Source organism: Trachypithecus francoisi, unplaced genomic scaffold (genome assembly GCF_009764315.1).
Source record: "Trachypithecus francoisi isolate TF-2019V2 unplaced genomic scaffold, Tfra_2.0 Lachesis_group3, whole genome shotgun sequence".
NCBI classification, from domain to species: Eukaryota; Metazoa; Chordata; class Mammalia; order Primates; family Cercopithecidae; genus Trachypithecus; species Trachypithecus francoisi.
This window is the reverse complement of record NW_022681468.1, coordinates 120,309,848-120,381,936: the sequence shown is the minus strand read 5'-3', so window position 1 is coordinate 120,381,936 and position 72,089 is coordinate 120,309,848. Positions and strand designations below refer to the sequence as shown.

General features: G+C 40.7%; 1 protein-coding gene and 1 long non-coding RNA gene across 8 annotated transcripts in view; both read left to right on the top strand.

The window, feature by feature from the left end:
* Positions 1 to 4,454, top strand: part of SPESP1 (sperm equatorial segment protein 1) — a 17,482-nt gene extending 13,028 nt beyond the window's left edge. The window contains exon 2 of one of the 2 annotated variants that reach the window (XM_033189599.1): positions 3,374 to 4,454. In XM_033189599.1, the coding sequence (XP_033045490.1) occupies positions 3,374 to 4,230 (857 nt within the window). In that variant the 3' untranslated portion in view covers positions 4,231 to 4,454. Of the gene's footprint in view, positions 1 to 3,235 lie in introns of both variants that reach the window. The other variant, XM_033189598.1, reaches the window with a different exon arrangement.
* Positions 4,455 to 37,380: 32,926 nt separating this feature from the next.
* Positions 37,381 to 53,582, top strand: LOC117070439. Of its 6 annotated transcripts, none has more exons than XR_004431920.1 (5): positions 37,381 to 37,435; positions 37,911 to 38,141; positions 39,630 to 39,785; positions 43,890 to 44,093; positions 53,294 to 53,582. It is a non-coding gene; the product is annotated as an uncharacterized LOC117070439 (long non-coding RNA). The 6 variants fall into 6 exon arrangements; XR_004431918.1 differs by having other exon boundaries at positions 43,944 to 44,093; positions 53,294 to 53,581; XR_004431922.1 differs by lacking the exon at positions 43,890 to 44,093 and having other exon boundaries at positions 53,294 to 53,578.
* Positions 53,583 to 72,089: the final 18,507 nt, after the last annotated feature.

Genomic DNA, 72,089 nt, shown 5'->3' with positions numbered 1-72,089 from the left:
ATATTAGGTATTCTTATCTTGTTCCTGTCTTTAGCGGAAAAGCTTTTACTGTTTCCCACTAAATAAGATACAAAGTATATTTTAATGTTCCTTTTACGGAACATGTTTTTCTATATAATGTTAAGGGAAATTTATATTTAAAATGAGAAATGTAAGCAGTTACCTTTATAAAGAATAGTATCTTATGAGTGCTCTGTAGCTTTGAAAGTGTTTTAAAATATCTAATTTATTTGGTTCTGTGAGATAAAAAGGCAAGTGTAGTATCTTAGCTTTATAGTTAAGTGAATATCCAGATAAGTTAAATAATGACCTAAGGTAATGCTGCTATAAATTGGTAGAGCCAGGACCAGGATCAAATATTTTATTTTCACTGCACAAGGCATATTCATTTTACCCAATATTTTCCTTCATGAAGACTCTGATTCGGGACAATGCATTTTATAAATATGAGTTTACATAAATAAGTTATTTTCCTTTTAAAAATGTGATTTGTATACAATTTTTGTTTGCCATTAAAAAATAAAGAAGAAAAAATACCTGAAACTTAAAAAAATAAATGTGACTTATAATGGTTTACTATATTAAATGATTGGTGTGTGTGTGTGTGTGTGTGTGTATGTGTGTGTGTGTGTTTAGGGAGTAAAACATTATAGTTAAAGTCTAAAGTCTCCTCTACTGACCAAATTGAGTCCCACTACCTCTCCTCAGATGCAACTGCCCATATGAGTGTAGTATATTATCATTCCAGTCCATTAAAAAAAATCTGCAGTTCACAGACAAAATATATGATGCTATGTGAGTGATTTTTAAAAAGTATTATAAGGACAGCATCGAACTCTATGTTCTATACTTTCTTTTTCACTTGTCATCATCACATGGATCTTAGGAGTATACAAGGCTTTTCTAAGCATTACATAAAATGCAGAATTTACTTTTAGAGTCAAGACCTCTAGACGTGTGGTATCTTTCCACTAACCACATTGGCTTACTAAACTGTTCTCATTAAGAATTTTTTAAAATTTAGAAATATGCCTTCAATTTTGATTAAACGTCTATCTGGTCTTTCTAAGTTGTAACAGAATAAAGAAGAGAGGAGAAACATGTAAATACAAGGCAGTTTTTGAGTATTTTGTACTTACCAAAAAGCTAAATAAAAGTGCCTCCTGAACAGAAAGTTTATTACTTTATTCAACCTGCAGGGGGATGGTTCAGGTAGGAGTAATGCATTAGTGTTTAGTAAAAAGTGATTTACTTCCCTGAATTAAATCAATTTGTATACTTGAAAATGGCAAACCTTAAAATTGCACATAGTGAAAAATCACAGCACTTAAAATTAAAATAACCTGATTCAGGAGTAGTTGAACAGAATTCCAGAATATCTTAATATCTTACTATCTTTTCTATTCTCCACGTTGGAAATGAGAGGCTTTACTGCTCAGATGCTGCAAAATAGGAGTATAAATAGAACTACCTTTTTTGGCTTATCAAAATATTTTATTTTAAGAGACCCCCCAAAAAAGGACCCTCCAAAAAAAGATGCCCCAACAATGCTCTTGGTTTTTTTTTTTTTTTATCTTTTCTGTATTTTTTTTTTAAATCAACTAAAACAATTTGATGCTTAAAATAAAAAGACTCCATGATTCAGGAGTAGTTGAACAGAATTCCAGAATATCTTAATATCTTATTTTCTTTTCTGTTCTCCACGTTGGAAATGAGAGGCTTTACTGCTCAGATGCTGCAAAATAGGAGTATAAATAGAACTACCTTTGTTTTTTTTTGCTTATTAAAATATTTTATTTTAGGAGACCCCTCAAAAAAAGACCCTCCACATTAGATAGACGCCCCAACAGTACCCTTGGGCTTTTTTTGTCTTTTCTGTATTTTTTCCTTTTTAAGTCAACTAAAACAATTTGATACTTAAAATAAAAGACAGGAAATATTTCCTGAGTAGACTTTAGTTAAGAATATATATATATTTTTGATCCAGGGGCGGGTAAGGAGAAGTAGGGTGCCGCCAGCTGTTCATGAAGTAGAACTACCATTTTGTTGTTAAGAGTGAAATGTTGATGATTTAGACCAGGAATTGACAAACTTTTTCTGTAAAGAGTCATACAGTATTTCCAGCTTTGCAGGTTATGTGGTCTCTTACAATTACTCTAGTGTTGCAGGCAAAAGCACCTGTAGATAATACATAAACAAATGGGCAAGACTCACTGGGTGCCAATAAAACGTTACTTAATAAAGGAGTTGAGTGGATATGAGTCACAGACTATAGTTAGATCTTTGAATGAAAATCTTTGATGAAAATATTGCATTTTCATCATACAGATACACTAGATGTAAATAACCACGAGCATAGAAAATAGTAAAATAATTAGAAAGTGATGAGTTTGGGATATTTATTGCCTTTGCTTTTAATATAATTTATTTGATTGTAATGTAGATAAGTTTTATTTTATTTTATTTTATTTTTTTTTTGAGACAGAGTTTCGCTCTTGTTTCCCAGGCTGGACTGCAGTGATGCGATCTCGGCTCACTGCAACTTCCGCCTACCAGTTTCAAGTGATTCTTCTGCCTCAGCCTCCCAGTAGCTGGGACTACAGGCACGTGCCACCACGCCCAGATGATTTTTTTGTATTTTTTAGTAGAGACAGGGTTTCACTATGTTGGCCAAGATGGTCTCAATCTCTTGACCTCATGATCCACCCGCCTCGGCCTCCCAAAGTGCTGGGATTACAAGCGTGAGCCACCACGCCCGGCTAAGTTAATTTTTAAATAATGTCTGTGTTTAACATCTGGCTCACAAAATTCATAAAAATTTAGCAATGGGCTCTAGTGAACCAGTATAAGCCTACTCCAGCATACCACTGTGTTAGAGGACATAATCAAGATTTTTGGTTTAATAAGTTGCCTGTTGAATCATAAGTTATATGGGAGAATAAAAGCAAAAATCCTAAGTTATATGGGAGAATACAAGCAAAAATATAGAGAGAATGGTGTTAATATGCAACTTTTGCACTAATCTTGCTCACCTATTTTAATAAGAACCTGAAGAAATAATTTTGTTTATTTAAGTGAAAGGTGACTCTGCGTCAAAGGTGCTTTGCATATTGGTTCTTTATTTCAATTTTTAAGTGATAGCATATGAAATAAATTTTGGTCAGTAGATTTTGTCAATGTGTTATATATAATAATAAATGTTACTTATTATTTGTTTGATTTTTTTTCCCTTAAGGCATAACTGTGTCACCTGATGAAGAACAAAACTTGAATCATTATATACAAGTTTTAGAGAACCTAGTACTAAGCGTTCCCCCTAGGGAGCCAGGTCGTGAGAAAAAATCTAACTCTCCAAAACATGTTTATTCTATAGCATCGAAGGGATCAAAATTTAAGGAGCTAATTACACATGGAGACACATCAACTGAGAATGATGTTTTAACCAATCCTATCAGTGAAGAAACTACAACTTTCCCTACAGGAGACTTCACACCGGAAATAGGAAAGAAAAAACACACGGAAAGTACCCCATTCTGGTCGATCAAACCAAACAATGTTTCCATTGTTTTACATGCAGAAGAACCTTATATTGAAAAGGAAGAGCCAGAGCCAGAGCCGGAGCCAACTGCAAGACAAACTGAGGCACCAAGAATGTTGCCAGTTGTTACTGAATCATCTACAAGTCCATATGTCACCTCATACAAGTCACCTGTCACTACCTCAGATAGGAGCACTGGCATTGAGATCTCTACAGAATCAGAAGATGTTCCTCAGCTCTCAGGTGAAACTGCAATAGAAAAATCCGAAGAACTAACATTTGGAAAGCACCCAGAGAGTTGGAATCATGATGACATTTTGAAAAAAATTTTAGATATTAATTCACAAGTGCAACAGGCACTTCTTAGTGACACCAGCAACCCAGCATATAGAGAAGATATTGAAGCCTCTAAAGATCACCTAAAACGAAGCCTTGCTCTAGCAGCAGCAGCAGAACATAAATTAAAAACAATGTATAAGTCCCAGTTATTGTCACCAGGGCAAAGAAGTAATAAAATTGATGATATTGAAACTGTTATTAACATGCTGTGTAATTCTAGATCTAAACTCTATGAATATTTAGATATTAAATATGTTCCACCAGAGATGAGAGAAGAAGCTGCTACAGTATTCAATACATTAAAAAATATGTGTAGATCAAGGAGAGTCACAACCTTATTAAAAGTTTATTAAACAATAATATAAAAATTTTAAACCTACTTGATATTCCATGACAAAGTTGATTTAAGCAAACTGCATTTTTTCACAGGAGAAATAAGCATATTCGTAATTTCAAAAGTTGTATAAAAATATTTTCTATTGTAGTTCAAATGTGCCAACATCTTTATGTGTCATGTGTTATGAACAATTTTCATATGAACTAAAAACCTAATTTAAAATAAAATTTTGGTTCAGGAGTTTGTAGTTTTTTCTCATTAATTTTAAATGTTGTGAAGATCTTTACAATGTTTAAGCTTTGGTTTTGCTGGAATATATTAGTTAAATTCATACATTTTATGAGTTAAGAGACTGTGTGCGTGCTCTCTCTATAGCTAGTTTTAAATAAAATAATTATATATACGTAAAGTGTAAAATTTTGGGGCATATGGTCTTTATTATTCTTTCAGATAATCTGAGTTTTCTTTTTTACTTTTTTTTTTTTTTGAGACAGAGTCTCACTGTCACGCAGGCTTGAGTGCAGTGGTGCAATCTTGGCTCACTGCAACCTCTGCCTCCCGGGTTCGAGTGATTGGCTGCCTCAAGTCTCCTGAGTAGCTGGGATTACAGGCGCCCATGATCACGCCCAGCTGATTTTTATATTTTTAGTAGAGACGGGGTTTCAACATGTTGGCCAGGCTGGTCTCAAACTCCTGACCTCAGGTGATCCACCTGCCTCGGGCTCCCAAAGTGCTGGGATTACAGGCATGAGCCAGTGCGCCTAGGGAGTTTTCTGTCTGAATAGCCTAACTTGGGGCTTGTATCCGCACTTTTATTTGGATATAGGTGTGCCTCCTTTGAAATGTAGATAATATTTTAAGAAACATCTCTATTCTTCTGTCATTAAGTACTTTTGGAGTATCACTGAGGGACGGTAACCTGGCTATGTAATGAAGTCATTCTCATTTCCTCTCTTTGTGTACATACACATTGAAGATTTTCAAATCTTTTGTCAGAGAGTATGACTGACACCATTAAGGTTAACTGTATAATATTATAATAATGGCTCAGGTAATTCTGTTTATGACTTGACCAGTATTATATTCAAATACATTTATTTATTTGTTCATCAAGACATTCATTTATAGTTTGATAAAGATTTATTGACCTTTTACTATGTGCAGGACACAATAGATGCTAGACTTTGGGGATACAAAAATAAGACCTACTTTCTTTTCTCTTTGAGATTATATTATAGCAGGAAAGACAGATGCTAAACAAATAATTTCAAAAATTTTTAAAATTTCAGTTGTGTCAAGTTGTTGTGAAGGTGTGAGGTATTTGACCTCACTTAGACCAAGAATAATGGGAAAGCTACCCCGAGAAAGTCACCATTAAGGTGTAGTCTGAAAGATTAGGGTGTGTGTAAAGACAAAGTGAACATTTTAGGCAGAGGGAACAGCAGGTACGAATGCTTTGAGTTAAAAATAAGGATGAGAAGTTCAGGAAGTACCTGGAGTATAGAAAGGCAGGAAAGAGCATCACAAGATGTATCTGGTGACATATACACCAGGTCAGAATGGATCCTGCAGCACCTTTGGTGCGTTATTGAATGTTTTAGCCTTTACCCTATGATTAATGAGAAGCCATTAGTGGATTTTAAGCAAAAAGGACTGGTATCATCAAATTTCTGTCAAAACAACAACAACAACAAAACCCACTTGTTACAGTTTTGGAAGGGGGCAAACGTAGAAGTGCACTGTGCACAGGCCAAATGTTGCTTGGAGTAGGTGAAAAGAATTGGCAATTAAGAAGGAGAATCAGGCCGGGCGCAGTGGCTCACGCCTGTAATCCCAGCACTTTGGGAGGCCACGGTGGGCAGATCACCTGAGGTCAGGAATTCAAGACCAGCCTGGCCAACGTGGTAAAACCCCATCTCTACTAAAAATACAAAACTTAGCTGGGCGTGGGGGTGGGCGTCTGTAATCCCAGCTACTCGGGAGGCTGAGGCAGGAGAATTACTTGAACCTGGGAGGTGGAGGCCGCAGTGAGCTGAATTGCAGTGAGCTGAGATTGCACCACTGAACTCCAGCCTGGGCGACAGAGCAAGATTCCACCTTGGAAAAAAAAAAAAAAAAAGAGAGAGGGAGAATCAACATGATTTGGTGATTGAATGGATATGGAGACTGTGCTAATAGCAGGGACCAAAAATAATTCCCACAATTAGCTGTGTTGTAAAAAGGATTATATAGGCTTTGTTTAATTAAAATACTTTTTTACTGTTATTTATAAAATAATTTTACTTTGGAAAATTTCAAAAATTTGCAAAAGTAAAGAATAATATAATCCATGTACATGTCAACCTTAAAAAGAAAAAACCTCATCGAGACAAGCTCTCTAAAAACAAAAGATTTTAATTGGGAATAAAAAAGGGTTGCAATTTAGGGTACACAAGCCATGAAAATCATAAGCACACACATGAGGAAAATCAGGACAAAGAGGAGTTTTTAAAGACAGAAGTCCACACAAACTGCTTTGAAACAAAGTTCACTGCAGGATATAGCCCTTGATAGACATCTGTCCTGGTCAGATCATCTTATCTGAAATGCTGAAGGCCAAGGAAATTCCTGAGAATAAGCTCTGATTACAGGGTACAAGCAAGATGTACAGATATTTCAAGAATGTAAGTAGGAGGATTTTTTCTTTATTACCTCCCCAACTTACATTTTTGATTAGCGCTTTGACATAAGTGACTCCACTTCGTTATTATTCACTTCCACATACCCATCATCTAGTCTCAACAATCATCTAAAGACTAATCTTCTTTCATCTATATCCCTACCCCCTTCCTCCTTCCTATTTTATGCTGAATTAAATCACAGATACTTTATCATTTCATCAGTAAAAATATAACAATGTGAAGCTCTGTAAGTTTTGTTTTGTTTTTTTCTTTAAACACAGCCACAGTATCACACATAAAAGTTTAATGATTTCTGGCTGGGCACAGTGGCTCACTCCAGTAATCCCAGCACTTTGGGAGGCCAAGGCAGGAGGATCACTTGTAGTCAGGAATTTGAGACCAGCCTGGCCAACATGGTGAAACCCTGTCTCTACTAAAAATACAAAACAGCTGGGTGTGGTGGTGCATGCCTGTCATCCCAGCCACTCAGGAGGCTGAGGCAGGAGAATCACTTGGACCCAGGAGACAGGTTGCAGTGAGCTGAGATTGTGTCACTGTGCTCCAGCCTGGGCAACAGAGGGAGACTCCATCTCAAAAAAAAAAAAAAAAAAAGTTTAATGATTTTTAACATCATCAAATATCTAGTCAATGCTCAAATTCCCAATTGTGAAATAATTTTCAAATTTTAGAGTTTCTATGAATCAAGATCAAATAAAGTTCAGACATTAAAATTGGTTGATTTGACTAATAAGTCTCTTTTAATCTAAAGTTTTCCTTTCTACCTCTTTTTTTCCCCTTTAGGTTTATTTACTGAAGAAATTGGTCATTTGTTCTATAGTTTTGCACAATATGGAGTTTGCTAATTGCATCCCCATAGTGCCATTTAGCATGTTCTCCTATCCTCTGTCTTTTCTGTAAATTCGTATTTGGATCTAGAGAGGCTTCCTCAAACTGAGGTTTTTCTTTTTCTTTCTCTTTCTTCTTCTTTTTTTTTTTTTTTTTTTTGGCAAGATGGTGTTTTATTCTTCCATATTGTTGGGTCTCTTTTTGTATTTTTAGCAGACTTTGATGGTCATTGCCTAGATAGATTAATTGATCAGGTGATACAAAGTCGAGACATCATTCCTTCCGTTATTATCTGGAATGTGTCTATAAAGAGAAACTTTCATCTATTATTTGATTCCCCAGTGGTCTGGCATGTATTGGAAAGACATCAAATGCTTGAATCCCTTTGCTTAATAATTTCCAGAATAATTAGTTCATAGAATCTCCAATGATGACCTTTTTTTTTTTTTACATTAGTAGCCTTTATTTTTTTCAAACAATTTTAGTTTTACAGAGAAATCGATCAGAAAGTGCAGAGTTCCCACATCCCTCTCTCTCGTCTCTGACACGTCTTGTATTAGTGTGGTACATTTGTTATAATTAGTGAACCTACATTGACACATCATCATCACGTAAACTCCATACTTTATACTAAGATTCGCTCTTGATGTTTTACATTTTATGAATTTGGACAAACGTACATGTGTCCACCATTATAGTGTCACATAGAGTAGTTTCACTGCCCTAAAACCCTCTGTGCTTCATTTATTCATGCTTCCCTCTCCTCTAACTTCTGGTTGGCAACCACTGCTTTTTTTTTTTTTTTTTCATTTCCACAATTTTGTCTTTTCCAGGATGTATATATAAACTGAGTAAATTATTTGAAATGCCTATGACCAGAAGTGTTTTGGATTTTGGGTTTTTTCAGATTTTGGTATTTGCATATACATAATGAGATATCTTAGGGATAGGATCCGAGTCTAAACATGAAATTCATTTATGTTTCATATATACTTTACGCACATAGCCTGAAGGTAATTTTCTACACTATTTTTAATAATTTTGAGCATGAAATAAGGTTTGTGTACATGACCCATCAGAAAGCAAAGGTGTCAATATCTCAGCCAGCCATGTGGACAGTCTGTGGTTATTTAGCATCACTATCATTTCTGACTCTGAATTTATTTGCTACTGATAAATGATTATTTTCTTACACTTATACACACATAAGTACCTGATAGTAAAAACATGACATACTATTAATACAGTGAAAAAATAATGTGTCAGGTGTGGAATTTTTCACTTGAGATGTCATGTCAGCATTCAAAAACTTTCAGATTTTGCAACATTTTGGATTTTTTTTTTTTCTTTTTTCTTTTTGTTTTGAGACAGAGTCTCACTCTGTTGCCCAGGCTGGAGTGCAATGGCGTGATCTTGCTCACTGCAACCTCTGCCTCCTGGGTTCAAGCAATTCTCCTGCCTCAGCTTCCCTAGTAGCTGGGACTACAGGCATGTGCCCCCATACCTGGCCAAATTTTTTTTTGTGTGTATTTTTTTAAGTAGAGTCAGGATTTTACCATGTTGACCAGGCTGGTATCAAACTCCTGATCTCAAGTGATCTGCCTGCCTCGGCGTCCCAAAGTGCTGGGATTACAGGCCTGAGACACAGTGCCCAGCCCATTTTGGATTTTGGATTTTCAGATTAGGGATGCTCAGTCTGTAGTTGGAATCAATGCAGTCTGTAGCCTTTTCGGACTGGATTCTTTCATTTAGTAATACGCATGTACGTTTCCTCCATGTCTTTTAATGACTTGATAGTTTATTTCTTTTTGGTGCTGAATAATATTCTATTGTCTAGATGTACCACAATTTATTTATTCATTCACCTACCGAAGGACATCTTGGTTGCTTCTAAGTTTTGACAATTATGAATAAAAGCTGAGGTAAACGTTCATGTGCAGGTTTTTGTGTGGACAGAAGTTTTCAACTCCTTTGGGTAAATACCAAGGAGCATGATTGCTGAATCACAAGTGATATGGTTTGGATATGTGTCCCCTCTAAATCTCATGCTGAAATGTGATTCCCAATGTTGGAGATGGGGCTTGGTGGGAGGTGACTGGATCACGGGGGCAGATCTCTTGTGAAAGATTTAGCACGATCCCTTTGGTGATAAGTGAGTTCTTGCTGAGTTAGTTCACGTGAGATCTGGCTGTTTAAAAGTCTGGGACCTCCCCTCCTTGCTCTCTTGCTCCCACTCTTGCCATGTGATATGCTGGCTCTCTGTCACTTTGTGCCATGATTAGAAGCGCCCTCAGGCCATCACCAGAAGTAGATGTTTGCACCACACTTCCTGTACAGCCCGTGGAACAAGGGGCCAATTAAACCTCTTTTCTTTATAAATTACCCAGCCTCAGGTACTTCTTTATAGCAATGCAAGAATGGACTAATACAACATGATAAGAGTATGTTTAGCTGTGCAGGAAATTACCAAACTGTCTTCCAAAGCGGCTGTAACATTTTTGCATTCCCACCAAATGAATGAGAGTTTCTGTTACTTCACATACTGACCAGCATTTAGTGTTGTTAGTATTCTGCATTTTGGCCATTCTAGTAGGTGTGTAGTGATATCTTATTGTTATGCTCTATTGCTTTTAAGCCTTATTTTGTGATATAAATTCCATGTTTTATAGTTGTAAAAAACGATGCAGAGAGATCTAGCTAAATGTACCCTCTCCCTATTTCACCCAAATGTAGTATTTACATTAGAGTACAATATAACAGCCAAGATATAGATATTGGCACAAGATACAGAACATTTCCTCCATCACAAAAATCTCTCATGTTGCTGTTTTATAGCCACACCACTTCCCCCTTCCTTGTCTAACCACTCATAATCACTATTCTGTTCTCCATTTCCATAATTTTGTCATTTCAAGAATGTTGCATGAATGGCATCATACAGTACATAATCTTTTGGGACTGATTTTTTTCACTTAGCTTAATTCTCTGGAGATATATCAAGATTTTTGCATGTACCAACTCATTCCTTGTTATTGCTGAGTGGTACTCCACAGTTTAACCATTTACTTGTTTAAGAATTTCTGGATTGTTTCTATGTCTTGGCTATTAGAAAAGAAAAGCTGCTGACAGAATGGGAGAAGATATTTGCAAATTATATATCTGATACAGATTATATATAATCTGACATTCATTTACAGGTGTTTGTGTGAACGTAAGTTTTCATTTCTCTGGGATAAATGCCCAGGAGTGCAATTGTTGTGTTGTGTGGCAGTTGCATATTCAGTCTTATAAGAAACTGCCCACTCTTTTCCAGAGTGGCTGTACCATTTAACATAAGCACCAGCAATGTGTGAGTTTCTGTGAAACCTCACCAGTATTTCGTGTTATCACCATCATTTAACATTTATTTTAAAGTGTATAATTTAATGGTTTTTAGTATATTCACAAGTTTTTAGTATAGTCACAAAGTTGTATGACCACTAAATCTAATTCCAGAACGTTTCATCACCCACCAAACAAACTATTTATCCATTAGCAATTATTCCCCATTCCTCTGTCTTACAGCCTCTGGCAACCACTGGTGATACTGTTCTGTCTCTATGGATTTGCCTATTCTGGACATTTAATGTAATGCCATGTAGTGTAATGCAATCATACGATATGTATTCTTTTGTGACTGGCTTCTTCCACTTAGCATAATATTTCAAAGTTCATCCATATTGTAGCATATGTCTATTTTTTATGCAGCTATGTCTATTTTTATGACTAATATTTCACTGTATAGATATTCATTTTGTAAATGAATTCATCAGTTGATGGGCACTTGAGTTGTTCCCACTTTTTGGCTATTAATGAATAATGCAGCTGTGAACATTTATAAACACATTTTTGTGTGGACACATGTTTTATATTTGCTTGGATGTGTATCAAGATGTGGAAATTCTGGGTCGTGTGTAGCTTTTTGGGAGACTACCCAACTGTTTTCCAAAGGGACTGAATCACTTTACATTCCTGCCAGCAATGTACAATGGTTTCAATTTTTCCACACCCTCCCTGACATTTGTCATCTTCTGTCTTTTTTATTATTGTGGATGTGAAATGGTATGTTGTATTTCTCTGATAACAAGTGATGTTGAGCATCTTTTTAAGTGCCTGTTGGCCATTTCTATATCTTCTTCAGAATAACATTTATTTATATCCTTTGCCTATTTTTAATTGAGTTATCTTTTTATTATTGAGTTGTAAGAATTCTGGATACTGGTTCTGTGTCAGATATATAATTTATAAATATTTTCTCCCATTCTGTCAGTTGTCTTTTCGCTTTCTTAATGGTATTGGTTGTGGAACAAAGTTGTTAATTTTGAGGTAGTATAATTTATCAACATTTCCTTTTGCTACATGTGCTTTGGTGTCATATCCAAGAAAAAATTTCCAAATTCAAGGTCTGTAATTCAATGTGACTAGTACCACCTTGTAAGAAGAGGAAAATGTCGTGTGAAGACAGAGACATGCAGACATCACACCATGTGATAACAGAGGGAGAGACTGGAGTAATGCAGCCCCACACCAAGGAATGCCAAGAATCAGCAGTTACCAGAAGAAGTAAGAATGAAGAAAGGAAGGATTCCACACAATCTCAAGGGAGAATGGCCTTGCTGATACCTTGATTTTGGAATTCTAGCTCCCAGAACTGTAAAAGGATAAATTTCTGTTGATTAAAGCCATCCAGTTTGTGATACTTTGTTTTGGCAACCCTAGGAAACGAATACTGTCATGATGCTCCTTTTTCTATGTTGCTTAATTCTGTGTGCTGACATTTATTGTGGATTCTTGCATGTATTAATGAGGGATATTGGCCTATAGTTTTCTTTTTGTTTTTGTACTGTCCTTCTCTGGTTTTGGTATCAGGATAATATTAGCTTTGTCAAATGAATTGAGGAGTATTCCTCTCTCTTCTATTTTATGGAAGAGATTTTGTAAATTGGTGTTAATTCTTCTTTCAACATTTGGTAGAATCATCACCAGTAAACCATCTGGGCCTGGAGGTTTCTGTTTTGAGAGTTTTACCTTTATAAATTCAATTTCCTTAATAGTTTTAGGGCTATTCAAATTATTTTATGTTAGGTGAGATGTAACTGTTCACGTTTTTGAGGAATTGGTCTATTACATCCAACTTCTCAAATTTATGTTTTTTAAAGTTGTTCATAATATTCCTTTTGATCTTTTTGATGTTTACAGTCTTTAGTGATATAACTTGTTTCATTCCTGGTACTAATTTGTATCTTTCTTCTTTTTACCATTTTCAGTCGTGCTAGAGGCTTGTGGATTTTATTGATCTTTTCAAAGAACAAACCAATAACAATTTGCTTCATTAATTTTTCTTTACTGTTTTCTGTGTTAAATTTTATTGATTTCTGCTCTTTATCATTTCATTCCTTCTACTTGCTTTGGGGATTTTGCTCTTTTTCTCTAGGTTCTTGGTGTTAGATTTTTTTCTCTTTTCTAATGTATGAATTTAACACTATACATTTTCTTATGAGCATTGTTTTTGCCATGGCCTATAACTTTTGATATGCTGTATTTTCTTTTCCTTCAATTTAATGTATTTTCTTTCTATTTCATGATGTTGAACTTTTTGTGTGCCTGTTGGCCACGTGTACATTTTCCTCTTTGAGACTTCCTCTTTGGCCCACGGATTATTTTAAAGTATGTTATATAGTTTCTAAGTGTTGGGGGAGTTTACTGTAATCCTTTCATCACTGATTTCTAGTTTGATTCCATTGCAGTCAGAGAAAAAACTATATATGATTTAATTCTTTAAAAATTGTTAAGGTTTGTTTATGATCCAGGATATGGTGTATATATATATATCATATATTCTGTTGGTTGGAGGACTTTATAAATGTTAATTAGATCCTATTGTCTGTTGTTGATTTATTCCATAACCTTTCTGATTTTCTATCAATTATTGAAAGAGGAGAGTTAAGGTCTCCAACTACAATTGTGGATTTGTGAATTTTCTCCTTTCAGTTCTATCAGTTTTTGCTTCACATACTTTGAGGTCCGTTGTTTATTGCATATACGTTTAGGATTGTTATATCTTTCTGGTGGACTGAACATTTAATCCTTGAATAATATGGATTTATGCCTCTGATAATTTTCTTTGTTATGAATTCTACCTTATTTGATATTAGTATAGCCATTATTGCTTTCCTTTGATTAGTGTTTACTTGATATATTGTTTTTTATCCTTTTACTTTCAACCTGCCTATATCATTATGTTTGAAGTGAGTCTCTTGTAGAAGGTGTAACCTGGGTCATGCTTCATAATTCACTCTGTAATCTCTGTCTTTTAATTAGACCACTTAAATTTAGTATAATTACTGGCATATTAGGGCTCATATATGCTTTTTTGTTGTTGTTTCATGTTTGTTCTCTCTGATTTTTATTTCTCTATTTTCTCTTTCCTGCCCACCAGAGGATTACTTGAATATTTTTTAGAATTTTATTTTTATTTATTTATGTTTTATTTGAATGTATCTCTCTGTATAGATTTGTAGCAGTTACTCTAGGTAGCATATTACATATATATAACTTAAGACAGTGTATTGGTGGCATCATTTAACAGTTTGAGTGAAGAATAGAAACCTTACCTCTCTTTAGATCCCTTTATCCTCTCTGACTTAGAATTGTCTTAACTATTTCCTCTACATACATTTAGAACCACATCAGACAGGATTATAAATTTTGATTTAACATCAAACATAATTTAGAAAACACAAAAGAAAAGAAAAATCTATTGTATCTACTCACATTTTTGCTCTAGCCATTATTTTCTTTTTTCTTTATGTTTCACGACTCCTTGCTTTATGATTTATTTCTCATATTAGAGAACTTCTTTATCCATTCTTTTAGGGCAGGTCTTCTAGTGACAAATTCCCTTAGCTTTCCTTTGTCTGAAAATATCTTCATTTGCTCTTTATTCCTGAAGGATGTTTTTACATGATATAGGGTTCCAGGTTGATCTTTCCTTTCATCAATTGAAAAATGTTGTGCTACTTTTTCCCCTGCCTTCATGGTTTTTGATGAGAGATCCACTGTCATTTCTATTGCTTTTTCTTATTGGTAAAATGTAATCAATCTCTCACTGTTTTCAAGGATTTTTTTTTCTCTGACTTTAATTTTCAGAAGTTTGGATATAATGTGCCTTGGTATGGATTTCTTTGTATTTATCCTGCTTGAGATTTGCTCAGCTTCTGGAATCTGTAGGTTTATGTCTTTTGCCAAATTTAGACACTGTATCCATTCTTTTGAGGACTTTTTCAACTCTTTCCTTTTTTTATGAAACTCCAGTGACATGAATGGTAGATCTTTCATTATAGCCCCTTGGGTCCCTGAGGCTCATTCCATTCGTTTTTACCCCCAATCTTTTCCCAGCCTATTTTTTCTTTATTGATCAGATTGGGTAATTTCTATTGTTCTGTCTTCAAGGATACTTACTGTTTCACCTGTTCTCTCCATCCTTCTGTTGAGCACATCCACTAAGCCTTTTATTTCAATTATTGTATTTTTCAGTTCTAAAATTTCCATTTGGTACTTTTTTTTTCTTTTTTTGAGATGGAGTCTTACTTTGTTGCCCAGGCTGGAGTGCAGTGGCACAATCTTGGCTCATTGCAACCTCCGCCTCCCGAGTTCAAGTGATTCTCCTGCTTCAGCCTCCTGAGTATCTGGGACTACAGGCACATACCACCACATCCAGCTGATTTTTGTATTTTTAGTAGAGATGGATTTCACCGCATTGACCAGGCTGCTCTCGAACTCCTGACCTCATGATCCACCCGCCTTGACCTCCCAAAGTGCTGGGATTACAGGTGTGAGCCAATGCACTCGGCCTGGTACTTCTTTATATTTCCTAATTCTTTGGTAAGACTCTATTTTTTGGTGGGGGGAGGGGACTTTTTATACTCTTTAATGGATTTCAAACTTGTTTGTAATTGTTCACTGAAGCATTTTTATGATTGCTGATTTAAAATCTTTGTCATATAATTTAACATCTCTGCCATCTTGGTGTTGACATCTATTGATTATTTTGTCCATTGGGTAGTGGTAAAAATCCTGGCTCACCATTAGGGCTCCTCTGATACTACTGTGGTGGTGATGGGAAGGAATGGCTCATTAAGGCTGGGTGGGGGTGAAAGTGTAGGCTTTTCACCTGGTCTTCACTAATATAAAGTAGAGAATTCATACATCCAACAGAGATGAAAGTCCTGTATCCCTACTCAGCCTTCTCCAACATGCCCTTTCAGCTTGGAGAGTATGAAATTCTAGGCTCCCAACTTGGCTTTTGCTAGTGGAGATGGAGATTGGATTGGGGTCACAGTTTTTCTGTAGTGTTTGGTTGGAATAGAATAGTTATTGTCTAAGAGTTTTCTGTGTTGTCTCCGATCGCTCTCTTAATCCTTTGGTTAGAGGGAAGAGGCTTTTGTTGGGGATTTTATGTCTGTGCCTGTTCATGTTTCTGGGTTGTCAGCTTCTCTAGCTCCAAGTTTGGGATATATGAGGCTAAAAGAAAATTCAGAGAATGCACCACCATGTCATTCCTTGGGTTCAGAGGTCTTCAGCCAGTTTGGCTTTTTTTCTTCGCCTTTTACAGTTATCTTATATTTGTTTTATATATAATATGCAGAACCTTTTTTTGTATTTTGGAGATTGTACGTTATTCTCAAGACAATGAACATATTTTGAAAGATTTTAAACATTTTTTGCAAGTCACTTTAAATGACTTCAGTGTAGATAAAGGATAGGAAGGAGCAAGACTGAAAGTAGGGGTCAATTATGAGCCTGTCATAAAAATCTGGTGAAAGATGATAATCTCCTGGACTTGGATAGTGACAGAGGAGATGGAAATAAGTAGTAAATGTGAGAGATATTTAGGAATTAAGAACCAAGAATTTGGTGATTATTTTGTTACTGTAGGTAGTTAGACATGAACAGGGTAGGAAAGCCCTCTCCTGACCCCACTAGGAATGTCAGGTGACTATTAGGTGATGGTCAGGTGGTTGTTAAACTGTCTCTCTAAAATAATAATTGGTTGCAACCAGTGCCGGGGAAAGGCATTCTCCCAACAGATAGACAAAACCTGACTCTGATGATCAGCAAACTTCCCAGTAAAATCTCAGGAGTTGGACAAGTGGGCTCAAGTATGTGCACTAAGAGGCAACATGATGGAGCTTAAACACTCGACTGGTAAGGGAAAAACACCTCGATTGAGTATGTGTACAACTTCAGTAATCACACTTCATATGTGGCCCCTCCCAAGTGCTGGCAGGCCACTGCACATGTGCATGACTCACCCCAAGAGAAGAATCAAGGAAGGAGGAAGGAAGACCCCAAAGTCATGCCAGTATATAAAACCCCAAGTCAAGGGCTGATGAAGGCACTTGGATCTCCCAAGTTTTCTGCTTGGCCCTCTTACAAGTTTACCTCCTTTCATTCCTGCTCTAAAAGTTTTTCATAAATGTTCACTCATGCTCTAAAACTTGCCTCAGTCTCTCCTTTTGCCTTCTGTTCCCTGGTTGAATTCTTTCTTCTGAGGAGGCAAGAATTGAGGTTGCTGGAGACCCATATGATTCACTGCTACTAACAATTTGATGTGCAAGGTAAAGCGGTCAGGAATAACTTCTACGTTTCTGACAAGGTACTTTGTGGGTAGTAGTGTACCTTGTCTTTTTTATAGCATGTATCATAATTGTATTATAATTTTATAGTTATTTATATGATTATTTATTTAATGTTTGTCTCTCTTTACCAGATTGTAAGTCTATACGGGAAGGAGTCATAAGAATTTTGTTCACTGCTATACTCTCAGCAGCTATGTCTCAGCACAATGTCTAGCCTGTAAATATATTCTCAATAAGTATTAATGCATTATGATATATTTAAAAGGGGAAGCATGCTTGTGGAGAAGATGATTTTAGAAATTTTATTTTTGAATGTATTAAATTTAAGTTGTCTATGAGACATATCCAGTTAGATACACTAGTCTGGAGCTTAAGAGATGGACAAATACGATTTTGGAGCTATCTGGAAGCTAAATGGAAATTTAAGCCATTGCAGTGGAGACATTCTTTATAGAGTGTACAGAGAAAAGCAGAAGACCTAGAACCAAGCTTTAAATATCTCTAATTTAGAGGGAAAAATGAAGAAAAGCAACTACCAAAGTGACCAACTAAGTTAAGAATAGCTAGAAAAGTGCTTAAAAACATTAAAACATTTGAAATATTTCTCCTGTATTTAACCACACCAGGAAAAGTATGGTTAAATACATGCACACGCATGTATACCACAGCAAAATGTGCAATTGCAAAGATGTAAAACCAACCTAAGTGCCTAGTAAATAAAGAAAATGTGGCATATATACACCATGGAATACTACTCAGCCATAAAAGAAACAAAATAATGTCTTTTGCAGCAACCTGAATGGAGCTGGAGGCCGTTATTCTAAATGAAGTAACTCAGGAATGGGAAAACCAAATGCTGTATAAGGACTTTTTTTCCATTAGGTAGATGCCCAGTAGTGAGATTGCTGGATCAAATGCTAGATCTACTTTTAGTTCTTTAAGGAATCGCCATACTGTTTTCCACAGTGGTTGTACTAAATTACATTCCCACCAGCAATGTAGAAGTGTTCCCTTTTCACCACATTCACACCAATATCTATTGTCTTTTGACTTTTTAATTATGGCCATTTTAAAAACAAAAAATATTTTTGGCCATTCTTTCTGGAGTAAGGTGGTATCTCACTGTGGTTTTAATTTGCATTTCCCTGATCATTAGTGATGCTGAGCATTTTTCCATACATTTGTTGGCTGTTTGTATACCTTCCTTTGAGAAATGTCTATTCATGTCCTTTGACCACTTTTAGATGGGATTCTTTTTGTTTCTTGAATGCAGTATTTTAAAATGCAGCCAACTTCTTGTTTAGTTACTACTTAAAACCCCTAAAAAGGGTTTTTTAAACAGACAAATAAAAATTGTATATAATTATCTTGTATAACATGTTTTGAAATATATAAATGTGGAAGAGTTAAATTGAGGTAATTAAGATGTGCATTACCTCACACACTTCTCATTTTTTTGAGATGAGAACACTTAAAATCTACTCTCTTAGCAATTTTCAAGTATGTAACACATTATTGTTTAAATCCCCTTTGATGCTTTCCTGCAGGTTCAGCCTTGCCCCAGTCCCTTCCTCTTCTGTTTTTTGAATTTATGAAGGATTAGTGTTAATTCATGCTTAATGTTTATGTAGAATTCACCAGTGAAGCCATCTGGTCCTGAACCTTTCTTTCTTGAGAGGTTTTTGGTTACTGATTCAATCTCTTGGCTTACTATATGTCTGTCAAGATTTTTATAGCTTCAAATCTTATGGTTAAGTCTTTAATCCATCCTAAGTTAATTTTGTGTATATGGTAAGAGATAAAGATTCAGTTTCATTCTTCTGCATATGACTAGCCACTTTTTCCAATACCATTTATTGAATAGGGTGTCCCTTCCTCCATTTGTTGAAGTTGGTTGTTAGGGGTGTGGTGTTATTTCTGGGTTCTCTATTCTGTTATTTTTGCTTAGTACTGCTTTGGCTATTTGGACTCTTCTTTGGTTCCATATGAATTTTAGAATTCTTTTTTCTAATTCTGTGGAAAATAATGTTGGTGGTTTGACAGAAATTTCATTAAATTTGTAAATTGCTTTGGACAGTGTAGTCACTTTATCAATATTGCTTCTTTCTACCTATGAGCATGGGATGTTTCTCCATTTGTTTGTGTCACTTACAATTTCTTTCATCAATATTTTGAGATTCTCCTTGTAGAGGTCTTTCACCTCCTTGGTTACATGTATTTCTAGAATTTGGATTTTTTTGTGGCCGTTGTAAAGGGGATTGAGTTCTTGATTTGGTTCTTAGCTTGAGCATTGTTGGTGTATAGCAATGCAACTGATTTTTGTGCATTAATTTGGATCCTGAAACTTTACTGAAGTTGTTTATCAGGTCTAGAAGCCTTTTGGAGGAATCTTGGGTTTCCTAGTTTGGTGTAAGTTTATGTCATTCAGCAAAAAGAGATACATTGACTTCCTCTTTTTCTATTTGGGTACCTCTTTTTATTTCTTTTTCTTGCCTGATTGCTCTGGCTAAGACTTCCAGTTCTATATTGAATAGGAGTGGTGAGAATGGATATCCTTGCCTTGTTTCAACTCTTAGGAGGAATCCTTTCAACTTTTTCCTGTTCAGTATGATGTTGGTTGTGGGTTTCTCATAGATGGCACTTATTATTTTGAAGTTTGTTCCTTCAATGCCCAGTGTGTTGAGAGTTTTTCTTATGAAGGGATATTGGATTTTATCAAATGCTTTTTCTGAATTTATTGAGATGATCATATGGTTTTTGTTTTTAATTCTGTTTATGTTGTGAATCACATTTATGATTTGCATATGTTAAACCATCCTTGCAATCCCTGGAATACTTATCGTGATGAATAATCTTTTCATTTTATTCCTTAATTTTTTTGAGACAGGGTCTCTCTCTATCCTAGGTTGAAGTGCAGTGGCTCAATCAGGGCTCACAACAGCCTTGACTTTGTGGGTTCAAGTGCTTCTCTTGCTTTAGCCCCCCAACTAGCTGGGACTACAGGCATGTGCCACGACATCCAGCTAATTTTTTTAATTTTAGTAGAGATGAAGTCTCACTATGTTGTCCAGGCTGGTCTTGACCTCCTGAGCTCAAGCAATCCTTTTGCCTTGGACTCCCAAAGTGCTGGGATTACAGGCGTGAGCCACCGTGTCTGGCTATGATGAATGATCTTTTTGTGTGCTTTTAGATTGGCTTTGTTAGTCTTTTGTTGAGGATTTTGCCTCTATGTTTATTACAGATATTGGCCTGCAGTTTTCTTTTTTTGTTGTGTCCTTGCCAGATTTTAGTATCAGAATGATACTGGTTTTATAAAGTGAGTTAGGGGAATCCCTCCTCTTAGATTTTGTGAATTGTTTCGATAAGATTGGTACCAGCTCTTCTTTGTATGTCTAGTAGAATTTGGCTGGGACTCCCTCTGGTCTTGAGCTTTTTTTGCTTGGTAGATGTTTTTATTACTGATTCAATTTCATAACTTGTTACTGGTCTGTTCAGGATTTCAGCTTCTTCTGGGTTCAATCTTGGGGGCTGTATGTTTCCAGGAATTTAACCATGTCCTCTAGGTTTTCTAGTTTGTGTGCATACAGATGTTCATAGGAGTCTCTGAGGATCTTTAGCATTTTTGTGGTTTCAGTTGTAGTGTCATCTTTGTAATTTCTGACTGTGCTTATTTGGATCTTCTTTCTTGATTTCTTGGTTAATGTAGCTAGTGGTATATCGATTTTGTTTATTCTTTCAAAGAATCAACTATTCATTTTATTGACCCTTTATATGATTTTTTTTTGTCTCAGTTTCATTTAGTTCTGCTCTTTGTGATTTCTTCTGCTGGCTTAGGGTTTGGTTTGTTCTTATTTTTCTAGTTCCTTGAAGTGCAACGTTAAGTTGTTAATTTGAAGTCTTTTTGTCTTTTTGATGTAGGCATTTGGCACTATAAACTTCCCTCTTAACACTTTTTCTTTTTTTTTTTTGCTGTATCCCAGAGGTTCTGGTATGTTGTGTCTCTGTTTTCCTTTGTTTCCAAAAAAAAAAAAAATGTTTATTTCTGCTTTAATTTCATTGTTTAGCCAGAAGTTGTTCAGGAACAAGTTGTTTAGTTTTCGTGTACCTGTGTGGTTTTGAGAGTTCCTCTTGGTATTGATTTCTAATTTTATTCCACTGTGGTCTGAGAAGGTGCTTAATTTTGATTTTTCAAAAATTATTGAGACTTTTTTCAATGACCAAACATATGGCAAATTTTAGAGAATGTTCTGTGCACAGACGAGAAAAATGTATATTCTGCAGTTGAGTGGGATGTTCTGTAAATGTCTATTAGGTCTATTTCCTCAAGACTCCAATTTAAGTCCAGAATTTCTTTGTTAGTTTTCTGCCTCAATGATCTGTCAATGGGATGTTGAAGTCACCCACTATTGTTGTGTGGCTGTCTATCTCTTTTCTTAGGTCTAGTAGTATTTGTTTTATAAATCTGCATGCTCCAGTGTTGGGCACATATACATTTAGGATAGTTAAATTTTCTTGTTGAATTGAACTTTTATCATTATGTAATGTTCTTTTGCATATTTTTAACTGTTGGTTTAAAGCTGATTTTATCTGATACAAAACTAGCAACTCCTGTGCTTTTGTTTTCCCTTTCCATGATATGTCTTCATCCACCCTTTTACTTTGAGCCTGTGGATGTCATTACACTTTAGGTGGATCTCTTGGAGGCAGCAAATGGTTAGGTCTTGTTTTTTCATCCAATTTGCCAATCTGTATCTTTTAAGTGGAGCATTTATAGGCTGTTTACATTCAAGCTTAATATTGATGTGTGAGATTTTGTTCCTGTCATGGTGGTGTTATCACTTTGTAGTCTTAATTTTGTAATTGCTTTATAGGTACTGTGAACTTTGTACTTAGATGTGCTTTTATGGTAGCCAGTATTGTCCTTCTGTTTCCATGTTTAGAAATCCCTTGAGCATATCTCGTAAATCCGGTCTGGTGGTGAAGAATTTCCTTAGCATTTGATTATCTGGGAAATAATTTCTCCTTTGTTTATAAAGTTTAGTTTGACAGGATATTAAATTTTTGGCTGGCATTTGTTTGCTTTTAAAAGGCTAAAAATAGGCGCTCCCAATCTTTTCTGCTTGTACGGTTTCTGTGGAGAAGTCCACAGTTAGTCTGTTAAAGGCAGCTAGGTCAAAGGACCAAATGTGAGTGTCACTACACACTAGGTGGGTGTCCTGGAGGTGGTAGATGGTTGGCTCTTGTTTTTTTCATCCAATTTGCCAATCTGTATCTTTTAAGTGGAGAATTTAGGCCGTTTACATTCAAGGTTAATCTTGCAATGACACCATATTTGGCCCTTTTCTCTAGCTGCCTTTAAAGTTTTTTCTTTAATGTTGACCTTGGCCTCGGTGATTTTCAACTTTTATGGTTTCTTACAGGTGTTATCTGAATTTCTTATATCTGGTTGTCTACCTCTCTATCAAGAATAGGGAAATTTTTCTGAATTATTCCTTCAAATTTGTTTTCCAAGTTGCTTACTTTTTCCTCTTTTCTTTCAGAAATGCCCGTAAGTCATAGGTTTGGTTATTTTTACATAATTCTGTATTTCTTAAAGGCTTCATTTATTTTTAAAATTCTTTTAATTTGAAAGCCTGTTCTTTGAGCTCTGAAATTCTTTTTTACTAATTCTTGGTTGAGTTAGATAGTTTCTCAGGTCCTTTTTAGTTGTCATATTTTCTTAGCCTTTTATTTTAATCTATTTGCATTAGAAGAGTATTGATCATTAACATTTACAAAATATTTTAAAATTTTTGAATTCATATAATCCAAAACAGAAGGCAAAATATCTTGATCTTCTTCATATTAAAAATAATATGATTGATCAACAAAATGGCAAACTCTCTTCACTGCACAGAAACAATAATACAAGCAGAAACTGTCAGAGCCAACTGTATCAGAATTCTGGAAAACAAAATTTTATAGCAAATAAGTAAAAGTGCTGAATCAGGAAAAAGGCAACTTTTAAATGGTGGGCAAGTTTTGTGGTGTTTTGACTTTTCCCTGCTCCACCCCTCCTTAGCTCAGCCATGATTTTGAAGATGGCAGTTCACATTGCCAGTGAGGCACCCTGTTTCCTGATTCCAGAGGGAGCACAAAAGACCTTATTCTGACTTATGTAAGGACTCACTGAATGACTGATACGAGGTGCCCTTGTGTGTTATGCTTAACTCAGAACTCATCAGGTGGAAAAGAGTAGGCACTGCTCAAAAACATTGTAAGACAAATGAAAAACATACAGCAACCTGGGGTAAAAGACAAAATAGGCCACCTAAAGCCTGGGAGGAAAAGACAGGAAGAATGTCTTTGAAAAATTAGGACATTCAAAAATGCCTGTGTATTTTGGTGAATCTAGAAAAACATACACATGCTCAGAAAGGACCTGAGAGGACCCTAAGCTTTCACTCTGACTGATCTCTAGGTTCAGCACAAGCAGGAAGTGAAGGCTAAGTCAGAGTTGATGATTAACCTGGCTAAGTGTTGAAGGAGTGCCACTGCACAGCAGTAATCTGCAAAGAATAGAAGTGGTTTTTAAATTTTTTTGTTTGTTTTTAGCTCCTGGCACTTAAGAAAATCTGTGTCAAAACACTAGTTAAACACAAGCTAAAGAAACATAAACTTTAGTCACTAAATATGGCAAGAAATACAGTCTTTGCAAAAATAATCTGGAAAAGTCACTAAATAATGACTGACTTCAGCCTTCAACAATAAAAAAATGTCAAATCCTGGGAAAGGAAATATCTGATTTCCATAGTTACCATATCATAATAGTCAAACGTTGAGTTTTCAACAAAAACCACAAGACATACAAAGAAATAGTAAGTCCAGACAAAGAATTTATGTCAACTGTCTTGAATATGCTCTAAGAATGAAAGGAAACCATGGACAAAGAACTGAAGGAACCTATTAAGTAAGAAGAAAATGAGAATATCAACAAAGAGATAGAAATTATGAAAAGAAACCAAATAGAAATTCTGGAGCTGAAAAGTGCAATAACAAATAATATATTCACTAGAAGGATTCAACAGCAGATTTGATTAGGCAGAAGAATGAATCAGTGAACTTGAAGATAGGATTACTGATATTACCCAAGTCTGAGTAGAGTAGAAAGGAAAAAAAGAAGAGGTGAAGAGAGCCTAAGGGACCCATGGGACACCATTAAGTGTACCAACATATGCATTTTTGGAGTCCCAGTATACAAGGGAAGTAGATAGACTATTTGAAAAAATAATGTCTGCAGACTTCCAAAATGTGATGAAAGATATGAATCTTCATGTCCAAGAAGCTCAATAACTCTAAGCAAGATAAACTCAAAGAGATCTGCACTGACATACATTATAATCCAATTGTTGAAAGGAAAAGACAAAGAGAAAATCTTAAAAGCAGCAAGGGAGAAGTGACTCATTATATACAAGGGTATATAACTAAGGTTATCAGGTATTTCTCATCAGAAAACATGGAGCCAGAAGGCAATGTGTTGACATATTTAAATGCCAAAAGTAAACAAAAACAGCACCTGTAATTCTATACTCAGCAGAACCATTCTTTGAAAATAAAGGAGAAATTAAGACATTCACTGATAAACAAAACCTGAGGGAGTTTACCAGTAGACCTGACTTATAAGAAATACTGGGAGTTCTTCCAGCTGAAATTAAAGGACACTAGACGGTAACTCAAAGCTGTATGGAAAACATGTTGATCTGTAGTAAGGGTAACTGTATAGGTAGATATAAAAGTCAGCGTTATTATATTTTTAGTTTCTGACTCTTTTTATTTCTTACATAATAAAAGACAAATGCATTTAAAATCAGTCATTAGCTACACAATGTATAAAGATATAATTTGTGACAACGACAATATCATAAAGGGGCAGAGACAGAGCTGTATAGGAGCAGAGTTTTTGTATGTTATTGAAGTTAAGTTGGTATCAATTCAAACTAGATTGCTACAAATTTAAGATGTTAAGTATTATCCCTCTTATAACCATTAAGAAAATAGCCAGAAAGTATACACAAAAGGAAATGAGCCAGGAATCAATATTGTTCACGACAAAAAAAATCAGCTAAACACAAAATGAGACAGGAATAGAGGAATAGAGGAAATGAGAGGCAAAGGTATATAAGGCATACAGAAAACAAAAAAAATAGCAGAAGTAAATCCTTCTTTATCAGTAATTAATTTACATGTAAATGAGTTAAATACTCCAGCCACAAGGCAGAGGTTTGTAGAATGAATGAAAACAAATAAACAGGACTAAACTATATGGTGTCTAAAAGAGGTTCACTTTAGATCCAAAGACACAAATAGATTGAAAGTGAAAAAAATATGAAAAAATATGAGGCAAGGGAATGTTCAAGGAATTAAAATAACATGTCCAAAGACACCAATCCTAAGTGATGGTAGAGATAACAGTATAATCTACAGTTTCTGATTTCCAGTCTATTACTGTTTCTGCCATCTAATTTTAAACTCCTACAATTTTATTTTCCTACAATGGGTTTTCCCTTCCCCAATTTTTATTCATAGTATACACATAGCACAAGGAAAAATTTACAATCATACCCTTGCCTCAATACAAATATTTCTCTTTAGTTTCTTTTAGTCCTTGCTTATATGCATACATTATTGCAAACCAAATTATACTGCTCATATTGCAATGCTGCCTTTCCATCAAGTACAAATTATTTTGTCACTACTTAATCATTTTTATTGTTTACATAATACTCTATTGAGTTTGCATGTTATTATTTACTTCACCAATCCCTAATTATTAGAAATTAGGTTTTCCTAGTTTTAAAAATAATACAACTGTATGGATCATTTTTAATAGTTTGACTTCTTTTTAAAAATAATTTCTTAGGATTAAACTCCTGGAGAAGGGTTAAATCATGATCTTTAATATGCTTTTCCAAGTTATTTTCTAATTAGGTTATACTTAACCTTTCTGTTATTATAAATCTACCACCCCTGACCATATGAATAAGGTTTAAGACCTCCTAATCATATTTTAATATTTAATAAGGGCCACAATACAGCAGAATAGAAATATTTTTTAAAATGCAGGGAAAACAACTCATTTCATTTTTGCATTTTCACTGTTAACTTTTGTACATATGATCATCCTTTTAAACTTTCACTCATAGATAATGATAGTGATTAATTCTTTTAGATAGAATAACTGTAATTAGTTTCATGTACATATTAGCTGTTACTATAGCAAAACTTATCCAGAATAGAGTTAAAAGAATATTGTTGAATCTCTAATAGTATTCTGATTTTTCAATTTAAATTCCTAATTAAAATAGCAATTTCAAAATTAGAACAGTAAGATAATTCAGAACAATATATAAATAGTATGAAATGTTTATTCATCTGTATCTCAGCTTATTATTTTAGATAGCTAAATTTATCTGTAATTTCATGGCAAAACTAAAAAGTCATGCCTAAATGTTGGACTTTTTGGACTCTTTCATAAAAAATTAATTTTCCAGATAACCAAATATTATGCCTTTAAGCACATACTTTTCTTTTGGCATTTTGAGGACATTTTACTCTTAAGCAAAGTGTATTGAACACTTTCTCTGCCTTAATAAAAAAGTATTCTGAACGGAAGTTGATCTTTCCTTGACTCAGGACTTCGTCATCATTTTAAACAATGTGTTATGTGGGATTATAATAGTACCTGAAGAGCTAATAATACCTGAAGCTAGTAAGATGTAAAGGCTTTTTACAACCATGCTAAGCAGTTCCAGTATGCTTTACTTTTGGGGAGCATTTGTTAATATTCTTATTTATGTTTTCTCCCCATCATGTAATGCTTCCACCTCCAATTACCTCTCTGCTGTTTGTTTCAAAAATGGGCTGGGCTAGGAAACCCGGATAACAGAGTGAGAGTTATGTGTGAAATTAAGAGCAAATGGGTTTTTATCTTTGGTAGAGTTCTCTTAAAACATTTTTTTATAAAACCATTCTTATCTGTTAGTCACTGCTCATGATTAGGTATAGAGCCAGACCTCAGACCATCTCTCCTTCCTTACAACGTGGATAACCATGTGTACTGCTCAGAGTTCTGCCTGCTGAGAGAATTTCTCTTCACCAGTGCCTTTCAGAGCCACCTGGGAGAGGGATTTGTAGTAGTCTCCTAAGTCTGCCATAATAATGTACCACAAACTGGGTGGCTTAGATAACAGCAGTGTATTATTTCACAGTTCTGGAGACAAGAAGTCCAAAATGAAGATGTGGGCGGGGTTAGTCTCTTCTAAGGGCTGTGAGGGGAGGATGTGTTCCATGTCTCTTCCTGAGCTCCTCTGCGCTAGCTTCTTGGGGGTTGCTGGCAAGCTTGGCATTCCTTGGCTTATAGAAACATCACCCTGATTTCTGCCTTCATCTTCACGTGGCATCCTCCCTGTGTGTGTGCGTGTGTCCAAATTTCCCCTTTTCATAAGGATGCCAGTCATTTTGGATTAGGGCCCAATCTAATGGCCCAATTTTAACTTGATTACTTCTGTCAATATCCTATCTCTAAATAAAGTCACATTTTGAGGCACTGGGGTTTAGGAATCCACAATATCTCTTTTGAGGGACACAGTTCAACACACAACAGGACAGTGGCTGCCTACTTCTGGCTGGTGCCAGTACACAGAGCTGTAAAGAAGACCGGTGTTTTTCTTCCTTCATTAATGATCTTAGGGAACTCCCCAGCAAAGACAGAGGCAGGGCTGTAGGGGAGGCTGAGCCACCTGCTCACGGAATTTCCTTAGGCATTTCAGACCTGCTTGGGCTGGGTCTAATTTAATTGTTTCCATTTTGTTGGGGGATACTGTTGTCCTTATCCAGTTTTATGCTTTTTGGATCATAATCAGTTCATTGTGGATGGTTCATGGTCAGACTTTTAGTCACTGCCAGGGCCCGTCACAGGCCAGGCTCTGCCCTTCCAATGGAGGTTACTGTGGGCAGAGGATGGTGCGGCTTTACTTCAAAGTTTGTGTGGTCTGCTGAGTGCTTCTTACTGTGCTTGCCAACTTCTGTGTAGCATCTTGGGCACCACAGACTCTTCCAATATCATCGGATCCGCTGAGTCCTAAGGTACAAGAGTTAGGGCAGCTCGTACAGAACCCTGGACCTGCGACAGAATCCTTGCTTATTCAAAATGGACAACATTACTTTTATTTTTAAATTTTAAAGTAATTATAGGTTTGCATGAAGTCGCAAAGAAATGTACAGAGAAGTTCTGTCCACCTTTCCTCCAACCTCCCCCAATGTTGACATCTGGTGTAACTATAGTACAATATCAAGGTAAGAAATCGACATTGGTACAATCCACAGCGCTTATTCAGATTTCATCCATTATATGAGTACTCATTTGATTGTGTGTCTGTATGTGTGTATGAGGATGGGATATATAGCTCTATGTATTTCTATCACATGTATACCTTCATGTAACCACTACCACAATCAAGATGCTTAACTCTGTCATCACCGCAAGATTCCCTCGCAATACCTCTTTACAGCCATAGCTACCTTCTCCCCTCCCCCATCCGTAACCCTTACAACTACAAATCTGTTATCTCTATACTTTTATTATTTCACAAATGCTATGTAAATGGAACCATGCAGTATGTATCCTCCTGAGGTTGGCTTTTTTTTTTTTTTTTTACTCAGCATAAGTTCCTTGGGATTCATCCAAATTGTTGCATGTATCCATAGTTTGTTTCTTTTTGCTGTTGAGTAGTATTCCACAGTATGGATATACCAGTTTGTTTAACCATTCTTTAGTTGAAGAACGTTTGGGTAGTTTCCAGGATTGAGCTATTACAAATCAAACTGCTATGAACATTTGGGTGCAGGTTTTTGTGTGAATATAAATGTTTTTTCATTTCTCTGAGGTAAATGCCCAAGACTGCAATTGTTGGGTTGTATGGTAGTTGCATGTTTTATTTTCCAGAGGGGCTATACCATTTTACATTCCCACCAACAGTGTATAAGTGATCAATTTCTCTACATCCTGGCCAGCATTTGCTGTCACTATTTCTATTTTAGTCATTCTGCTGTGTGTGTAGTGATAGCTCATTGTGGTCTTAATTTCTGTTTCCCTCTTGGCTAATGATAAAAAACATCTTTTCTTTTTTTTGGGACACCACAGCTCACTGCAGCCTCAACTTCGCTGGCTAAGGTGATTCTCCCACCTCAGCTTCCTGAGGAGCTGGGATTACAGGTGCACACCACCATGCCAAGATAATTGTATTTTTTTGTGGAGATGGGGTTTTGCTGTGTTGCCCAGGCTGGTCTCAAACTCCTAGGCTCAAGTGATCTGTTGCCTTGGTTTTCCAAAGTGGTGGAATTACAGGTGTGAGCCACTGTGCCCGGCCATGAACATGTTTTCATGTGCTTATTTTACCCCTTTCTGTCCTCTTTGGTGAAGTGTCACTTGGATTGTTTTTTTTTTTTAGTGTTGAACTTTGAAAGTTTTTTATATTTTTTTGGGCACAAATTTTTGGTCAAATATGAGATTTTGAAATTTTTTTCCCAGTCCATAATTGTCTTTTCGTTATCTTAATAGGGTTTTAAATACTGCTTTACATTTTGATGAAGTCCAGTTTTTCAATTTTTTTCTTTTATAGATGTGCTTTTAGTGTTAAGTCTAAGAACTCTCTGCCTAGTTCTTTTAGAGTTTTCCATTTTCCATTTAGGTCCATGATTCATTTTGAGTTCATTTGTATAATGTATAGGATTTCGTCAAAGTTTTTTTTCCCCCCAACATGGATGTCCAGTTGCTTCAGCATCATTTATTTGTTTATTTATTTTGAGACAGAGTCTCGCTGTGTCACCCAGGCTGGAGTGCAGTGACATGATCTTGGCTCACTAAAAGCTCTGCCTCCCGGGTTCACACCATTCTCCTGCCTCAGCCTCCCGAGTAGCTGGGACTACAGGCACCTGTCACCATGCCCAACTAATTTTTTGTATTTTTAGTAGATACGGGGTTTCACCGTGTTAGGCAGGATGGTCTCGATCTCCTGACCTCGTGATCCGCCCGCCTCAGCCTCCCAAAGTGCTGGGATTACAGGCGTGAGCCACCGCGCCCGGCTTCAGCATCATTTATTAAAAAGGCTCTCTTGCCGGGCGCGGTGGCTCACGCCTGTAATCCCAGCACTTTGGGAGGCCGAGGGGGGGCGGATCACAAGGTCAGGAGATCGAGACCTGTCTCTACTAAAAAAAAAAAAATACAAAAAAAAGCCAGGCGCGTGGCGGGCGCCTGTAGTCCCAGCTACTCGGGAGGCTGAGGCAGGAGAATGGCGGGAACCCGGGAGACGGAGCTTGCAGTGAGCCGAGATAGCACCACTGCACTCCAGCCTGGTGGACAGAGAGAGACTCCGTCTGAAAAATAATAATAATAATAATAATAATAAAAAGGCTCTCCTTCTTGATTTGAAATGCTATTCCTATTTTTCTAAAGATTAATTGGGTATATTTGTGTACACCTATTTCTAGGTTCTTCATTGGTCTATGTAACTATCCTTCTCCAAGTACCACTTTTGATCACTATACTTACGTAGTAAGCCTTAGCACAGGGAGAAGTGATTCCCCCCACCTTATTCTTCTTTTCAAAATAGTTTTGACAATTCTAGAGTCATTCCCTTCCACATAAGTTTTAGAATAAGCTTGTCTATGTCTACAAAAACAACCTTGCTGCAATTTTGATAGGAATTGTGTTAAACATATAGATCAGTTTGGGGGAACCTGGCATTTTCACTAGGTAAGTCTTCCAATCTGTGAACACAGCATGTCTCTCCAAGTATTTGGGTCTTCTTTGTTTTTTCATCAGCAGTTTGTGATTTTCATTGTACGATCCTGTAAGTATTTCATTATCTTTGGAGTGATTGTAAATACTATTGAGTTTTTAATATTTGTTTTCCTGTTCATTGTTAGTATATAGAAATGGAATTGATTTTTTTGTGTTGGTCTTGTATCCTTTGACCTTACTACACTTGCTTATTAGTTCTAAGAGGATTTTGGAGATTTATTTCTCAGGATTTTCTTCGTAGGCAATCATGTCATGGGAAAGCCTTACTTTAACCCACTAAATAGGTTGTAGCAGCATGTCCAGCTGTTACATGGGTTGCCTCCAAGATCCGAAGAGGCCACCCTGCTTTGTGCCTTCCCCTTTATGGTGGCAGGAAAATTGTGTCTTACTTTAAATAAGATATTCCAATATCTACCAGACCCTTGAACTCCTTGGAACTTCACTGATGTGATAGGCCACTGAGCTTTGGGAGGAATTATTTCCAACTGCTGGCTGACGTGTCATAAGGCATCTAGGGTGCTTGCTACATTCCACTTGCAAGTCCAATAGGCATTCTGTCACCAAAGCAGTGGACCTGCACGATGTCCTTTGGGATATCAAGATGATCAGGATACTTCTGGACTATAGTATTATAATGTTCTATAGTCCCTGCTACGTGAAGGTGAACTGCTTCTCATTTTTTTCTTTAACTAACAGAGAAGAGGGAAAATCCATTTGTTTTGTCAACACAGCTAGGAAGCTAGGGGCTGTGTTCATTTGCTCCAGTAAAGATACCATCTGGAATTTCTGCAAGTGACATCACCATCTGATTGTGTGTGATGATCAGCTGTTATCATCCACAATTCATCAGGCTTTTTGCACCGGCCAAAGATAAAAACCATCATTGCATTTGGGGAGCAATGGGAACCACCATGCCTGCATCTTTCAGGTCTGTGATGGTGGCACTAATCTCTGCAATTCCAGGGATGTGGTGTTGCTGTTAGTTTACTCTCTCAGTGGGAGTTGCAATTATAGAGGCTTCCATTTAAACCTCCCTAGTTATACTTAAGACCCACCCTTGGCAGGCAGTGGCATTTTAGGTATCTGTGGATTAGCATCACTCAGTAACAGTCTCTCTGACAACCCTTAGAAGATACGGGTATTCTCTTTTCCATAGTGCTCAGTCACTCTGTTAGATGACTCTGGAGAAGACCTAGGGGAGATTCACACGATCATGTTGCAGAGTCCTTCCTCAAAAATACATGGTCTGTTTTTCGGCCAAATAACTTGTGATCTGTGGACTAGCTTAGGTCTAGGACCTGAGTAAGAGGATATAAATCATCATATTCAAATCAGATTTCTGTTCCCCCAGACCCAGAGTTTTCCTGCATGTACATGTTAAGCAACCTTTTAGTAGACTGCCTACTGGGTCACATTTGGGGATCCAGCAATTAATTAGCCATTGCCACAGATCCATGCAGGCCAAAGCCCTTTGTTTACCACTCTGTCCCTGTGATTATTGTGATAATTGTGCCCACTTGGTCTGTGATAGTAGAGCACTGCCATCTGGCCTCTGCTACTTCAGATTCTCACTATACCCACTATGAACAAAGAATCTCATTTCTTAATCTCTCACTAGTGTCATCACCTTGGAGAGCACAACCAAGGCAAAACTCTTCAAGGATGCTGGCATCTCCCACTTCAAGGTACCTTGGTGAAGGGAGTGTCTTCCAGGCTATCCCAGGGCATATGGTTGATGAAGAAGGGATGCTAAGCAGATTGCACAAAACAGATCCTTGTGAATCTTTGTATTTTTTATGTATCCTAGGGGAATTTTTCCTATCTCTGGATCTTTGGGCCCTTTCCATGTGCTAGGAATCTTGTCATTACCCAAAGACCAGTATTAAACTTGCTTCTAACATTTGTGGTGACCAGAAAAAGGGTACAAATGGAGGGTCACATACATATATTTGTAAATCAGGGTAAAAAACAAAATGTTTTGTCCTCCTACCTTGAAAAATGTTGCAATTTAGAGTGTTCATACTTCAGATTCTCAGAGAAGTTTGGAACTCCACTCTGGAGCACGGTGGCACTGCTCCACGAAGAAGGGCCTGGGAGAGGAGCAGGTCTAAGGACAGCATTGGTCACTGTTGAGTTCAGGCTTCATTTAGAGAATCTGGCAAACTATTTATGCCCCTCTCCAGTGCTTAAGCCATCACATTAATTCCTGAACTTGACTGAGTGCACCCAAGTTAGTGAATTCAGCTGCTTCTCGGGATGTATTAGGACCAGTGGATCCCAAGGTCATATGCCTATTGTCACACCTCCTTTATCATAAAATGGGTACCTTAGTCCAGGGTGATGTTATATAGGATCCCCTTTTGTAAAGCAGGCATGTGTAAGCCCTCAGATGGTAATGCTGGATAGAAAACAAAAATGGATACAGTGGATACATTGCATAGAGAAGAAAAAAAATACAATGGATAGAGAAGAAAAACCCATGTCCAAAGAAGATGCCAATCCCAAGATGGATGAATCCACTGCTTCCTGCATGATGGAGGGGTTTCATGTGATGAGCTGGCTGCTCTATTCAAGAGATGGCACCCTATTGAGGGCTTGAGTCCGGTCTATGTAGCTCTACAATCACTCAGTCATTAGTGGCAATAATTAGATAAACTTTGGTAAGAGAAAGCTTCTGTTGTTGGGCTAACACATGGTCTCACCCCTGCCACTCTGGTTACTCCATTCTTGGAATCATTTTATAAACATCGAGGTAGCCAAAGACAGAGGCTAGCTGACAGACATTGGATGTATCATCTTATTTACTGGTTTTTCAGTATCTCCTCTGAAGTGGATCCTCGCAGGTAGGCATTGATGGAGAGACAAAGTTCCACAAGCTTGTGCCCACCCTCACAGGTCATCTACGTGTCTCTTTCTCAAATCTCCTAGTCTCTACTCTTGCTCCTTTTAGTTCATTTGTCACTATTTGGGAGTCCATGTATATCCTTAAGGTTATTACTCCCTCCATATAAAATTGATGATTAAGTGTTCTTCTTAAAGCTCTACGTTTTGGAAAGATTTCTTCTGCCCTCCTGCACCACCCAATACTGTACTTTAGATACAACAGATGTACTGCAGCAGTAGTCCTTATTGGCTCATGCCAATATGCCAGCCTGACCCATTCATAAATTAGACCCAGGTGTTTTCTTCCTCCTTTATCTTATTTTACAAGGTTTGAGCTAAGGTGTTGATGCAATGAATGGGGGAGTCTTGGAGGGTTGGGTCACCTGTTTATGTAGCTTTTTTGTGCCCAGGGTATTTATGAATATGATCGTCTCCTGCATCTTGGTTAGGTTTGTCTCTTGTCCTTTAGCACAATTCCTGAAAATTTTCTGCTTCTTGTTCACCATATCTAATTAATAGGATGTTTTATCATTATGGTGGATGAGCACAGTATTCTGTGCAATGTAAAAATGATCGAAGTCCCTGTGGACTATATTGTAACAGAGAACAAGAGAGCTAACACAGCCCTGGGGTGAGACGATGAATGTGTATCTCTGTTCTTTCCATATATATTATGTTAATTTGTCCTTCTTTATTGATGGAGATTTAAAAAATTACATTTGCCCAAACATTAGATCTGTTGTAATAAACATGTAGCAGCTGGCATGGCAGCTGTAATTGGAGCTACCACTTGGTTGAGTTTTCAGTAGTACATCATTATCCTCCACCATCTGTTTTTGTTTTGCAGGGACCATACGAGTGAATTGAATTGAAAGTGTGATGGGAATTATCACCCCAACATCCTTTAAATTTTGTAGAATGACTTAGCAAATGCTCAAAGATTCATTATTTCTATTGGTTTGCCATCTTGGTTGTTGAGGGAGGATGCTAAGTTAGGAGCTTTCACTTGCCCTTCCTATGTAATGACTCTAATGCCCCAGGTCAGGAAAACAATGTGAGGACTAAGAGTTGCTAAGAAAATCCATGTCAATTATATACTCAATATTGGGGAAATCACCAGAAGGGGATGTTATGGACCCTTTAGAACCACTGTGAGATAGACTTGAGCAAGGACTCAATTCATCACCATGCAGGGCCAGGACTAGGGTGAGGCAAATGAGCACCTAGCATGCAAGTTTTAAGGAAATACTCACAGGTGCCAAACTTGCACTTGCACAACCCTGAGAGTGAATGCCTCCTCAAATGTTGTGACCTTGGCACCTTGTTTGTCTCACCCTAGTCCTGGTCCTACATTCAAGTATAAAGATATTGCACATCCCAGTACCTCCTCTGCCTCTTACATCTCATCCAAACCATAGGAGAGTCAATACTTATGAAGCTTCAGCAGACCATGGGTTTGTGTGGGTTGCTCCTTTTAGTTCATTTGTCACTATACGGGAGTCCGTGTATATCCTTAAGGTTATTACTCCCTCCATATAAAATTGATGATTAAGTGTTCTTCTTAAAGCTCTACATTTTGGAAAGATTTCTTCTCCCCTCCTGCACCACCCAATATTGTACTTTAGATACAACAGATGTACTGCAGCAGTAGTCCTTATTGGCTCATGCCAATATGCCAGCCTGACCCATTCATAAATTAGACCCATACAACAAGTGGGTTGTGACCACTCCGCTTGTTACCATCGAGGAGATGCTGTGGCTGTCTGACTGAAAGATTCAGTTCCAGAATCACATCCCAAGAGGACTCCTTTCTAGGGCCATTCCTGACACCAACTATGTTCATTTGGCTTACCCCAGATGGCAGAGTCTGTGACAAAGATGTGGATGCAGGGAGGTAGATAATCCAAGAAAGCAGTGATAAGAGAGTTTGGAGAGTAAGACCAGAAGTGAAGGAGTATTTTTGAGCTGTTATCTCTGTGGGGAACTGAGGTTTAATAACTCTGAGAAATCATGCATGTGTGCCTCAGCGTTTTCCCATTTGTGGAGGGGAAACTCCCGTGCAATATGAAGCTGTGCATTCCTGCAGGCTGAGCATGTATGTTCTCATGGTTCTGGAGCAAGCTCGGAGGCAGAAGAATGGTGAGTGTTTGAGATGGGAAGCAGTCAGTGTGCCTAGGACTGTCCCACATAGCTGTGGCTGAGAAGATATGGCATGGAGTAACAACAGCACCTTCTAATCTACTCTGTGTCATTACTAGTAATAATCTGAGTACTCATGATGCCACCCTATGTCATGGATTAACTGCTTCCTCATTTCTCCCAGGCAAGGAGTGTACATCCTTGCACTTCTCAAACATGTGAGCAATCCAATTCTAGAATCACATTCTGAGGATCTGTTCTTTGGGCCACTTTCTGTAAAATTTAGGAAAACAGATGACTTTCCCAAATTAGGTGATTTAAAGAGAGTTAATAAAGATACTTTTTACAAAGGTATGGACAGGGATACCACAAAGAACAGTGTGGTATCTTATCGTGAATAACAGCAGAGATATCATTACTTCCTTTAACTACATGGAGGGAGGAGAAGGAGCCTTTACCGGAACCTAGAGACAGAACTATGTGGAGAGGACCAACTAATAGATCCACCCAGTAGGAGCTGCCCCCTTAGATAGAGAAGAGTAGTTAGCCAGCTATGATTCTTCCAGAGGGAAGCCAGGGGTATAAGCATCTGGCCTCACTCTCCATCTCTCTGGCCTCCTGTGCCCACTGGTTAACTGCCTGAGAGCAAGGAAGCCCATTGATGCTGCCTGTCCAGAGAGCAAGGGAGCCCACTGATGCTGTTTATTCAGGTCAGCCTCCTGGGTCACTCATTCCTAGGGTGGAGACAGGCAGATAGTAGGCCTGAAGAGAGAAATCCAGTACACATTGCTTAAAAGCAAACAAAATAGCTTTAAAAGGACCAGTCTAGAACTGGCTCCTGGGTGAGAGTGTATCCCACCGAAGAAGGAATTCATGAATTTTACAATATGTAAAGCCAGAAAATTAACTTTCCCCTCAGGGCTTAGTGTAGTGTAACCCCCCACCCACTATAGTCTAAGTTAGAGAAGAATACTAACGGCCTGTTTTTCCTTCTGTGCTCAGTGAGCCTTATCAGTTCTCACTAGTTTCACATTCCTTGAGGCTCAGTGAGCTCTTGCTTACCTTGCCAGCACAGCTGCAAGGTCATAAGATTGATAAGTATATGTTACAGAGCATGTATTCCCAAGGATGTAAGACATGAAGTAACAAATAACTGCCTTTGCTCTCGCTTCTGTAAGTATGCTTCCTGCATCACGTAGCTCCGGGCCACTGACTGCTTAAAACGTGGCTGCTTTCTTTGTCCAGGACTCAGATTTTCCTGGACGCTAGTCCAATTGAGCCAGGTGATCATCTTTTAATAAAGGACTCTCCTGAACTCTGTTCGGTCTCTCCCATCTTTGATTGTCCTGCAACACCACAACTCATGGTCCAGTCATCTGGCCCATTTTGTTTCGGTGTCATCCTTTCTGGTGTGTAGGACGAGGATCTTTGGGGGAGTGGCGTATTTGCCTACTCTTTATTTCAGAGTTGTCTATGTAAGTAATAAACTGTCTGAATCTGAAAGTAGCTCACTGTATTTTTACTCGCTGAATCAGGCTTTGCCTTCCCTGTCTGCAAAACATTGCTCCTAACTCCACTGCTTATCCTCAAACCTATAAGAACTAATGATAATCCCACCACCCTTTGCTGACTCTCTTTTTGGACTCAGCCCACCTGCACCCAAGTGAAATAAACAGCCTTGTTGCTCACATAAAGCCTGTTTGGTGGACTCTCTTCACATGGACGCTCGTGAGAAATTTGGTGCCAAAGACCCGGGTCAGAGGGACTCTTTCGGGAGACCAGTCTCCTGTCCTTGCCCTCACTCCGTGAAGAGATCCACCTATGACCTTGGATCCTCAGACCAACCAGCCCAAGGAACATCTCACCAATTTCAAATCGGGTAAGCGGTCTTTTCACTCTTCTCCAGCCTCTCTCTCGCTACCCTTCAATCTTCCTCTCTCGTTACCCTTCAGTCTCCCTGTCCTTCCAATTCCAGTTCTGTTTCCTCTCTAGTAGAGACAAAGGAGACACATTTTATCCATGGACCCAAAACTCCGGCGCTGGTCACGGCAGCCTTCCCTTGGTGTTTAATCACTGCGGGGATGCCTGCCTGATTATTCACCCACACTCCATTGGTGTCTGATCACCGTGGGGACGCCTGCTTTGGTCATTCACCCACATTCCCTTGGTGGCAAGTCAATTGTGGGGATGCCTGCTTTGGCTGCTCACGCACGTTGCAGCCCAGGGCTGCTCACCACCCCGCTTCTCTGTGTCTCTACCTTTCTCTTTAAACTTACCTCCTTCACTATGGGCAACCTTCCACCCTCCATTCCCCCTTCTTCTCCCTTAGCCTGTGTTTTCGAGAACTTAAAACCTCTTCAACTCACACCTGACCTAAAACTTAAATGCCTCATTTTCTTCTGCAATACCACTTGGCCCCAATACAAACTCGACAGTAGTTCCAAGTGGCCAGAGAGTGGCACTTTCCATTTGTCTACCCTACAAGATCTAGATAATTTTTGTCGAAAAATGGGCAAATGGTCTGAGGTGCCTGATGTCAAGGAATTCTTTTACACATTGGTCCCTCCCTAGTCTCTGCTTCCAGTGTGACTCGTCTTCTTTCTCTCTGGTCTGTTACTTCAGTTTCCACCCCAAGCTCTGAGTCCTTTGAATCCTTCTTTTCTACAGACTCATCTGACCTCTCCCCTTCTCCCTAGAGCTGCTCCTCGCCAGGCTGAGCCAGGTCCCTCTGCTCCCCCACCCTGTAACCCTTCTATTACCTCCCCTCCCCACACCTGGTATGGTTTACAGTTTCGTTCTGTGACTAGCTCTCCCCACCTGCCCAACAATTTCCTCTTAGAAAGATGGCTGGAGCTGAAGGCATAGCTAAGGTTAATGCTCCTTTTTCTTTATCTGACCTCTCCCAAATCAGTTAGTGTTTAGGCTCTTTTTCATTGAATATGAAAACCCAGCCCAGTCCATGGCCCGTTTGGCAACAACCCATAGACTCTTTACCACCCTGGACCCAGAGAGGCCAGAAGGCTGTCTTATTCTCAATATGCATTTTATTACCCAACCTGCTCCTGACATTAAAAAAAGCTCCAAAAATTAGATTCTGGACCTCAAATCCCACAACAGGACTTAATTAACTTCGCCTTCAAGGTGTGCAATAGTAGAGAAGAGTTGCAATTACTCGCCTCTTCTGTGAGAGAAACCCCAGCCGTATCTCCAGCACACAAAAACTTCAAAACACCTAAGCCACAGCGGTCAGGCATTCCTTCAGGACCTCCTCCCCCAGGATCTTGCTTTAAGTGCCAGAAATCTGGCCACTGGACCAAGGAATGCCTGCAGCCTGGGATTCCTCCTAATCCATGTCCCATCTGTGCAGGACCCCACTGGAAATTGGATTGTCCAACTGGCCCAAGGCTCTGACTGACTCCTTTCCAGATCTTCTCAGCTTAGCGGCTGAAGACTGACACTGACCGATTGCCTCTGAAGCCTCCTGGACCATCACAGATGCTTTGGGTAACTCTTACAGTGGAGGGTAAGTCCGTCCCCTTCTTATTCAATACAGAGGCTACCCACTCCACATTACCTTCTTTTCAAGGGCGTGTTTCCCTTGCCTCCATAACTGTTGTGGGTATTGACTGCCAGGCTTCTAAACCTCTTAAAACTCTTCAACTCTGGTGCCAACTTGGACAACATTCTTTTATGCACTCCTTTTTAGTTATCCCCACCTTCCCAGCTCCCTTATTAGGTTGAGACATTTTAACCAAATCATCTGCTTCCCTGACTATTCCTGGGCTACAGCCACACCTCGTTGCTGCCTTTTCCCCCAGTTCAAAGCCTCCTTCACATCCTCTCTTTGTATCTCCCCATCTTAATCTACAAGTATAGGACACCTCTACTTCCTCCTTGGCGACAGATGATGCACCCCTTACCATCCCATTAAAACCTAATCTCCCTTACCCTGCTTAATGCCAATATCCCATCCCACAGCATGCTTTAAAAGGATTAAAGCCTGTTATCACTCGCCTGTTACAGCATGGCCTTTTAAAGCTTATAAACTCTCCTTACAATTCCCCCATTTTACCTGTCCAAAAACCAGACAAGTCTTACAAGTTAGTTCAGAATCTGTGCCTTATCAACCAGATTGTCTTGCCTATCCACCCCGTGGTGCCAAACCCATATATTCTCCTATCCTAAATACCTCTCTCCATAACTCATTATTCTATTCTAGATAAACCTAGCTGACCCCATAAATCCTAAATCCTTTGCCCACTCCCCTTTCCATTCCTTAAAAAAACAGCCCTAAAAGCTACTCCCACACTAGCTCTCCCTAACTCATCCCAACCTTTTTCATTACACACAGCTGAAGTACAGGGCTGTGTGGTCAGAATTCTTACACAAGAGCTGAGACCACACACTGTAACCTTTCTGTCCACACAACTTGACCTTACTGTTTTCGCCTAGCCCTCATGTCTGTGTGCGGCAGCTGCCGCTGCTTTAATACTTTTCAAGGCCCTCAAAATCACAAGCTATGCTCCACTTACTCTCTACAGTTCTCATAACTTTCAAAATCTATTTTCCACCTCTCACGTGATGCATATACTTTCTGCTCCCCAGCTCCTTCAGCAGTACTCACTCTTTGTTGAGTCTCCTACAGTTACCGTTGTTCCTGGCCCAGACTTCATTCCGGCCTCTCACATTATTCCTGATAACACACCTGACCCCCGTGACTGTATCTCTCTGATACACTTGGCATTTACTCCATTTCCCCATATTTCCTTCTTTCCTGTTCCTCACCCTGCTCATACCTGGTTAATTGATGGCAGTTCCACCAGGTCTAATTGCCACACACCAGCAAAGGCAGGCTATGCTATAGTATCTTCTACATCTATCATTGAGGCTACTGCTCTGCCCCTCTCCACGATGTCTCAGCAAGGTGAATCATTGCCTTAACTCGAGCCCTCACTCTTGCAAATGAATTATGTGTCAATATTTATACTGACTCTAAATATGCCTTCCGTATCCTGCACCACCATGCTGTTATATGGGCTGAAACAGGTTTCCTCACTACACAAGGATCTTGCATCATTAATGCCTCTTTAATAAAAACTCTTCTCAAGGCTGCTTTATTTCCAAAGGAAACTGGAGTCATACACTGCAAGGGCCACCAAAAGGCATCAGATTCCATCGCTCAGGGCAATAATTTTGCTGATAAGGTAGCTAAAGAAGCAGCTTAGAGTTCCAACTTCTGTCCCTCACGGTCAGCTTTTCTCCTTCTCATCTGGTCACTGCCACCTACTCCCGCACTGAAACTTCCACCTATTAATCTTTTCCCACACAAGGCAAATGGTTCTTGGACCAAGGAAAATATCTCCTTCCAGGCTCACAGGCCCATTCTATTCTGTTGTTAGTTTATAAACTCTTCCATGTAGGTTACAAGCTGTTAGCCTGCCTCTTAAAACCTCTCGTTTCCTTTCCATCAGGAATATCTATCCCCAGTCCTCCACTCTTGACTCCCTCTTGGAGTGGGTAGATGATCTTTGCTGATCAGGACACACTCCAACACTTTCACCCTAATGAAATCCTACTCTTTACTTTTATACTCACTCTTATTCTCATTCCCGTTCTTATGCCACCCTCTACCTCTCTCCAGCTATCTCCACCACACTGTCAATCTCATTCACTCTCTCCTAACCATTTCTAATCCTTCTTTAACAAACAATTGCTGGCTTTGCATTTCTCTTTCCTCCAAATTGCTGAGGTCTGGATTTACTCACTGCTGAAAAAGGAGGACTCTGTATATTTTTAAATGAAGAGTGTTGTTTTTACCTAAATCAGTATGGCCTGGTATAGGACAACATAAAAAAACTCAAGGGTAGAGCCCAAAAACTAGCCCAAAAACTCGCCAACCAAGCAAATAATTATGCTGAACCCCCTTGGGCACTCTCTAATTGGATGTCCTGGGTCCTCCCAATTCTTAGTCCTTTAATACCTGTTTTTCTCCTTCTCTTATTTGGACCTTGTGTCTTCCTTTTAGTTTCTCAAGTCATACAAAACCGCATCCAGGCCATCACCAATAAATTCTATATGACAAATACTCCTTCTAACAACCCCACAATATCACCCCTTACCCCAAAATCTTTCTTCAGTTGTGTCTCTCCCACTCTAGATTCCCATGCCACCCCTAATTCCGCTCAAAGCAACCCTGAGAAACATCACCCATTATCTCTCTATACTATCCCCCCAAATTTTCACCACCTCAATGCTTCACCACCATTTTGTTTTGCTTTTTTTTTATTAACTATAAGAAGACAGGAATGTCAGGCCTCTGAGCCCAAGCTAAGCCATCGTATCTCCTGTGACCTGTATGTGTATATCCAGATGGCCTGAAGCAACTGAAGATCCACAAAGGAAGTGAAAATAGCCTTAACTGATGACATTCCACCATTGTGATTCGTTTCTGCCCCATCCCAACTGATCAATGTACTTTGTAGTCTCCCCCACCCTTAAGAAGGTTCTTTGTAATCTCCCCCACCCTTGAGAAGGTTCTTTGTAATTCTCCCCACCCTTGAGAATGTACTTTGTGAGATCCACCCAATGTCCACAAAACATTGCTCCTAACTCCTAACCACCTATCTCGAAATCTATAAGAACCAATGATAATCCCACCACCCTTTGCTGATTCTCTTTTCGGACTCAGCCCGCCTGCACCCAGGTGAAATAAACAGCCTTGTTGCTCACACAAAGCCTGTTTGGTGGTCTCTTCCCATGAGCATGTGAGACAGGGACCACTGATGTCCAAGTAGGGGAACTGACCGCCCTGGCTTGCCTGGGACCAGCGGTTTCCCAGGACTTGGACTTTTAGTGCTGAGCTGAGAAAGTTATGGGCAAATTGGGGTGGGTTTGTCACCCTCTGTCCAGGATAGCTCAGCCTCAAGAGGTCAAAAGGAAGTCCTGGGTTGGGCACGGTGGCTCACGCCTGTAATCCAAGCACTTTGGGAGGCTGAGGCAGGCAAATCACCTGAGGTCAGTAGTTCGAGACCAGCCTGGCCAACATGGTGAAACCCTGTTTCTACTAAAAATACAAAAATTAGCCAGGCATGGTGGCAGGCATCTGTAATCCCAGCTACTCAGGAGGCTGAGGCAGGAGAATCGCCTGAACCTGGGAGGCGGAGGTTGCAGTAAGCCGAGATCGTACCATCGCACTCCAGCCTGGGGGACAAGAGTGAGATTCCATCTCAAAAAACAAACGAACAAAAAAAAGGGAGTCCTGGCCAGGGGTGGTGGCTCACGCCTGTAATCCCAGCACTTTGGGAGGCCAAGGCAGGTGGATCACCTAAGGTCGGGAGTTCCAGACCAGCCTGATAAACATGGAGAAACCCCATCTCTACTAAAAATACAAAATTAGCTGGGTGTGGTGGCACATGTACATGAGTAGAATCCCAGCTACTTGGGAGGCTGAGGCAGGAGAATCACTTGAACTGGGAGGCAGAGGTTGCAGTGAGCTGAGGTTGCAGTGAGCTGAGATTGCACCATTGCACTCCAGCCTGGGCAACAAGAGCGAAATTCTGTCCCCAAAAAAAGGGGGAGTCCTTCTACTTCCTGCTTGTCTTCAAGGGCCCCATCTGTTGCTCAACAGATGAAGTATAAGCCGTGGTTTTGCCTGAGCCCAAGTGCTTTGTCCCTATCTCAGGTGAATAATGGGCTACCTGATGTGAGGAGACAAGACTCATACACAGAGAGAACAGAGAGAAGCCACCATTTCTGTTTTAGCCAAGGAAGCAAGTTCCCATCAAAGTAAGAGGAACTCCAGAAAGTAATGATACATACAGCCCGTTATTAGGTAAGTTTGCTGTTGAACAATGACACTCATGTATGGGGCCCTGTAGAATGTACAAAACAGACCTTCAGATGGACACAGTGGGGGAAGGACCTAGAAGTGTGTTCTAGACACTTTAATGCATTCACTCCACAAGGCCCTGGCTGCCCACCCTCTACCACTCAACACATTGTGCCTACACACACACACACACGCACATACATGCATGCATGCACATACACTTGGCCACTCCTCTTCTTCTCTCCTGCACATCCCCGAGGCTGCTTGACTTTGCTGTTCTTCTGTTCAAGACCACAGCCCCTACCTGGCTTCCAGATGTACAAAGGAGAGCTTAGACACTTGAAGAAAATGGCTTTCAGCTCTAACAGCCTCCCTGGTCTCACAGATCTGCTGGTGTTGACCTTTGGGGACTAAGAATTGCTACATCTCCCCCTGAGGGGCCTGAACTGGGGTGGAGGTGTAGTCAACTGGGTGGAAACCAGTTCAGATAAAAATATAAGAGCCACTTTAAATAGTAAGGTCTGATGGGAAACAGGGAAACTGAACACAAAGGCAACCTTCTGCGTTGACAAAAACAAGGCCCTCCAGGTCCTGGTGCAGGCCAGAGGACTCAAGCAAGGACCTATGCTCATACAGCACAGAGTGCAGGAATACAGGATTGGGGGTCAGACAGCTTCAAATCCTGGCTGTGCCCCTTACTGGGTTTGTAACTCTGGGTAAATTGCTTGATCTCCCCAACCCTCAGTTTCTCCATCTGTGAAAAAGGATGATCCTTATCCTTGCCCCCTTGCTTGGAGATTCTTAGATGAGCTTTTAACTTTTCTATGGAAATCATCTTTCTGTTGACAACTTCACAGAGCTGTTGTCAGGAAGGCACAAGAAAAAGTCTGTGGTCATATGGCAGGCACATGTCCCATGGCAGAAAAATGCATTTCTCAGTGTATTGGCCATCGGCCGTGTCTTTTTATTTACTGCATTTTGATGCTTTGCATCCTTGCTGACCCTGGAGGGACTGTCCCTCCCAGGGTTAGCTAATACCCACTGATAGCAAACAATTTGCCTGTCCTAGAACATGACTTTCATATGCAAACTAACCAAACCCTTGCTCTTATCCCCACCCACCTCCTTTATCAGGCCTTTGTACTGCAGGCCACTATCCCCCTGCCTCAGTCACCCATGAGCTGGGTACCAGACAATGAGGGACATTGCCCCAGAGCCCTCTGAAATTACTCAGAAGAATCCATCGTAAATCTGCCAACCCTGCCTTGTTCATTCCTTCCTGTGGAAGTCATGACAGAGTCTCTTGCCCACGTTTCCCCTTCTCTCTAGCTCCTGAGGAACTAGCACTTCCGCATGTGGCTCTGGTGGTGGGCGGTACCTCCTGCTCCTAGGGATCTGTATACATAATAAACGTCCCCCTTCCTGACGGTCACTTCTGTGTCTGCATGTCATATCATACTTGAGTAGAACCAACCCCACCTAACCTTCAAACAGCTAGGCACAGACCGAAATACGCATTGTACAGGCAACAGCTCGTTGATCCTCAGCACAATCTGTCAGGTTGGTGCTATTATATTTCACAGAAGAGGAATCAGAGACCTAAGTACATTCAGCTGAAAGGGACAGCACTAGGATTCAGAATTCAGGCACGCCCACTGGACAACCTGAACTCCCAACCTCCGCCCTGCTCTGCTGCAGTCATGATTATCCCTACCTCAGCAGGCAAGCATGGGGGCAGTCTGGGTCCCAGTGAGCTCCTGTGTGAGAGGAGAGGGTAGCTTTGTTTCTGGTTCTGGTCCTGAGCAGCCCCCTCTTGAGAGCTCTAAGGAACCACAGAGGAGCTGGACCCTGGGCAGGGAGGCAACCACCTGGAGCATGCTGTCTTGATGGATGTGAAGGGCCCTGGGGTGGCCCCTGCCAAGAATCCTCTAGCCAGTGACCTATTTCCAGCCACTTCCCTACCATCTTTCAGTCAAGGTTTTAGGTTATCAGCAACAGAAACCAGCTCTGGGTAACTTAAGCAGCACTGATCGGAAGACTTTGGGGTGGGGAGCTGTTCATGGAATTGATAGAGAAGTTGGAATTGGACAGCCAAGGTCGGAACGTGTGTTGTGGGAATCAGGAGGCTGGAGAGACCACAGAATGAGACAGGAGGATTTATTGAGTACACTCAGACCCAGTGGTTTAACATCCAAAAACTGGGCCCTAAAAAAAGATGGGGCTTGGCTTATATACACACCTTTGAAAGTGGGTGGGCTAGCTTGAAACAAGCTTACAGTGATGCAAAGCGTAGTGGTGCAAAAGCCAGGATACAGAGGCAGAACAAAGGCAGCTAATCAAACTGTGACAAGTTCATAACCCATGATTACATGCAACTTTTGCTATGCGGTCCAGATGGCTGTTATCTAGGCTTGCTCAAAAGAGCCTTGCATGGGCTTATCTCATAACCTTTGCTCTGGCACCCAGAGAGCTGCAGCCCAGGCCTGCTAAGGCATGGGTTAGGTTATTAGACTAACCTTCCCTGTGGTGCTTAGATAAAACAGAATACTTGAAGTTACTAGTTAGAGAAAACAGGAATCTATGAACTTGTAAAACTTGCAGAGCAAGGTACAATCACACAGAGCGGGGTGGGATTCGAGGGGGAACTTCACTTTTTCTTATCCTTTTGTTGAGGGAGTGCTGGGAGAGTCTCCAGAGCACATCCCTTTGAGCCCTGCCTTCTCTGAGAATGTTATTGAAACTTTGCCTGGGTCTGGGCTTTGCCTGTTACTGCCTCTGGGATGTCAGCCTAATATAGAAAGCTTATTTTTCTCTTATTTTATTTTTGTCTAATTTCCTGCCTCATGTCCCCCCTTTGATGTTTCCTATAAATGGAATTGAATAGAAAGCATCAGTATTATTTAGTTCTTCATGACAAGGCAGATCTTCTCTCTTTGGCAAAGGTTTATACTTAGTTAGAGCCATTAGTTGAGTGGTGATTATTTTGTTCACTAAGATTTCTATAATACAATAAAGTCTTAACTACTGTGTTTCCTGTCCATGTAGCATGCATGCAGTGAGGGCGTCCTTCTATGGGCCCTTCTCCTTCTAGCATGGATGTGGGGACCATCAAAAGTAAGGCAAAGAGTGGCATTCTTTTTTTTTTTTTTTTTTTTGAGACGGAGTTTCGCTCTGCCACCCAGGCTGGAGTGCAGTGGCCAGATCTCAGCTCACTGCAAGCTCCACCTCCCGGGTTCATGCCATTCTCCTGCCTCAGCCTCCCGAGTAGCTGGGACTACAGGTGCCCGCCACGTTGCCCGGCTAGTTTTTTGTATTTTTAGTAGAGACAGGGTTTCACCATGTTAGCCAGGATGGTCTCGATCTCCTGACCTCGTGATCCGCCCGTCTCGGCCTCCCAAAGTGCTGGGATTACAGGCTTGAGCCACCGCGCCTGGCCAAGAGTGGCATTCTTAAACCCAGCATGGGCAGAAAAGATGTTTTCCCAGGCGAGGGGGTTGGCTAAAGCGATACAACAACCAAAGTACAATTAATAATATAAGAAAGATGATTGGGCTTAAGATTTCCAGCCACATTTATTCATCTGATGATGACTTCTCAAGCTTCAGCCATGTGTAGACTAGTCAGCTTCTGGGGTGACTAGAGCAGGGCTGTTGTTGTTCTCAGTGGCAACTTGGTCTTGTTGCAGGATCAGCTGGGTCAGATGGTCTGGGTCCTGCTGGCTGGTCCACTGGTTCTGGGATGCCAGTTTCAGTCAACCATGGTGAGATCTAAGGCACGATTCCTGCAACTTTAACAGCAATGGGAGTGGACAAGATTACAGTTTGGGGCCCATCCCCCACAGGTCCCAGAGTAGTTGGATTCCATTTCTCAACCCAAACAAAGTCCCCAGGTTTGAAAAGGTGTACTGGGCCTGTCAGACTTATAGGTATTCTTTCCCACACCTAGCCATGCACTTTCTGCATGGCCATCCCTGCATCCTTAAAGTTAATTCTCCTAGCTCACAGAGATCACCTGCAACCTGACTTATAATTGGGGGGGGTTGGCCAAACAAGACCTCATAGGGTGAATACCCAGTTTGTTTTGTGGGGGTACACCTGACTCAGAGGAGGATCATGGGCGAGACCTGATCCCATCTCAGAAGAGTCTCCAGATAAAATTTCTTCAGCAGCTTCTTGAGTGTCTGGTTCATGCGCTCCACTTTTCCTGAGCTCTGCAGCCAGTAGGCTGTGTGTAGCTTCTGTTTTATTTTTAATAGTCGAGTTAAGCCTTGAACTATTTCAGCTACAAATGCTGGTCCATTGTCTGACTCCAGAGTCAGGAGTAGTCCAAATCTAGGAATAATGTATTTTAACAACACCTTAGTTACTTCTTGTGCTTTCTGTGTTCTGATGGGGAAAGACTCGACCCATCCTGAAAAGGTGCAAATGAACACCAACATGTACTGATAGCCCCCTGCTCGGGGTCTCAGTTAAGGCTTCTTTGATTTCTTTTTTTTTTTTTTTTTTTTTTTTTTGAGACGGAGTCTCGCTCTGCCGCCCAGGCTGGAGTGCAGTGGCCGGATCTCAGCTCACTGCAAGCTCCGCCTCCCAGGTTTACGCCATTCTCCTGCCTCAGCCTCCCGAGTAGCTGGGACTACAGGCGCCCGCCACCTCGCCCGGCTAGTTTTTTGTATTTTTTAGTAGAAACGGGGTTTCACCATGTTGGCCAGGATGGTCTCGATCTCCTGACCTCGTGATCCGCCCGTCTCGGCCTCCCAAAGTGCTGGGATTACAGGCTTGAGCCACCGCGCCCGGCCTCTTTGATTTCTTTAAAGGTCTTCTCCTGGTTGGCCTCCCAGAGGAGGGGTTCCTTCTCTCCCCACTTTATGGCTTCATATCATGACTTAGCCATGAGCAAGAAATTTGGGATCCAGATATGGCAGAACCCTGCTGCCCCTAGGAACTCTCTTATTTGTCACCAGGTGGTTGGAGTGGGAAGTGTACAAACAGCCTGCTGTCGCTCACTACCAAGCCATCTTTCCCCTTGGCTTATATAGAAGCCTAAATACTGGACACTTTCAAAGCAAATTTGAGCCTTTTTCCCTGACATTTTATATCCTTCCCTCCACAGCAGGTACAAGAGGTCTTGGGTTCCTTGGAAGCAGTCCTCTCGTGTTGGGGCTGCCAGAAGAAGCTCATCTATGTAGTGAAGCAAGGCACAGTCACTATTTGGTGGGGTGTAGGCTTCAAGGTCAGTGCCTCTTCAAAGATTGTAGGAGAGTTTTTAAATCCCTGTAGGAGCCTTGTCTAAGTGTACTGTGATTCACCTCATTGAAAAGCAAAAATAGTCTGACTAATCGGTGCCAGCTGGAGACAGAAAAATGTATCTTTTAAGTCTAGGACTGTAAACCAGGCAGCACTTGCTGGAATATGTCCCATTGAAGAATATGGGTTTGGCACCACTGGGTGCATGGTCACTGTGGCCTGGTTTACAGCATGCAAGTCCTGCAGTGGCCTGTATTCTCCAGATGGCTTCTGCACTGGTAAGAGAGGGGTGTTCTGGGGTGACTAGCATTTGGCTATGATTCCATGCTTATGAAGCTGCTCTTAAGTGCTTGTGGACACCCTGTATGGCCTCGGGGGAGTAGTGGGTACTGGTGAACCTGAACCAGAGTTGCTCCAGGTTTTAACTGTGCCACAACTGGTGCCTGATTTACAGCCAGTCCAAGTGGGTTACTTTCAGCCCAAACTCCAGGAATTTTAGTAAGCAACCCATGCATTTCATTTACCCCTGGTTCTGGAGTCTTTTTTGCATATAGCCTCCATTCCTCAACCTCTGGGACAGTAAGGGTTAATACCATAGCATCCAGGTGAGCTAGGTTTAAAGTTACATTCCCTTGTGGCCCAAATGTAATCTGTGCTTGCAGTTTTCAGAGGAGATCTCTTCCTAGCAAGGGAACTGGGCAGTTTGGGAGGTATAGGAAGTCATGCTGAACTTCTTGTCCTCCTATCACGCACCTCCTTGACTGACAGAAAGGCCTTTTCTCTGAGACGCTGGTGGCTCCTACAATAGTTGCATAGTACTTGGATAGTGGCCCTATAGGTCAGGTTACCACCAAGTGTTCAGCCTCGGTGTCTACCATAAAGTCCATCAGCTGACCTCCAACTTCTAATGTGACCATGGGCTCCTGGAGGCCCAAAGAGAAGGAGCCCAGTCTGTCCCAGTCCTCATATCCTTCAGCCTCTGCCAGCCCGATCAGGACAGTGTCGGGTTCCTCCCAGGTGCAGTAGCCCTTGGCCAGTGGCTTTCTCATACCACAGCCCTGGCCATTCTCTTTATTATTATTCTCTGGACATTCATCCTTCCAGTGCCCTTTCCTTTTGCACCATGTACATTAATCTCTCTCTAGCCTTGGCCAGCTCTCAAATCCTTGTCCAGATTGCCCTCTTCCATGACTGTGTCTGCACTCACATCCGTGCACCCTTGCAAAGCCAGCTTCCCTTCCCGTGAGGGCTGCTGCTAGCAAATCAGCCTTTTTCTTAAGCCTCTGATCAGCCTCCTTCTTTGCCTCCTGATCTCGGTTAATATACACTTCGGTAGCCACTTCAATAAGCTGAGTAGCATTCATACCTGCGAAGCCTTCTAACTTCTGCAATTTCTGCCTGATATCTCCCTGGGCCTGCCCTACAAACGCCGTATTCACCATGTGCTGATTTTCAGCAGCCTCAGGGTTAAACGGAGTGTACCATCAGAATGCCTCACAAAGCTTTTGTAAAACTGGCTGGGGCTCTCCTCTGCACTGTGGAGCACCTCTGAGGTTTTCCCTATATTGATTGCTTTTTTCCACCATCCTTAGCCCTTGCAGAAGTGCTTCTTGGCACCTCTGCAGGCGCTGAAGCTGGGTCGCATCATCTGAGTCCTAGTGGGGGTCCTCTTCAGGAAATTGGCCCTGTGCATATGCCTAAGCATTAACTGTGCCTGCAGGCACATTGGCTTCTAGCCAATGGAGGGCTGCCTGGGTTACTCTCAGGTGTTCCTCAGTGTTAAACAGCATCAGGAGAAGCTGTTTGCAGTCTGGCCAAGTTGGATTGTGCATTAGGAAGATGAACTGCATTAAATCTGTAAGAGCCTGGGGCTTCTCCTTGTAGGAGGGAGCATGATGCTTGCAGTTTAGGAGATAAGTGGTTAAATAAAGGCTGGTAAATGAAGGTTCATTCTACTCCTTGGACATGGCCATGCTCATTATAGTAGATGGATCCTCTTGCTTCTCTGAGAGGCATTTGCATAACTCTGGCATGGCTAGATCAAAGGCGGCCTGCTGGATCATCCTGACTTTCCTCCTTGACCTCCTGAGGTGAGGGCTCAGATTTCTCCCTCTGGGGTATAGCCTGGGGTATATTACCATCTGAGCCTGGCTGGTCAGGGGCTGGCCTTGGTAAAGGGGGGTAGATTGGAGCATAGGGAGGAAGGGTCTCTAGCTCCTCTGGTGGTTCCTGCAAAACCGTTTCTTCCTGTGGCTTCCCCTTTGTCTCTGTAGCTGCCAGCACAACTGATTTTATTTTCACTTTTGGGCTTGGCTGCTTGGGCCACAAGTGGTCTGCAATAAGCTGCTAGGCAGGGCTGCATTCAGCCATAAGTCAATATAAGGAATTGGTCTGAATGCCCTGACTGTCCTCTGATTCCGGTCACCACTTTAAACACACAACCAATTGTTTCCCTATCTATATCTTCCCATTCAGCTGGCCAGCCAACAACAAAAGAGGGCTATTCTATTTCACAGAGAGTTCTCAACATCTGAGGGGCTAACTTGACTCCATAATCCTCTACATAGCCTTTCTTAAAGTTCTTTCACATACATTCTAATGGGGTGGGTTTTGATGATTTTCCTTCCATTTCCTCCCAGTTATGGCACATCACACTCACTCTTCCTTTTGTTTTGGACCGATTAGACCTGGTCGGTCCCACACTTCACTTGGAGCATACAGTCTCTACTGAGACCTGAGGCCCCCGTGTTGGTTTCTCCCAGAACTGTCTCTTTCACACACACTCACACACTTCCCCATTCCCAGTACCCTTTCCTAACTGACTTAGTGAGCCACTCTCACGTACTGTGTTGGTTGGGGTGTAAGTTTCATCTGAATTGGTGAGCCACCCTCACAGCCCCCAATCCCTCTGGATCAGATTACTAGTTACACCTCAGGAGGTGATCAGGCTCCCCTTCCATCCTTATGGGATGGGTCCTGCCTTGAGCTGAAGCACAAGTTCCTGAAGCACACTGTTCGTGGAACCGTCCTGTAACTCCTTTGGTTCCGTTGTGCTATCAGGGAAGGGGCACCAGGTTGTGGGAGAGCCACTCCCTTTTCTGTGCTTGTTGCCCGGTGGCCCCTGAAGTCACAGGTCTCCCATGGCTGAGGGCCCTAGACCATCCACAAACAAAGGAGACAGCCAACCTGTCATCTCTACTCCTGGCTGGCTCACCAAAAATGTTGTGGAAAACAGGAGACTGGAGAGGCCACAGGGTGAGACAGGAGGATTTATTGAGTGCACTCAGACCCAGCAGATTAACACCCAAAAACTGGGCCCTGAACAAAGACAGGGCTTGGCTTATATATACACCTTTGAAAGAGGATGGGCTAGCCTGAAACAAGCTTACAGTGGCAAAAAACGTAGTGGTGCAAAAGCCAGGATACAAAGACAGAACAAAGGCAGCTAATCAAACTGTGACAAGTGCATAGCCCAGGATTACATGCAACTCTGGCTATGCGGTCCAGATGGCTGTTATCTAGGCTTGCTTAAAAGAGCCTTGCATGGGCTTATCTCATAATCTTCACTATGGCCCCCAGACGGCCACAGCCCAGGCCTGATCAGGCATGTCTTATAACCTTCACTGTGCTGCTTAGATAAAACAAAACACTTGAAGTTACTAGTTAGAGAAAACAGGAATCTATAAACTCATAAAACTTGCAGAACAAGGTACAATCAGATGGAGGGGGGTGGGATTTGAGGGGGAACTTTACTTTTTTCTTATCCTTATGTTGAGGGAGTGCTGGGAGAGTCTCCAGAGCACATTTCTCTGAGCCCTGGCTTCTTTGAGAATGTTATTAAGACTTCACTTGGGTCTGAGCTTTGCCTGTTACTGCCTTTGGGATGATTCAGCCTAATATGCAAAGCTTGTTTTTCTCCGTTTAATTTTATTTTTCTTTAATTTCCTGCCTCACCTCCAGTTACCCAAGGGAAGCTGATAGCCAGGAACACAGCAACATCACCTTCAGGAACAGTGGGATCAGAGGATTCACCCCAGCACCCCAGGCCCAGGACTGTTGCCACCCGTGTGTCACTGTGCCTCTCTGGCACTGATTCAAGAGTTAGAGTCAGCGAGCAAACTTTTGGGGGTGATGGGGGTGTTCACTCTCTGTAGTGATGATTTTAGTGATGGCTTCATGGGTATCTACATGTGCCAGAACAGCACATTTGAACTATTCAAGTTCTGTGGCTTATTGCATGTAATTGTACTTCAATAAAGCTATTTAAATAATATAATCTGGAGACAGTCCTGGTGCCTAGAGCTGGGGAGGCAAGGAGGACCGTGGAAGAAGATGAAGCAGGCAAGTGGTGGACAGGCCAACCACAGCCCCTCTCCCCAGCTCCCGAGGGGGTCCCAGACTTCTTGCTGGGTCATGGTTTGTTAGTAGCAGGTTTGATTTGTAGCTGATGTTAGATTTTGATGGAGTTACCATTTCATCTTCCTTCTCTAGCTGACCCCTGTTCTCAGTTGGTTCTCTTATCGTCTTCCCCAATTGCCTCCTGAGGGGAACCTTACCAATGTGGGAAGGGGATTCCTCCATGATGACACTCACCCCTAACTTTAGGAGTGGTTTTAGACAAATCTCGGTGGCTAGCACTTGTTTGAGGAGAGCATTGCTTATAAGGATTCCCCAGAAAACATCACACACCAGGGCCTATTATGGGGAGGGGGGAGTGGGGAGGGATGGCATTGGGAGTTATAACTGATGCAAATGACGAGTTGATGGGTGCTGACGAGTTGATGGGTGCAGCACACCAACATGGCACATGTATACGTATGTAACAAACCTGCACGTTGTGTACATGTACCCACGAACTTAAAGTATAATAAAAAAAAAATTAAAAAAAAAAAAGGATTCCCCAGAAGCAAGTGTTGAGATATGACTTTGTAAACTCCCAGGGGACACTGGTAAGAGGATGGGGAAAGGATGGGGAAGGGGAAAGCCAAGCAAGGGGAAATCTCAGGCAAAAGTCCCATCAAGTTGGCTTCACCCAGAGCTACAGGGGAAGCCCAGAGTGTGAGCTGTATATCAACTGCCCCAAGTTGAGGCAAGAGTCTCATATTCCCTGCCCAGCCATTGAGAGAGGAGAAGCATGTCAACTCCCAGCCACCCCAGCATTCTGCACTTCAGGGTGAAGTCACTCCAGCAGCCTAGGGCAGCTGTCCCTAGAAGGGGTGAGGGTGCTAACAATTGAGGTATAGAAATGATGAAGGGGGTCTGGACAGAGCACCAACATTATCTACTACAATCCAGTATCTCTCTGACATCCCAGAAAGGCCAGGGCCTGGTAGACATAGACAACCGAAAGGCGATCCAGAGCCCCAGGCTTAATGATTGCACAATTCTGTCACTTAACTATGTGCTTTCACCCTGTACAGTAAACCAGTCTCAGCTGACACACACCTGACACTTCTGCTGCACACGTCAGAGGTTTGTGGAAGGATCATTTTTCAAAAATGCTATGTCTTCCATTTTAATTAGGCTACTAATTTTGTCACACCACTGTCACTACTGTAATATGCTGTTGGAAATGTTTGGAGCTGTGGGGCCTGTGGGGTGGGAGGAAGGGGAGGCAGAGTCTGTGAGGCAGTCAAGGCTCAGGAGTCAGCTGATTGGCTTCACAGGCAGACACAGGCGCTGCCCAGCAGAACAGAGTGTGAGGACTGGAAAGGCTGCTAGAGGTCATGTAGCCCAAAGCCCTTATTGTACACATGGGGAAATTGAGGCCCTGAAAGGATTCACTCTTCATTTCTTCAGCTTACATTTATGGAGCACTTCTCTGTGCCAGGCCTTGCATTAGAAGCTTGGAATAGAACACTAGAATGGAGGAGACTCCAACCTGATTGCTGTTTTAACTTTTTATCTTGAAATACTTATAGATTCACAGGAAGTTGCAAATATTGTACAGCAAGATCCAAGGTACCCTTTACCCAGTTTCCTTCAATTACACCTTAAATAGCTATATTAAAGTAGCAAGTCTAGGAAATTACATTGGTACAACCAAACAGACCTTGAGGAACCCCCACCACAATCAAGACAGAGAACCGTTCATCGCCCTGGCTTCCCCTTTAGAATTGCACCCCTGCCCCCATTCCCAACCCTTGGCAACTGCTGAACAGTTCAGCAGTTCTTGCCTTTGAAGTGCTTGCATCCTAGAAGGGAGATAGATGCAGGTACAAACTTAGTAATATAGGAAACATTCTATATAAATATAAATGTCTGTATACATATAGGAATGAAATCATACCATGACACTTGGGGTGCAGTTGATGTAGTGTTTCTAGGATGTCTAAGTTCCATTGAATGGGGATGAGAAATGGGATCCTTTCCACCATTAAAAAAGAATGGGTTGGTGCTGAGTAAGCTGACATAGAATGATCCTCAGAGTAGGCAGTAAAAGGCAAAGGGCAACACAGTGTACTCCTCTGTGTGTGTGTGTGTGTGTGTGTGTGTGTGTGTGTTTAGGCAGCTTTGTAATTGTACATATCATGTATCTGTACGTAAAAAAAACCCTGCTAATGGTGTTACCTTTGCAAAATGAGACCAGGGCCTGAAGAAGGAGGGAGGCCCTCTTTTCCTGTTTACTCTCATGCTGTTTCAGTTTTCACTATGTGCATGACTTATTTTTATTAAAAGAAGATTAAATCCTGTTTGAACCCTCTTTAAGCAAGACTGACCAGAAGTCTTGTATCATCATATCCTTGAATTCTCCTGGGTTTGTCAAAGGCCCCCCCAGGAACTTAGCCATCTGGAAAGGGGGTCTTGCAGCTTCTGGTTGCCATGACAGCCGTTGCTTCTGGTGATCACAAGATACAGACCTAGGCTTCCCAGCTCTGTGTGCAGCACCCCACCACCAACCTGGGTCCAAAATGTTGACATAATGTCTCTTGCAGTGCCAGTGTGTTGGTGTCACACTATGATGTCACGTTAGGAAGAAAATAACGTTCAGCACTCTGTGCTATACACTTATGAAAAACGAATGTTCTTTTCCTAAAAACATCTTTACCCTCTACCTTGCAGTACTGTCTTTATTCTCATTTTGCTCTGGGTTAATCTGGCTTAACTGCCTCCAGTGGTCTCTAAACACAGTCCTGTTTAGAGGTTGTCTTCAGGGCTGGCCATTCTCATACCAGGGCCCCTCCATGCCTGCTCAACTTCCTCTCTCAGACCCAGAAACAGAAGGAATTGTCTATTGCTCCTTAGGGGACTGGAGAATCCTGGTTGCCTCTAGGAAGCAAATCATGCTACCCTCCAACAGGTGAAGCTTTTGTTCTTTCTTGGTGAGCCAACAGCAATAATAGATGACATAAGTTAATTTCTCAGTGAGTTTTTACTGTACATTACATTTTCAATGAGTTCTTCTTCTTCAATTCGGGTATATCCTGATAGAGTAAAAGTACAGTAGTCTGGGCGTGGTGGCTCACCCCTGTAATCCCAGCACTTTGGGAGGTCAAGGCAGGTGAATCACCTGAGGTCAGGAGTTCAAAACCAGCCTGTTCAACAGGGTGAAACCCCATCTCTACTAATAATACAAAACTTTGTGGGGCGTGGTGGCACATGTTTGTAAGCCCAGCTACTTGGGAGGCTGAGGCAGGAGAATCACTTAAACCAGGGAGGCAGAGGTTGCAGTGTGCCGAGATTGTGCCACTGCACTCTAGCCTGGGCAACAGAGCGAGACTGTGTCTCAAAAAAAAAAAAAAAAAAAAGAGTAAAAGTACAGTGTAGTGAGAACTAGAGGAGAGAACTAAATTAGCTGTCTTGGGGAGGAGTGAACTGGAAAAGGGAACACTTGTGGTGGCACCTGAAGGTTGAGTAGGAATTCATCAGGTGAATAAATGAGAAGGAGAGCTATCAAAACTTGGTGCTAAATCCAAGGACCTGACTCTGTCCAGAGATTGCCCAAACTATACCAAGCTACAGCAGCCCCAATTCCTTTACATCTCTCGGATTTAAAGAGCAGATCCAGGTGAACTCAGAGCCTCTAGCGAGAGGATGCTCTTTTGGCAGCTGTCTGGGACATGCGTGGTCCAGATGGAGGCTATAATACGCCAGTGTGGACAGAATCGCCAGATACCCCATGCTTCTCCTATGGAGCCGGTGTTCTGGCAACAGGTTGGGACTGCTGCTCTAAACGAAGGCCTTGTCATTCATGCAGTGATTTCTGTGGGTGCCAATAATATGATTAGAGGAAGGAAAGGGAAGGAAGCAGAGGAAAAAGCAAAGAAAGGCAAGGCAAGTTGGGGAAAGGCGGGGAAAGGGAAGTCAGTTCTGCTTTGGTGAGGATCACAGGCCTTGGCTTACAGTGGAGGCCAGAGACAGACATTGAGCCTCTGAGACTCCCAAGGCCTGATAGTTCTTGGCACCTCTTAAAAACAAAAAGTAATCATATTTGTACTTCTTCCAATACAAAGTCTGGATTTATAACTACTCATCTTATTCCAAGGACTGATTCTTAGGAAATTGGATTCAGATATAAGTTTACAGAGTTCCTGGATCACCCAAGATTCTTTCCCTACCAAAGCCACAAACCACTCCACCTGCATTTTTCCTCCTTATATTTCAGGTGCAGAGCTGAGCTTTGCATTTTTCAGTTACCTCCTCTGGTGGAGGGCAGTGGGAAGTGCCTCCGTTTCTCCATCTAGAAATGAAAGCTACCACCAGATCTTTTGCAGAAAAATATCTGCACACACATGTTTTGAAGGGTCAGTTAAATTTTACCCACATGACTGAAAATGAATTTTAAGTGTTCAGAAGCCAAGGGGATAAGGAATCTCCACGTCCGTACCCAGACCTATTTTCTGAGAGTCTCTAGACTTCTCCAAGCTCAAAGGTGGGATGCAGGAAGCAGGAGAGAAGCAGAATTCTTTCTGCATCTGGGTTCCCGCAGCAGCTGCCCTCACCCATTGCCTGTTGTGTCTCACATGTGCCAAGCTGAGTGGTGCTGCCCTCATCACGTGTGTCTCTGGTGCCCGGAATGGGAAGTGAGACTCTTGTGCTGAGGATGCTGGAGGAGGATATGAGGGCACAGGGGCAGCCATGGAAGAAAGTCTCCTGCCCAGCTCAGAGCTCTACCCCACACTCTCTGGAGGACAATTCCCTGCTGTCAGCAGCAGGACCCCTTCAGCAGGAGGGAGAAGGAAGGGAACAGGAACTACCACGTGTCCAGTGCAACCTGCTAGGGGCTGTACATGTGATGTCTCAGTGGAGCCTAACAATGCTATGGGGGTAGGTCTTAGCAGGCCCTTCTTAGAGATAAGAAAAATGAAAAACAAGGAAAGGAAGCACACTGGCCTCAGGCATTAAGGGATGAACCAAAGTTGTCAATTCTGTGAGTGGCGGGGCAAGCTGGAGCCTGAGGACAGTAACCCCTGGGGGGTCATTTGGGGTTATGCACACTCAGCTATTTCTGCTTCAAGAAGACTAATTAGGATTCTTTTACTGGAACTCGGGGAACAAAGGAGGTGGTTGAGAAGAACCAAAACAACCTTCTGAATGAGTGAAAATGAGTTGAGTGTCTGTTATGGACGAGGTGCTTCCTCCTATGTTATTTCATTTAATCCTCATAATCACGTGGTCAGGTGGGCAGAACAGACAGGACCCCCACAGCTGCAGGGAACTCAGGCTTAGAGAGGTCCATTTCACTGACTCACAGGTCCCACACCCATCATGAGGCCGTGAACCGTACTTGCTAAACACCTCATTGTCCCACTGAGTTGCTTAAGGTCAGGACCACATGTTAGTCACCATCTGCCCCAGTCCCTGGTCCAACCCCTGGCACAGAGTTGACAGCCAGAATCTCTCTCTCTCTTTCTCATGCTCTCTCTTGTTTTCTCCACCTATATGCTCCTGTGTGCCAGGATTACTCCCAGCTGCTAAATGGGAAAACAACTCTTCTCCTTCATCAGGAATTCATGCCTCAGTGGGTACTAGGATGAAAGCACTGCGCTAGGAGTTTAGCACCATATCAACCACAAACTCGCTGTGCCTCAGTGTCCCCATCTGTGCCATAATGCGATCTCCTAGACGGTCTTGTCAACAAAAAGAATCGAACTCTGTAAAATATTTGAAGAGATTTATTCTGAGCCAAATGCAAGTGAGCATGGCCCATGACACAGCCCTCAGGAGATTCTGAGAACATGTGTCCATATGCCCATGTGCCCAAGGTGGTCACGGTGCAGCTTGGTGTTATACATTTTAGGGAGGCATGAGATTTCAATCAAATACATTTAAAAAATATATTGGTTCCATCTAGAAAGGTGGGACAACTCGAAGGTGGGGGAGGTTCTTTCAGGTTATAGGCAGATTTAAATTTTTCTGATTGACAATCGGTTGAGTTTATCTAAAGACCTGGAATCAGTAGAAAGGAAACGTCTGGGTTGCTACAGGAGGTTGTGGAGACTGAAGTTTTGTTTGTTTGTTTGTTTGTTTCTGAGATGAAATCTCATTCTTATCTCCCAGGCTGGAGTCCTACGGTGCGATCTTGGCTCACTGCAACTTCCATCTCCCAGGTTCAAGAGATTCTCCTGCCTCAGCCTCCTGAGTAGCTGGGATTACAGGCACCTGCCATCACGCCCAGCTAATTTTTGTGTTTTTAGTAGAGATGGGGTTTCACCATGTTGGCCAGGCTGCTCTTGGACTCCTGACCTCAGATGATCCATCCGTCTCAGTGTCCCAAAGTGCAGGGATTACAGGCGTGAGCCAGCGCGCCTCGCCAAGACTAAAGTTTAATCATGCAGCTGAAGCCTCTAGGGAGCAGGCTTCAGAGAGAATGGACTGTAAATTCTTCTCATCAGACATCAGGTCTGCGTTCATGTTAATGCCGGAGATGTATAATGAGGCATGTCAGAGCCCCCATTTCACATCATGACTTGAACCAATCTCTCAGGTTAAATTTTAAAAGTGCCCTGGCAGAAGCGAAAGTTCATTCAGATGGTTGAGGGAGCCTCAGAATTTTGTTTTTGGTTACAGCTTAGAGGTCTATTCTGGGCATAAGGGCTCTTTGACCCTTTTATGGGTGGGGCTCCCGATGTATCCCAGCAGCAGGGCCTAGAGGAATTCCTTTCTAGGAATTGCATTACATTCAAAAGCAGTTCCACAGACTCTGTCTCTGTGGTCCTTCCTGCTTTTCTACTTAAAAATAGTCCTTGCAGGGCTTTCACCAGATCAAAGGGACAGACACTACTGGAACTTGTTGGCCAGAGGCTGTCCCTGTTAACTTGTGCCTGCTGGTTACAAGCAGGTTATGCTGAGTCCTGCCGGGAATAAGAATTCTAAGCACTGTGAGGGTTGGAAGCACGTCTCCCTTAATTATTGATTTATCCTTGGAATAGCAGAGAATATTTCTTAAATGAATGCATGAATGAAATTGTGAATGGGTGGAGGTGGTTCCTGCCTATATAGAGTTGACCTCCTTGTTGGAGAGATGAGGTACACATAATGTAAAGTATAATGATGACCCAAGGACCAAGTTACCACACAGAGCAAGGGCATAAGATGTTGATGACAGCACAGCATGTAAGGTCACATTTGTGATGCAAATAGTAAAGGCTGCAGGAATTTATTGTAACTCAGGGCTGGAGGTAGCAGGAGGGGCCTCCAGGAGGAGGTGGGCTTTTAGCTGACATTTGAGTGCTGAGAGCCCTCAGAGGCATCCCACAGGACAGGCAGTCGCTGCAAAGGCTCTATTCTGGGAGTGAGCAAGGCAACTTCAAACAGAGGCTGCGTCTCTGCCATAGGAAGAAGGGAGCCTGAGCAGGTGGTAGTGGGGCTGAGTGTTGTGGTCCAGGCTGGGCCCCTCAGCTCGCTCTGTCAGCTGACTCAGTGACTCATCCACTCTGTCTCCAGTTTCTCTATCTGACAAACAGAGTCTCAGAATATCTACCAGCTTGGGGTCTGGTTTGGATTTCCTGAGATGTGTTTGCACATGCATTTTGCAACTGAGAGCTGTCTTCTTGCTCAGGGGATTGCTCATCGTGACCCCCGACCTCCCTGCGGAACCTTCTCCCGAAGCAGATAGAATTTTTGCCATCTCTATATTTTCCTCGAGATGAGGGACGGTGATCCAGGGCACAGGAAACTGACCGGAACCAAAGCAGTAGCTGCTGAGGGAGCGGCTACTGCCAGCCAAGCTCTCAGGGGATACAAGAGAAAGAAGACACGTTCCGGGCTTCCAGGGCTTAAACAAACAAGATAAGAAAAAACCGATGAAAACTTAATTTCCTCTGAAACCTTGTGTATAAGTTCAAAATAATAATAGAACTAGCCTGGAATGATCTTAGAGAATCTTACTTAGTCTGATTTCCATGAGAAGGTCATTTGAGGGGGCAGGGGTAGGCTGCATTTCATCTCATTAGAATAAACTCCACTTACATTTCCAGAAAGACAGAACTTCTGCATTTTCTTTTGACCCCAAGGGATGCCACACTGGTTGTCAGACCTCCACAAAGGAAATTCTCTTCGGCAAATTGCCAGTAAACAGCTCCCATCGAGTCTCCCAGACAAAGACAATTGTTTGGGCTAAAAAACAAACAAACAAACAAAAATGCTGGCCAGGCACGGTGGCCCATGCCTATAATCCCAGCACTTTGGGAGGCTGAGGCGAGTGGATCACTTGAGGTGAGGAGTTTGAGAGCAGCCTGGCCAACATGATGAAACCCCATCCCTACTAAAAATACAGAAGTTAGCTGGGCATGGTGGTACATGCCTGTAATCCCAGCTACTTGAGAGGCCGAGGCAGGAGAATTGTTTGTACCTGGGAGGTGGAGGTTGCAGTGAGCCAAGATCATGTCATTGCACTCCAGTCTGGGTGACAGAGTGAGATTCCATCTCAAAAAACAAACAAACAAACAACAAGAACAACAAAAACAAAAACATGTCTATATATCCCTACGTCTGCTCTTACACAGTGTCCTGAGGCAGGGAGCAGAGGAAGAAAATCTCCATTGAGCAGATGAAGTACTGGGTCCTGTAGAGAGAAAGTGACCTTGCCCAGATCATGCAGTGAGTTAGCAGCCTGGGAGTGGAAGCACCTCTCCTGATTGCTCCTTAGAACTGGATAGGGGCATTGTAAGCAGTTGACTGGAGTGGGGGCATCCTCTGTAGGGTGCTGAAGCAGCTAGCCCACTTCATTCATCTAATAGCAATTGTGTGACTACTATAGCCCAGCAACTATTTGTTAAAAGAAAGCCTTAGATGAATTAAATTTAACAGAGTTTAATTGAGCAAAGAACAATTCGTGAATTGGGCAGCCCTAGGGCCAGAATACAACTAGAGAGACTCTGGTGCTGTTGTGTGGTTGAAGACTTATGCACAGAATAAGGAGCATGATGTTCAGAAAACAGGAATGAGGTATGGAAACAGCTGGATTGGTTATAACCTGGGGTTTGCTTTTCTTGAACAAAGTTTGAACAGTTGGCCACCTTTGATTGGCTGAAACTCAGTTATAGTTGGCCATTGGCCAAGAATAGGTTATAGTTTGTTCACATATTCAGTTAGGTTGCAGTTTACTATGTATGGAGAAACCTTTAGGGCCAAACTTAAAATAGGTAAGGAGGCAGTTTAGGCTAAACTTAACAATTCCCCCCACAAAACTGAGACATTGACCAAAATTTCAGGCATTGATATCACTTCGTTGCCATCATAAATGTCTTTACTTGGTCTCAAATCCCACTGGGAAATAATCAGAACAGTGTGTTTTGTAAGGTGAGTAAGGATTAGAGTAGAGACTTCCTTGTGCTGGAATTTCCTGTTTACAGGAGAAAAACAAAATTTGATCTGTTTTAGGATATATTTCCTTAAAGTTTCAATTTGATTATTTCTCATTTAGCATGAATGATTCCATTTTGTTTTGGTCTGGTCAGTTGGGGCCTAGTTCACAAAATCAGTTTGAAAGAACGGCCTCCCTTTGGCTAAGTTCTCAATTAAGTAAGAGTATAACTAACACTTAGGTCTTTAACACCACTCTCAGGTACCATGATTTTGGGTTTTTGGTCTCAGCACACTATTTATAGATTACAGTGTCCTTATGATAACACATTTATTTGAATTTTTGTTGGTCCAGTTGAAGAGAGATAATCTGAATCTTTACAGATGGCTGTATGCAAACATTTAAAACTTTTGAGAGAATACGGTGCACCAGGGAGGTTACCATTATGACTACCAAGAGGATAATACCAAGAGTTTAGAGTGTGTTCTGTAAACAGGGTCTCCGTGAATGAAGCCAACTAAAATTAAATAGATTAAATAATAAGCTAGATGAAGAGTCCACTTGGTTTAACCAAGCAGCCTTTTCATTAATCCCTTACAACTGAATTTCCATAATACTTAATGTATTTCTCCATGTGTATGAAGAAGTGTCAGCAACTGCACAGATACTTTTCTGTTTAGCAAGGAGGTAATCTAGAGTGATTCTATTATTTACCACAACGTTAGCAAGAGAATTTAAAGTCTACTGTGTAACCATAGCCTTTGTAGCAGAATGTGCTATAGAGCCTATTTACGAGGGATACATTTTGAATTATTGTCTCATTTACTCCAAACCATGGAAAAAGAGACTTAACAAATCTTGCCCATCCAGAAGAGTGAAGACCTCCAAACAATATTCTCTTTAACCTATGCTGGCAATATTCTCTTTAACCTATGACGTAGGTTAAGAGGAGTGGATCCGTGTTCTGTTTCTGACTGACTATGAATCAAGAAGGGTATCATTAAAATTTTTTTACCCACATTGGCCCTTTGTCTTCTGTCTACCAGGGCGTAAGGCTATCCATGTATAAGGTTGGCTGTGAAATCCCTTGCAAAGAAAGGTGTACCCCATGAGTGAACACAAGAGATCCCTTTTTTAGTTCTATTGTTCATAGATAGATAAGCAACGAAAAAAATGAGAGACGAGAGTCTTGTGATAGCAGAGAAGCCTTGATCCATGATCTTGGGCAAAGGCTGTCCACATCTAGGATGCTATCTGCTTCTAGTGAGAAGCTGCTTAGCTTTACCTTAATGTCTCCAATGGATGTATAGTTCCAAGAGTCTGGACAGGCCCTTCTGAGCTGTGAGGCTATGAACCCAAAGGTGAAGGTCCTGAAGATTTTTGCAGTGTGGGTAGGGCAGTCTTTCTCTGATGTCATTTTCAGAAGATCCAATCTTGCAATCATTAAGAAGTCAGGAAACAACAGGTGTTGGAGAGGATGTGGAGAAATAGGAACACTTTTACACTGTTGGTGTAAAACTAGTTCAACCATTATGGAAAACAGTATGGCGATTCCTCAAGGATCTAGAACTAGATGTACCATATGACCCAGCCATCCCACTACTGGGTATATACCCAAAGGATTATAAATTACTCTACTACAAAGACACATGCACACGTATGTTTATTGCAGCACTATTCACAATAGCAAAGACTTGGAATCAACCCAAATGTCCATCTGTGACAGACTGGATTAAGGAAATGTGGCATATATACACCATGGAATACTATGCAGCCATCAAAAAGGATGAGTTTGCGTCCTTTGTAGGGACATGGATGCAGCTGGAAACCATCATTCTTAGCAAACTATCACAAGAAGAGAAAACCAAACACCGCATGTTCTCACTCATAGGTGGGAACTGAACAATGAGATCACTTGGACTCGGGAAGGGGAACATCACACACTGGGGCCTATCGTGGGGAGGGGGGAGGAGGGAGGGATTGCATTGGGGAGTTATACATGATATAAATGATGAATTGATGGGTGCTGACGAGTTGATGGGTGCAGCACACCAACATGGCATAAGTATACATATGTAACAAACCTGCACGTTATGCACATGTACCCTAGAACTTAAAGTATAATAATAAAAAAAAAAGAGTAAATAAAGAGATGAGCTGAGGAGTTAGAGAGTGAGTGAGATTGTGAAGGGTTTGATTGTCCATGTTTTCTGAGGACCATGAAAAGCTTCTTTTATCTGGTTAAAATACAGTTTGGCACAATATAGTAAAGGCTTGCAGTGTTTAGTCGTATCAGAATTTAGTAGCAGAAGATACATGAAATTCTATTACTAGGTACATAGGCATTACGGTGACTATTCCACTGGAAGTGGATCTGATTGGCATCAATCCGCAACACTTTTGACCAAGGCAATCCAGTCAATTCAGTTGGCTTTGCCTAATGCTATTGTGTCAGTAATACCTTATTTAACTATTATACAACTTGTTCAGTGAAGCAAGTACCTCTATCACTGGAGATTTGTCCAGGAATACCCCATAAGGAAAACACATTTCCTAATAACCTTTTAGCTACTGTTTATACGTCATCCCTCTTGCGTAGGAAAGCTTTTACATAACCAGAAAACATGCATTGAAACTGATGAATGAAATCCCTCTATAAATGTTTAAATGGCCAATCAGGTAAATATATATACATATATGTTTCATTTGGATTATTTTGTCTCTTCCATGATGAGTCATGGAATGCAGAACTTTTAATAATGGAAGCTTTGAGGACTCAGGAAGGACCAGGCGGCTGTCCAGGCTCTCCATTAGTCCATGCTTAATGTTAGACTTATATGCTCTTAAATACCAATTTTTTCTACAATTTAGGTGCATAGCACTGTTTATTAGATGGATTATCATAAACAATTTGGTTTGGACCATGTTTAGATGTGCAATATTTAAATTGCACATCTAAACAACTTTAATACTGTTTGATTCAGCATGAAAATCTAGAAGAGTATTTTCTTGGTATTCAACTAATTCTTGTCCTGCTTGCATTAGCAGTTTTATAAACCAGCTCCTTTCTTGGAGTTCTGGGAATTCTTACCCAGTCCAAATGATATGATCCTAAAATGACCGAAAACCTGTATTTAAGAGTGCTTTTCAGGGTCCTTCTCATCCTTTTTATGAACCTCCTTGGTGGCACAATGATCTAGGATTTTACTTTGCTTGTGAAGAGTTTACAGAAACTGCATCAGAATTAAGCAATTAACTATAAAAATGACTTTAAATGGTCATAGTGAAAGACACAATAGACAAAGAAATGTGGTCATTTTTGTGACCTACTATTAGAAATACTAAAATTGTTAGAAATAGATAATCGGTGCCACGAAGAAAAGTCAGTGCAGAGACTAAAGATCTCTCAGCAAGGCCATCTTTACTTTCCGCAGAAAGGTTGCTTAATCACAGATGGAAAAATGGTGAAAGCACACTTGAACAAAGGAAAAGCAGACATATTTATCTCTTATGCATTTGGGTCGTCCTTACTGCTTTGTCCTGCATCCACTGGCTGGAGTCGGACCTCACAGTCTTAAATTGATACCCGATTTACTAATAGCCTAAAACTTTCCTAAATAGATAAGTGCAAGGAAGAACAAAGAAGTTGCTTACAAAAGGTTTAAGGAAGCAATATCATTTCCATATAAGGAAGGGGCATAGGCTTTGAGCTGGGATGTGCTTGTGAGCATGTCCAACAGTTACATAGCATAGGGCTTAATAAAGAGTTATTAGCAAAAAGCAAGGAGGCTGAAAGAACGTTAATCTTTATTTTTTTATTTTATTTTATTTTATTTTATTTTTTGAGACGGAGTCTCGCTCTGTTGCCCAGGCTGGAGTGCAGTGGCCGGATCTCAGCTCACTGCAAGCTCCACCTCCCGGGTTCCCGCCATTCTCCTGCCTCAGCCTCCCGAGTAGCTGGGACTACAGGCGCCCGCCACCTCGCCTGGCTAGTTTTTTGTATTTTTAGTAGAGATGGGGTTTCACCGTGTTCCCCAGGATGGTCTCGATCTCCTGACCTCGTGATCCGCCCGTCTCGGCCTCCCAAAGTGCTGGGATTACAGGCTTGAGCCACCACGCCCGGCCAAGAACGTTATTCTTTAAAAGAAACTATTATTTGTAACACTTACGATTTATTCTTTAACAAGAAGGGGAACTTTGAAGAGGAAACTTTTTACTTTTTATACCTATAATAATTTAATATAACCATAATTATAAGTGATAGAATATACCCAGATATATCAGATTTTTAAGAATCCCATACAATTTTGTAACATATATTAATAACATAATTATACAAATCTATTTTGAAGAAGGTTAAATATCATTTCTTATTTGAGAGTGCATCCCTTGGAATTTAATATATGAATTAATCCTGTTTATCTCTTTGTTGGGTGCTGCAGGGGCTCTCTGTAGCATCCCAAAGTTAGTTCGAGGCCAAAAAGAAAGACTTAATTTTAAATTTTAAATTTGATTTTGGGAAATCTATCAAATATATAAAAGGTTTAAAACAATCAAAATAGGATCATGGGTCACTATTAAATAATAGTTATTTATTTAGCCAAAGTGATAAATCGAAGATTTTACAAAGCAACAACCTTTACTCTTTAATAGAGGAGGCTCAGTTTTCCAATCAAAATACCCAAGAAAGACACAGCATGAGACAGAATATTTCTTTTCTTCTCTCCACTCTCCCTCTCTCTCTTTTTTTCAGTTTACAAAAAAGGTGAACAAAAATATTTTACTGTGACTTATTAACACTACATGAAATTTTTGTTTAAAAGAGAAAACTGAATTTTACTGTTGTATTTATGTATTATTAAAACTAAAGTTAATTTTAATAAACCTTATAAATAAATCTATCTAATCTTAGTTAGCTTTTGACCACAACAGATTTTTATAAACCTTTTATAATCTCTTATGATTTTAAAAATATTTTCTCTTCTCAATTCTTTGTATTTAGCTAGTGTTACCTATTTTTTAAATTTGAAACAACTTTTAAGTAACTTTTAAACCAGAAAAAATTATTGTTTTAACAAATATGTTTTACACCTTTATAACTTTTTATCAAAACCATGTCTTTCTGTTGTTTATACACTCTGTATAAAAAATTGTTTTTCTTATATCTAGTGGTTCTGATTATGTATATTATCTACCATTTTAACTATTAGTGACCCTAATTTCTAGTGAAATTCTAGGAAGTAATTTTGAACTGTCTTATGTCAGTATTTGTAGATGAAAACCATTTTATAATTTTTTAGAAAGGTGTTTCTTCAAATTACCATTTATTACATTTAAATACATTTAGCTTTTTAATACCATATAAAAATAAGATGCCAAACTATATAAAATTATGTTTAATTAATATTTTGGTATTTTAATCTTCTTAAAATGACTCATATACTTTATAATGATCTATTGTCTAACATAATATAACTTCAATATTTCAAGTTTTTGAAAGTAATTTTGAAACTATAACACAGGTACCCTCCCTTTGTCTTTTTTAGTCATCCTGGGTCTCAAGTAGCTACATAGCACCCAGGATGGCTATAAAGAGGAGGGCCTGAATCCTGAATTTACATACCAGGTATAGAGTTCAGGACAGAAGGGGTGTGTGGGATTCTGTGAAGATGGTGCCTGAAGGATCAGACCCCTCCCAGAATAGCCAGGAGGTAAAACTGGGTCAGAGAAGAAGGGGACATATTAGGCTTGATTCTGCCTCATAGCTTCAGTGTAGGCACTGAGAACAGGTTCCCAGGCCTGTTAGATATGAGTTCTAAATTTCTTTTCAAAGAATTAATGTGTCAATATGTTCAATTCTTTGCCTTCTACTTTTAAACTTAACTTCCTCTAAAGCAATCCTTTTTGATCACCTACTCCACCCTGACTCATTCCAATCACCTACACCACCTTAACTCATACCAATCACCTGTTCCACCCTAACTCATTCTGATTACCTGCTACCTGCTCTGCCCTGACTCTCGCCAAAGCACTCACTCCATCATTCTCTTTAAATTAGCCAATCAGAGTTAGCTTAGCCTGTGTGGTCTAACCCTAGCCAATAGAGGAACAACACAGCAGCTGGGGTCATGTGCTTCAGGGATAAGAACCCCTTCCCCTCCCTTGTCTGAGTGTGCACTCACCACTGTTCCATCTGTAAGGGTGCACCCTTCTATATAGAAGTACCCTGCCTTGTTGAGAATTAAAAAGAAAATTTTATATTTGAGTGCTATTTCTTTTGTGGCACCAAAACTTTATATATAACAGACCTCACCATGATCACGTATTCAGAATCCAGGTGCTTAAAACTCAAAATGTAAGCTCAAAGTCAAATCAAACAAATAACAGAAATATTACAGAAACAGTAGTACTATGACCTTGAAACATGTAACAAAGACAGCATAAGCCTGTCTGACTAGTAAACCCAGGCAAAAATGTCTGAATTATATTTAACTGATAATTTTTGAGTCATTTCTATTTTACCAACATTTAAAACCTAGCTTTATTCATCAAATATTATCATATACACATGCCACATAGTGGCATATAGTCATATAGACACAAACAGAAGCAGATCTTGTAGTTTTTATAAGTAATTCTTGTCAGCTTTTAGTTTTTTTCCCCATTTAAACTGTTCATCTTTTAATTATCGATTTTATTGCCCTAAGCAATTGTTATCTGTGCAACAATTTGCCTTTTACAAAGATAACTCAACAGGTTAAACAAGGTAGAAAATGTATATCTCAAAAGAATAGAGCTAAAACATTTACAAATGGAAATTTCCTTCATAGATTTAAATTTCTCCTATAAAAGCGTTTATGGATAGCCAGTTGAATGCCAGAAGTATGTATTTTAGTTCAATAGGTGATCTTTTAAACTTAGCTCTTGTTTATTAGCTAAAATTACTGAGTTTAGGGTGGAGTCCACTAAGAAATAGGGCATAGAAATCATTCTCTATCCCTAGACTCACCATGGATAGATCTGGAAAAGAAGTGAGCCTACTTTACACCTGTGCACATATCTTTTATAAACACTTTATTCAGAATAGTCTTTTATTTTTTAGCTGGTATCTTGCTCTGTCACCCAGGCTGGAGTGAGGTGGCACGATCTTAATTCACTGCAACTTCCACCTCCCAGGTTCAAGCAATTCTCCTGCCTCAGCCTCCCGAGTAGCTGGGATTACAGGCATGTGCCACCAGCCTGGCTAATTTTTGTATTTTTAGTAGAGATGTGGTTTCACCATGTTGGCCAGGCTGGTCTCGAACTCCTGACCTCAGGTGATCCACCTGCCTCAGCCTCCCAAAGTGCTGGGATTACAGGCATGAGCCACTGCACCTGGCCAGAATAGTTTCTTGTTTTTTTTTTTCACCTTCAGGGTGGGGTAGTAACTAAGCCAAAGGGTAGCAGATCCAATTTTGTTGTTAGTCACTTAAGCTTTCCACTTGCCTTCTGTAAAGAGACTTTTAAAAGAGGGAATAAAAATACTGAACTCTCTTTAGAAGCTTCTGTACATCAATAGGCATCCTGGAGGAGACTAATCTGGGGCCCCTCACTTTTCAATGCATTTCTTAAGCTGCAGTGTTGTTCATTTGGAACATTCTGCTGTAATTTTAAATGACCTTTTGTAACATTCTGCCATTTTTGTAAGTGTCTGCTGCTTCCAGGGCCTAACACTTATGTATGTGTAGATAGGCATAACCAGAAGGTAGTATATTTAGTTTTTTGGAAATTGGAGATCCCATTTTTACCTTGAATCTTGGCTTTGGTTCTCAGATCCACTTAGCCAAGAATCAACTTAGTTAATAATGGTTTTTCTACTTGAGCATGCAAGAAAACAAAACAAAGGCATTAGATCACAAATCCCTGTGAATTTTTCAAAGCTGAAGTTTATACCCCCAGCAGTGTTATCATTTACTGCCAGTTTCTCTCTGACCCCATCAGACATGTGAGGCCTCTAACTGAATACACAAAGTTAATTATGGAATCTAATCCATTATTGGACCCAGTCCAGTTTTTGTCATAACTTCGAAATCCAGTTTAAATGAAAGATTTGCTCAAATAAACTCAGAGGGTTAAAAACACAAATCCATGCAGCTTTGGAATCTGAGAAAGAACTTACCCATGACGTCCAGTTGCTGTGGGAGGGTAATGGACGGAAAGAGTCTGGCAAGTACTACTATACTTGGTCACTTGGTGCTCCTGGGGGTTGCTGGGAGCACTACTTTGGATCCCACTTCTGACACCATCTTTTAAAAGAAAAACCTTAGAAAAATTAAATTTAATAGAGCTTAATTGAGCAAATAATGATTCATAAATTGGGCAGCCCCCAAATCAGAATGGGTTCAGAGAGATTCTAGCACCATCACATGGTCAAAGAAGATTTAGGGACAGAAAAAGAAAAGCGATGTACAGAAAATGGAAGTGAGATACAGAAACAGCTGGATTGGTTACAGCTTGGCATTTGCCTTATCTGAAAGCAGTTTGAAGAGTTGCCCACCTTTGTTTGGTTGAAACTCAGTGATTGACACAGGAGTAGGTTCCAGTTCACTATGTGCAGAGAAAGCTTTAGGCCAAACTTAAAATACGTAAAGAGACAGCTTGAGGTTAAACTTAATTTAACATGTTTTAGTCTTTTCAGATTCATTTGTGAATAAAACAGATGCAAGTTCCTACTTTCATGGAGTTCACATTCTAGTCAGCTGAAGCAGACAAAAAAAAATAAACATAATAATTAAGCACATTATATGGTATGTGGGAAGATAATCCATGCTGTGAGAAAAGAGTGAAGCAGGGTAATAGGGATCAGTAGTGTGGGGTGGGGTGACATCCAACAGTAAACCAGGGGGCTCAGGGTTAAACTTCATTAAGAAAGTGTGATAGAAGCAAAAGCTTGAGGGGCATGAGGGAGTTAACCATGTTGATCTCTAAGGTAAGACTGTTCCAGGTGTTACAGGAAAGGGGTCCCAATCC